General features: G+C 40.2%; 2 protein-coding genes, 1 non-coding gene and 1 pseudogene across 3 annotated transcripts; 2 read left to right on the forward strand and 2 right to left on the reverse strand.

Annotated features, from left to right (window-relative positions):
* Window positions 1-1,133: 1,133 nt before the first annotated feature.
* Window positions 1,134-26,137, reverse strand: map2k1.S (mitogen-activated protein kinase kinase 1 S homeolog). Its single transcript, XM_018255245.2, has 11 exons — window positions 25,909-26,137; window positions 11,592-11,802; window positions 11,305-11,451; window positions 10,933-11,010; window positions 10,600-10,651; window positions 9,232-9,356; window positions 7,601-7,808; window positions 4,717-4,781; window positions 4,540-4,601; window positions 3,595-3,640; window positions 1,134-2,523 (listed from the first exon to the last, which is right to left on the reverse strand). The coding sequence occupies exons 1-11, from the start codon at window positions 25,986-25,988 to the stop codon at window positions 2,410-2,412; spliced, it is 1,188 nt and encodes a 395-aa protein (XP_018110734.1). The 5' UTR covers window positions 25,989-26,137; the 3' UTR covers window positions 1,134-2,409.
* A 400-nt stretch (window positions 26,138-26,537) lies between these two features.
* tipin.S (timeless interacting protein S homeolog) lies at window positions 26,538-37,661 on the forward strand. Its single transcript, NM_001092152.1, is given in 8 exon segments — window positions 26,538-26,579; window positions 30,053-30,180; window positions 30,272-30,371; window positions 33,796-33,871; window positions 34,259-34,381; window positions 34,631-34,694; window positions 36,890-37,087; window positions 37,197-37,661. Coding segments are annotated over 7 exon segments (1,086 nt in total). The 5' UTR covers window positions 26,538-26,579; window positions 30,053-30,059; the 3' UTR covers window positions 37,601-37,661.
* On the forward strand, window positions 35,642-35,780 carry LOC121402330. Its single transcript, XR_005966761.1, has one exon.
* A 1,972-nt stretch (window positions 37,662-39,633) lies between the features above and the next one.
* On the reverse strand, window positions 39,634-57,800 carry LOC108712304 (annotated as a pseudogene).
* Window positions 57,801-72,089: the final 14,289 nt, after the last annotated feature.

Raw genomic sequence — 72,089 nt, forward strand, 5'->3', positions numbered from 1 at the left:
CGTGCAGGTCGAGAAAAACTCAACCCTCACCTGAACCTGCTGATCCTCCACCCACACCGACCCTAAAAGTTGCACACTGGAGGCAGAAGCCGGCACAGGAAGGTCGTGGTCGGGGAGAGCAGAAGAAAGAGCTCAACCCAAACCTGTCCATGACCCAACAATGGTGTGCTGAAGTCAGCCCGCATTTCACTACTGCATACTCAAGGTGAGGCCTTATCAGGGACCTACAAAATTATTTTTCCCATCCCTTTTTGTAGTGCAAGACAGTACTTTAGGCAGGCTCATTTAGTGGCTACTAATGGAAGTAGAGTTGCACAACTCCCCAAATTTTTCTCCCTTATGGAGGTCACAAACACACTAACATTTAGAGGCACGTTTATCAAAGGTCGAATTTCGAATTCATGCAAGTATTTAAAAACTCCCCTAAACTCTCATAATTTCGACCAATTGAATTTATAATAAAAAATAAATTAAAACATTTTTTTCAAATTCGGATTAATTAAATCGACCCAAAAGCTCGTTTTGAATCGAATTAAGTTCAAATCAAATGTCAGGAAGGCTGCAAACATCGCCAGAATGATCCCGGGACCTCTCCTATTGACCCAAATAGCAATTCGGCAGGTTTTATTTGGCGGTCTAATTCGAATTATTAAAGGGCCAGAGTATGATCAATCTTAAAAATAGATTTTGAATTTTTTTTAAAAAAGTCAAATTAAATTTGAATAACTTCCTAGTTGAATTTGACAGTTTTGACCATTAGAAAATTCTAATTTTCAATTCAACCCTAAATCTGCCCCTTAGAGTTTAACTCATTTATTTTCGGCTTTCAAAGCTTTAAAAACCCACTACATACATTAACATTTGAATAAAGTAGGATAACATCCTATTATCATAGTTCCTTCCATAGCTATCCATCACTAATTTCACTATCCGCTGCTTTCAGCTAACCACACATATAAGCTCACAAGCCGTGTCTCTGGAGACTACACCTCTGTTGGGTTTTTGTCGGGCTGTTATAATGGAAGGTAAGAATTTTGTGTCCAGCCAATCTAAAAATATTTTCTTTCCTCTTTATTCAAACCTATGAAAGATGATGATGATTCCAGCCATGGTTTAATAAGAGTCCACGAGAGTTTCTCTAGAACATATTTATTAGAATCAAAGATAACACATCCGAAGACTCAAAAGATACAATGTTCAGAGACTAAAGGCAAATGCTTCTCACGGTCAGGAATTCTGCTCTGGGGTAAAGCTTTTCCCCTTGGCATGATGGAGTTGTTGCAATAAGGGAACACGGGATAAAGACTTCCATGGAGGGAAAGCCCTATACAGCGAGCAGATCCACAGCTCACACAGCACATCACGTTCAAATAAAAAATAAATATGAAAGAATCAAGAGCAAGCAAAGAGGCACAGGCAGGAGGCAGCGGAAGGACTGCTGGCTAGCTATCCCGCCTCTGCCGGAGCAACCTGTATGGATTCATGGTTTGTTATGCTTTTAAAGTGTGTAAACTCTTTCCTATTACCCTCAGAGATCTAACAGATATTGTCACACTGCCCTACACTCAACATTTGCCCCCCACTCTTATCTCCATGATTAGAGGAATCTTAAAGATATCCAGTGATACGTGCTCCACCAAATAGAAGTGCTCCGACAGAGATGGGTTAACATTTCCACAATTCATTTCCCATAACTGGCCATTTCTTAAAGCGGACAGGCCCTGGGCTTATGGCTTTGGATGCAGGTTCAGATAGACATCTGCCTGCAAGGAACATGCATGGCTCAGATCTCCAGACAGCTTAAGTGAATCCTAATTTGGGGGGGGGGGGGTGCAGTCTCGCGCGACCAACATGAACCAAGTGCAGTAACTTGTAGTCTTGCTAACAAGGGACGTGTTAAAACTGACCATTTGAATTAATTTAGCCTGCACTGCATTATTGATATGATAGAAATCTCATTAGGTCTGTCTTGCCCTTGCTTATAAGCTTTTTATTTTGTTTGACCATTACATTTCATCCATCCAGTTAGGTACATAGCCGTCAGTTGAGGTTGGTCTACCCTGCGACTGACCTAGTATGCATTTTTTTGCTGGTAAATCAGAATGCACAGTCCTGTCCTCTTCCAAACACAGACTGGGCTCATCTCCTGTATCGTGTACTGAAAGCATCACAGGTACCACAAAGCATCATGGGATAAAAGCAGGAACCGTACTGCAAGTGGAGCCCACAGGACACTGGAATAAATCGTGTTCATCCCATTCCCAAAAGGACCCGACTCAATGAAGGGATTGAAGAGAGAATTAAAAGAATGTTTTTGGCACTTTCTGCAGAGACCCCAAGGTTCCAAGAGGTTGGCATGAGCATGATGTGGTAACTCTCTGCCAGGCCCACCATCCATGCCATGTTCACTCACACTCCTGCGGCATGGGTTGGGGTACTGGGCTGCTTAAGGCCCATAGTGGAACAGAGCCATCCAGCAAAATCCACCTCATCCAACTCTGACTGCTTAATAAAGCTGTGAACCTGGGAGAGGATAGAAGGACAAGACAGTTAGAAATCACCTTCTACAACCAGATGTTATTAAAGGGATACTGTCATGGGAAAAAACTTTTTTTTCAAGACTCGTCAGTTAATAGTGCTGCTCCAGCAGAATTCTGCACTGAAATCAGTTTCTCAAAAGAGAAAAAAATTTTTATATTTAAATTTTGAAATCTGACATGGGGCTAGACATATTGTCAGTTTCCCGGCTGCCCCCAGTCATGTGACTTGTGCTCTGATAAACTTCAGTCACTCTTTACTGCAAGTTGGAGTGATATTACTCCCCCCCCCCCAAGAAGCCTAACAACAGAACAATGGGAAGTTAACCAGATAGCAGCTCCCTAACACAAGATAACAGCTGCCTGGTAGATCTAAGAACAGCACTCAATAGTAAAAATCCAGGTCCCACTGTGACACATTCAGTTACATTGAGTAGGAGAAACAACAGCCTGCCAGAAAGCAGTTCCATCCTAAAGTGCTGGCTCTTTCTGAAAGCCCATGACCAGGCAAAATGACCCAAGATGGCTGCCTACACACCAATATTACAACTAAAAAAAATACACTTGCTGGTTCAGGAATTAAATTTTATATTGTAGAGTGAATTCATTGCAGTGTAAACAGTTTAATTTAGAAATAAAAACTACACCATAAAAATCTTGATAGAATCCCTTTAAATTAGCATAATTACTAACCAATTCAAGATAGAAGTGAGCCAACAGAAGCATAAAATTGGAATTATAATCCATCCTGCCCTCTCCTGTTTCTCAGTTCATAATGGCTAACAGGGCAAATGCAGCAGCAGACCCAAGGGCCACAATTTGCTCTAATATGCACAGTGCATCTGGGGGTGCATGGGCAAGCCTGGGTCTAAACATTTTTTAAATAGGGGTGGCCAAACTATAGCAGTTGGCCTATTAATGAGATGCACCAACAATGACATATCTTATAATGTACAATATATATATATATATATATATATATATATATATATATATATATATATATATATATATATATATATATATATATATATATCTGCTATGTAGAATACATTACCATTAGCTGTTTAAGGTCTGCTCTCTCAGCCGGATTCTTCACAAGACTAGAAAACAATAAAAAAAAGGGAACTTAGCAAATTATTCTACACATATGGCCAAAATATTCAATAAAGCCTAAGGATGTAGAGAAGTAAGTTCCTTCAACATGTCTAATAACAGTGAGGACTAAAACAGGAGCAAGGGACATTGCTCCTTTATGATATTGTAGGCGAGTTGTCTTTAATTGGTTTTTAAATGAGCTAAAGCAATACAAGTTTGAGTATATAGAAGGAGTCTTAAAGGAGAACTAAACCCTAAAAATTAATATGGCTAAAAATTGCTTAAGTTATGATTGCATCAGTCTAAAGTTTAAGTTTGTCAATAGCAGCAATAATCCAGGACTTCAAACTTGTCACAGGGGGTCACGATCTTAACAGCAGCACAGAGCATGTGCAGTGAATCAGCAGAAAAGAAGATGGGGAGCTACTGGGGCATCTTTGGAGACACAGATCTTCCCTGCTAAAGGGCTGTTGTTGATTTGGGCTGGTACAGAAGCCCAAAACATAATGTACAACATTTCTAGCTACTTCTTTAGTTAAACTTTAGTTCTCCTTTATTAGATGTGACATTATAGATGAAGGCTAATCCTAAACTGACCAAACGTCCCTAGAATCTTAAGAAAAACAATTCTCAGTTCCTGCTGCTGCCAGTACTGGATTACAGAAAAGTGATTAGCCCATAGAGCAAGCCTAGTCTAAGAATTACCGGTGGGATTCATACATATTTGCTGCCCTAGATACCCAATGAACTGCAGAACGGTAATTATGGACTATTTTTTTTTTTTTTAGATCTGTGGTCATACTATGAGCAATCCTCACACTGCTGCACCAAAAGGGCTTGAACCCAAGATTTCTGAAGGCCTTTCCCACAGAGCTGCTAATACAGTTGCCCTGCAAAAGCTCACCATTTGTTCACAAACTCCTGGAACTCCGCTCCAAATACTCCACTGGGCAATTTTGGAGGTGGCTGTGAATATAGAAGATGGGTGAATGAGCATCAGAGCAGGAGTGCATTACAGCAAGGAGTAGTTCAGACACAAAGACTGGAGATGTTAGTCAGAGGGAAAGATGGATTTAGTTACCTCGTTCACTATATAATCCAGAAGTTCGAAAATGGCCATGGGTGGTCGACTATCAGGACCATATGCTGGAGAGAGAGAGAGAGAAAAGAAAACAACAGAATAATAGGTATTAAATAAAAAGTGGTAGATACCATTTATTACAAAATGCTTTACTACATGACTGAATGTTTTTAGACTATCAACTGTACAGGTATGGGACCAGTTATCCAGAATGCTTGGGACCTGGGGTTTCTCAGATAACAGATCTTACGTAATTTGGATCTTCATACATTAAAGGAACAGTAACACCAAAAAATGTAAGTGTTTTAAAGTAATGAAAATATCATGTAGTGTTGCCCAGCACTGGTAAAACGGATCTGTTTGCTTCAGAAACACTACTATAGGTCATATAAACAAGCTGTTGTGTAGCAATAGCGGAAATTGAAAAACAGCTATATGGCACAGGATAACTAATGGATAACAGATAACACCATTAGACAGACAGAGCTCATCTGCTATCTGCTGTGTAATCTGAACCTGTTCTCCTTTGAATGGCTGCCCCCATTGCTACACAGCAGCTTATTTATATAAACAATAGTAGTGTTTCTGAAGCAAACAGCAGTTTTACCAGTGCAGGGCAACACTGCATTATATTTTTATTATGTTACTGTTCCTTTAAGTCTACTAGAAAATCATGTAAACATTAAATAAACCAAATAGGCTGGTTTTGCTTCCAGTGAGAATTAATTATATCTTAGTTGGGATCAAGTACAAGATACTGATTTATTATGACAGATTAAAAAGGAAATCATTTTTAAAAATTTGGATTATTTGGATAAAATGGAGTCTACGGGAAACAACCTTTCTGGATAACGGGTTTCCGGATAACTGATCCCATACCTGTATTTAAATGATAAAAAAAAATCATTATATTATTGGTCTCCTGCTCCAGAAATCACCACTTTTTTCGTAAAGGCATTGTAAAGTTATGATGCTAAAATACTTTTTATTAAAACGGTCCAGTTTGTGCCACCCATTGAAGCATCTAGATGGCAATCTGTCCATATACAGTACAAAGGGGAAAATTAAAAAAAAAAAAAAACCTGCCGAAATCTGTCTGAAAGCAATCCTGTGCAAATAAATATAAGCTGGCTCAGTTCTAATTAACGGCCTATAAAAAGGTGTCTCATTACCAAGGTATCACACAAGAAGCATCTCATGATGGGTAAAACCACAGAAATCTCTCAAGACCTTCGCAACCTTAGTTGCAGAAATATATTTAAGTTGACGTGTACGATACTTATATTTTCCCTGCTGTAAGGAGCTACAAAAGAATGAAGTTATCCAACTGCCATCAAAGCTACTCAGGAGCCTGCAAACTTCACAAAATTAGTGAGGAGAAGCAGCTACTTCCATTGCTCCAGGCACCAATGTACCTACAGGTATTCAGGAATAAGCAGCGAGGGAGCATAATACAGTGTCCAGCCTGCAGGCAACACATAAGCAAGGCAGCACACTGCAGCTATTCAATGAGAACCCCAAAGACAATATAATAAACCTCCATCATCCAACCAAAGTGATAACGAAGCCTGTGGATTTTTACAAGAAACAGAACAATACACAAAGCTGCAGTCATCCATCAACACCTGGATAAAGCACCCGGCAGCCATCCAACAAGCACAGCATTTCAGCACCCTCCAGGCACCCGTCATCAAGCGGAACAATTTAACACTTGGCACAAGCAGAGCAACAGGGAATCTTGCAGCATCCAGTAGACCAGTACTGTTCAGAGGACTGTATTATTTCTGGCCTACATGCTGGTGGGTCAACGATGGAAACCAGTGTTGACACTCCCTTTTTTAAATCACACCTGCTTTAAGTCACACCCAGGTTATTACAAGATCTTTCAAGTTACTAGAACAAAAAAATATATATATATATTAACAACATGGTTAGTGCTCACTGCAGAGATATCACCCATCACTTTTCATCATGAAAAATTAGGTCATACTGAGACATACCCTTAAATCCATATGCCACCTCTTCCTCCCCTGTGGCTAGCACAGCAACCCCCAAAATATAATTAAACACCTTAGGGACCTCCTAAAGCTGGCCATAGACGCAACAACCCGATTGTACGAATCGGTCGTTCAGACAGGTTAGAAAATTTCTGTCGCCTGCCGATAATATCTCTGCGTGTATTGCCGATCGTACGATTTTCATCGGCTGATCTGTTCTTTTACTACTTTATTTGATCGGAATGGTAAGACTTTGATCGGAATGTTAGTGGCGGGTTGGGAGATGGGAAAGTCTGATCGTACGTTGATTCGTACGATCGGATCTTTGCATCTATGGCCAGCTTAACACCTATTTCCAATTGCTAACAAACCCCCACCAGGTTCATCCCCACAGGCAGTGTAGGGCACACACCGGTAGAAACCTAATAAGGAGTAAATACAAAATGTTGGAAGGCACACACACATATATAAATTCGAGGTGCTGATCCAGCAGGAGGCTGTCCATCCAAGTCTCCAATATATGTATACTCAAAAAATAGGAAAGTGGATCACACACTCTGATGTCACACGCCGCAGAGTTTTGCACAGAGATACACAGGTATTTATTTGTTTCACAGCCAATTTGTTCTGCCTTTTATGTTTGATTCTGAATTTCTATTCCCCTGATGAAGACTGATTCACGGTCAAACGCACCGGGCAAATGCATTGTTTTGTAGCCGCTTTTCTTTGCCGATAAATAAAACCCTTTTATGTGATATAGAGTGTGTGATCCACTAATAAGGAGTAAAGCAGCAGATCCACAAACATGGACAGAGACACAACTTGCGATTGCAATATGTAGAAAGACATTGGGACATTCAGATAATTGTATCCGGCATATAACTTACAACTTATTGGACGTCCGGGTGGCCGGGGGCGAGGTGCCAGTTCAGAAGATGCCGGGTCCCCTTCTACAGAACAGCCAAAGATAAGTTCCAGCTCTTTGGCATCAGGCGGTGGAATGGGATACCTTCCAATGGCCATTTCCACCAGTGACAGCCCCATGCTCCAGATGTCGGATTGCACAGAGTAATGAGTGCCCTGTAGCCTCTCTGGCTAAAGCATCATGAGAAAGAGAGGGAATGGTTAACACTATAGATAAGCATGTATGTACAATTAGATAATCTTCTGAACTTTACTACTACCACTTTAAACTGCCTTTCACTGTTCTGCGCAGTTTCTACTTGTTGTGAGGTGCAAAAAACAGGGCTACAGAGAGGTCTTAGCATAAAAAGAGAGACTATTCAGGATTCAGATATCAAAAGGGTGAAATGGCTCACCAGTAACTACATGGGGGCTGGGTGCACATGCCCCACACCTACAGCTTGAGAAGAAAGATCATACAGCTGAACAACAGCAGGCACTGATCTCAGACAAGCAAAGTAACAGAACTGCAAATGTATTTTCAGCAAAATGACACACATAGCAGCCATACACATATCCTGCACTTAGGCACTTAAAAGTGATACTGCCATGATTTTATTTCTAAATTAAACTGTTTACATCGCAAATAATTCACTCTACCATGTAAAATTGTATTCCTGAACCAACAAGTGTATTTATTTTTTACTTGGAATATTGGTGTGTAGGTGCCATCTCAGTTCATTTTGCCTGATCCTGTGCTTTCAGTAAGAGCCAGCACTTCATGATGGAACTGCTTTCAGGCAGGTTATTGTTTCTGCTAACTGGAGTAGTTGCAGTGGGACTTGGATTTTTACTATTGAGTGCTGGTCTCATATGTACCAGGGAGCAGTAATCTTGTGTCAGGTAGGGGTTATCTGGTTACCTTCCTATTGTTCTTCACATATTAGTTGCATTCCTTGATGTGCACTGAGGCACTACGAGTTCATGCCTAACCTGCAAATCTACATCCACCCTATACAAATACAAACATTTGCCACCCTTCAAACTGTATATGTACTTTGCTTTGTAGCATTACATAATATAAATGCCATCTGTAATGTAGTAATTAGGCCAGACTCCTTCCAGAAACATAGAACATGCATCACAATCCCCCAACCAGGATTTGACGAGCTGTAATTAAACACACATACACAAGTGCACAGTGTGGGAGGGTAGTCTCCATCTGCTGCCTGACATACAGTGTGAACACACGTGATACTGTGCAGAGACAGTTGGTGCGTAACATGGCAATTGAGAACTGCAAATGTTCTTCCACTGTGCACACAGTTGCATGCTTGAAACAGATTACAGGTACAGTATATACTGAGCCTCTTGGAAGAGCAACAAAATGTATATCAAGGTGGGTCTAATCTGCCTCTTATTATAGAAACAATTTTACAAAACCCACATAACTACAATGAAAATGTACTATTAGAGTTGGCTGACCCTTTATTTGTGAATGAATACCGGGTTAAAGTTGAAAGAATACCGGGAATCCCCTCTGCAAATACTGTATTTACACACTGCTTAAAAAGTCACTTTGCTATGGGATAAAAAGGAAATGTAAGACACTTACCGACATATAGGATCTTGTCCCAACAAAGGAATTTGCCATGGAATCTATGAGCTGCCCGCTGACCCCAAAGTCGCACAGTTTTATCTCTCCTCTAGAGTTGACCAGGATGTTAGAAGGTTTCACATCTGAAAACAACAAAACAAAAATGAGTGTCATACACCCTGCCAAATACTGCAATGTAAAATTGGTAACAGTGTGTATGGGCCAGGTATAATAGCAAAAGCTTCTCTCATTGAAGCAGGAAACACTGCTTGATACTTCCATGCTCAGTTCTATCGCTCAATGACAGGATCAACAGACATGAACAGGGAAGGGCCCAGGAACACTTTCCAATTCAGTCAATTACTGCTCAGCAGGGGGCGCTCAAATGCCTGTTCCTGTTACCAGGAGAAACAGGATTCTCCAGGGCTTTCTAAAAAAAAAAATCTTTATTTCAACAGGTGTTTGTCCCATTCTCATAGTATGCAATATTGCATCAGAAATACTACCAATGGTTTTATTTATTTTTTTTAATTTGCTTTTTATTGATTTTTCAGGTTACAATCATCCAACGTAGAAAATAAAAGAAAAAAAAGCTTGTTAGCATATCATTAACGCTTTTCTAAGAAATAGGATGGAAAAAAGTAACGTTTTTAACCCCTTTGATGCCACAATATGAAGAGTGCTAAATCCAAAAGCTCTCACTTTCAAAAGTTCTCACTTTAGTATTGGGTCAATTCATATTCATGAATTGGCCCAGACATGGATGACACAAGGGTATAATAATAATAATAATAATTAAAAAATGCACCCAAAAAAAACAAACAAATCAATATAAATATGTTTCCTTTCTTCTGTAGAGTACAGGGGATGCTGAAGTGAATGGGCATGAATGTAGGTAAAAACTTGAACCTAGTCACCTCTAGCCATATCTCTCCAGAGTCTGACTGGGGGGCCCTGGTGCCCACCGGGGCTCCTGACGCAGCCCCCCCTCCGCTGCCCCTCCTGCTACGCTGCCCGGCCAGTGTGTATGTGCGTACGAGCAAGCGCACTGTGTTGGGCCAGTCTTGAAAAAAGGAAAAAGAAGGCAGGGTGCGGATCTGGGCCGGTGGGGCCCACAAGAGCCTGGGACCCACCGGGTTTTTTCCCGGTGTTCCGCCAGCCCAGTCCGACCCTGTCTCTGGGACCTGGGACCCACCGGGTTTTTTCCCAGTGTTCCGCCAGCCCAGTCCGACCCTGTCTCTCTCTCGTTGTACTGTTTTTATAAGTGCAGCTTTGCAATACACGATGATCCTAATGTGATGTTTCCTGTCCTGAACATTTTGAAAGGCATTATACTTGTTGCAAACAGTTGACAGTCACAAAGGGCCCTTCTGCATGGAACCTTACCTCTGTGCATTATCTTATGCTTCTCTCTCAGGTAGGTTAAACCTTTTATCACCTGCAGTTAGAAATGAGCATCAGAATCAGACAGGATCAAGTATAGCACATGACATTCACTACCCAAATGAAATGCCTGTAAAGAAATGGCAACCAACACCTGAAAGACGTGAAAAAAAACAGAAGGCTACCATTGGAATGGAAAGAAGAATAGCCAAAATGGCAAAGACAGACTGTATTCACTTTTTTCTTTTTTAACCCACTGCTATTATTCTGAACACAACTGTATTGAATTTTTGATATCGTTTACTTAGATATACTGCACATTTGCTAAATACTCACGGCAATGCTGACTTTTCCCAATATCTTCTCTGGGATTTTGCCAGCTTTCTTCAAAACCTGATCAAGGGAGCCTCCATCCTGTAGGGGAGAAATACAGAAGATCAGGCAAGTTTTTTCCCACCCATCAACAATTCTACTACATCAGGCCTAAAGACTTATACCGGATATAGCAATAGTCCTGACTCTCCAATTATTCAGTAATAATAATTGGCACAAATGGAGTTTAGTCACCAGTGATAAATCTTCAATACTGCAGGCATCTTTGGAAAAAACAAAGTGCCACATATATTTTCCCACCAGCAAATTAACATTATTGAAAGTGGGAAAGCATTTGTAGGAGATAAGTCACCCGCCCCCCTCCCTCAATCTCACCATGTGTTCCATGCAAATGCTGATCTCTCCATCACTGTAGAAGGCCCCATAGAAGCCCACAATGTATGGGGAGTTACACTCATGCAGAACCTGCAACTCTCGGATAATCTGGTTTCGGATTGCAGGCTTAATCTCCAGATGAATTAACTGCCAGAAAAAAACAGTGAGAAAATATATTTAAAAGAGTATGTCAACAATCAGTTTATTCTGATGTACTATAGACAAACCCGAATTCTCCATCTGTGACTTTTTTCTTTTAAAACAGTTACTTCATGCACAAATCTCACCTTTCTAGCCATAATCAAGCTGGTCGGCTTGTGGGACACCTTAAACACCACTCCTCCATTGCCTGCTCCAAGCTCCGAAACTTTCTCAAAGTCGTCATCCTTCAGTTCTCCAACTTTCTGCTTCTGGGTGAGAAAAGCCTCCAGACGCTTCCTCTGCTGCTCATCCAGCTCAAGCTCCTCTAGCTTTTTCTGCAGAGCTTCAAGGTTTGTCCTACAAGGGGAAGAGGAACATGGGTAAATGTAATGAGAGATGCCAAGGCAGGAAGTTTGGCCAAGATAATGACATATACACAGAATGGCACAAACAAAAAGAATCAATGAGATGAAACGGTTCCAATCTGGATAGAAGAACGTGGACATTGAAGACAAGGTAGGAGAATACAGAAATACAAAGATACAAAATACAGAAATACAAAGCTATCCAGCCACCACCTATAGATTCTAGCATTTTCGGATCTTCTAATTATGTGTGAGATCAAGTAAATTAAAATGTATCAATAATGTATCATAGTACTTGAAAGTGTATAAATAATTTACCCATCACTTATATACAATTCAAGGTTGCAGGACAAGTCATGCTCTCTTTTTTGTATCAATTGCATACACCTACATAGACTTATTATCTAACCAGTAACTCACACATATTATACCAAATTCATATCACACCAAAATATACACAACAGAAATAAAGGAAAAGCTTTTTTTTTTTTTTGCAGTTACTCTTGTGTAACCATGACAACTCCAGTTACAAATTTCAGAATTCGTATTCCCATGGCAATGCATGCTGAAATCCACACAAAAGAGTTAATTATACTTGCATTGTATTATTCCAGGCAGATTATTACACACCTGACCATGGTTAGTAAGGATCAGTATTACTGATGGGGATTGTGAATGCGGCACTGAGCAAGCCATGACATAAATACCGCCATCATTCTCTCTTCCCTGTTCTGCTTAACCTCATTTTACTCTATAATTCCCATGGACTTAATGAAACATGACTTTAGGATGTAGCGGACCCATGAATATTAAAGGGATACTGTCATGGGAAAAATGTTTTTTTCAAAACACGTCAGTTAATAGAGCTGCTCCTGCAGAATTCTGCACTGAAATCCAATTCTCAAAAGAGCAAACAGAATTTTTTATATTCAATTTTGAAATCGGACATGGGGCCAGACATATTCTCAGTTTCCCAGCTGCCCCAGTCATGGGACTTGTGTCAGCACTTTAGGATGGAACTACTTTCTGGCAGGCTGATATTTCTCCTACTTAATATAACTGAATCAGTCTCAGTGGGACTTGGCTTTTACTATTGAGCGCTGTTCTTAGATCTACCAGTGTAGTTGTTATCTTGTGTTAGGGAGCTTCTATCTGGTTACCTTCCCATTTTTCTTTTGTTAGGCTGCTGGGGGGGGGGGTGATATCACTCCAACTTGCAGTACAGCAGTAAAGAGAGACTGAAGTTTATCAGAGAACAAGTCACATGACTGGGGCAGCTGGGAAACCGACAATATATCTAGCCCCATCTGTTTGCGCTTTTGAGAATTGGATTTCTGTGCAGAAGTCTGCTGGAGTAGCACTATTAACTGATGCATTTTGAATAAAACATGTTTTCCCATGACAGTATCCCTTTAACATGAGTAGACCAGAGATAGTAGAAGCAGCACTTTGTGAGCCCGAGGACTGCCTGGAGATAGGAATGCAAGTATGACACTGCAGGGGCACATGGTCTCTAACCAGCCATTATAGTGAACATGGTTCAAAAACGGAGTTGCACATCTCTCTACCTTAGGACTATGCAGACTTTTAAATTGTTTGCCTACATTGCAGTAACCATTGCATTCAAACCTTTGTACAAACTCTACATAAAAAGCAACCCTCTATATTTGTACATTCTGTGTTCCTTGAAGTTCTCATTTAAGAAAGTGTGTGCAAGTACACATGAAGCCGCATGGAGGATACTTACAAGTAGCAACTGCACAATAAGCCGTACAAGTATAAAACACTCACCCATATATTCGGATATTCCAATGTGGGTGATTGTTGCCACAGTTGCAACATTTTCTGCAGGGACACATCTGCAGATTAAATTTGCAATGGAATCCCGTGGTATTAGAAGATCATTGTGGGGAAGGGGTCTTTGTAACAGCACTATTACTTTATACCTAGCATTACATGGAGAGACATGGCCAAAAAGGTCTCCAGTTTTAATTACACCAAATGACCTTTGTGCCATGGCAGCCCATATGAAGCGTTTGTCATTCCAGTCCTGTAAAATCGCAGCAGTGATGCCACGTTCTATACTAAACTCAGATCCAGTTGCCAAATGCCTCATATTGGAGGTCATAATTTGGTAAAGTGTAAGTAACAGTGAATGGCACCTACTCATTGCTCAGCTAAAGGGACTACAGGCTTTTTTAAAGATCTGTCAAGGAATCAGAATGGCAGGAGGATTATCTCAACTGCAGTAATGTGCAGGGTTAGGAGACACTCCGTAAATGTGGTTACAGTCAGACAACAGATTTGGGCTAGGCTTGAGAGGAAACTGTTCAGCTTTATGATCCTGGGAGCTGAAACAGCCAAGCTATACATGTATTCCTTTTACAGCAAGAGAATGGAGTATTCCCTTTTACCATACAAGGAGCACATGAATATCTTCAGGGGCCTGTCGCAGCAAAAAGGGAACACACACACACACACACATCACCGGTTATCCAGAAAGTGTGGGACCTGGGGTTTTCCATAATTTGGATCTTCATACCTTGGGATCAAGTACAAGCTACTGTTTTATTATTACAGAGAAAAAGGAAGTCATTTTTTAAAATTTGGATGATTTATATAAAATGGAGTCTATGGGAGATGACCTTTCTGTAAGCGAGAGCTTTCTGGATAATGGGTACATGTTGGGAAGCTTTCTGGATAACTGGTACACACACACACACACACACACACATATATACATATATATCAGTATTAATAATGGCAGTATTTAAACAAGCATTAACCAATCCATCAATTAAAGGGGTGGTTCACCTTTAAATTTAACTTTTACTTTGTTATAGAATGGCCAATTCTAAGCCAATTGGTCTTCATTATACATTTTTAATGGTTTAGGGGTTATTTGCCTTCCTCTTCTCCTTCCAGTTTCCAAATGGGAGTCAGTAACCCCATCTAAAAACAAAATGCTCTGTAAAGCTACAAATTGTATTTTCATTGCTTTCTATTACTCGTCTCTCTATTCAGGCCTCACCTATTCATATTCCAGTCTCTTATTCAAATCAATGCTTGGTTGGTAAGGTATAGCGTCCTGGCAACCAGATTGCTGAAATTGCAAACTGAAGAGCTGCTGAATACAAAGCTAAAGAACTCAAAAATCACAAATAATAAAAATTGTCCCAGAATATCAGTCCCTACATCATACTTAAAGTTAATCAAAAGGTGAACAACCCCTTTAAATCCCACCAACTACTGGTGCCTATAAGGTACAAACTAGAAGCACACCCACAGTGTTCATAGAAAAGTTACAGTTATAATATATAAACATTCCAGGTCAAAAGTTTCATGAATACCCATAACAGAATTATGATTTATACACATTCCAGGTTAGGTGTTACACACAGGGTGGTTAGAAGCATTCAAATAAAATGTACGATTACCCTGCACTGGGAAAATAAACATTTTCTATGCCAGCATTTTCCAGACCCCTTAAAAGTCAAATTTAGCCGGAAAATTCAAGTGGCGATTTTTGCAAGAATGGTAGATGGCATGCCGTTTTATTGGTGAAGAAAACACTTGGTGCCATTAACCTTAACCCATGGGTCTGTGAAGTTTCTGCCTTGGCATATTCATACACTGGATTTTGGCTGCATTAAAATAGCACCATGAGCGATTATGTAACTGGCAGATATTCAAGTTCTAGTGGGGTCTTAGGGATTACATTTTTAAGCAAATAAACAGAGATAACTTTAAAACATGACCAAAGGTTTTCATGTTAAAGGTGTGACTTGTACTTCAAACATTTTAAGGCTTTGCATGCCCATTACAGTTAAGATGCAATTTATTGCATTTAATACCCCTGAGGCTTATTATACACAAGACAAACATCGAGACAGGTTTAAATATGCCTCAGCAAGCACAAAGCCAGTAAATAGCACAATGTCAGTAAGTGGCAGCAGCGATCAGGGGGAAAAAAAAGGCAATGTAAATAGGGAGACTGAGAATAAACGTTGGCTTTCTTGACTATAACTACAGGACTTTGAGAGAGACTACAGATGGCAATAATGGACTACAAAAGTCATTACATTATGTAGATTTTCTATTCTTTGCAGTACATGCAAGATGGTATGGTAACAGTGATAATAATGCCAATTATCTACACTACACTTATCCCAAAGGTTTTAATGTGACATATAATTACAGATTTACATACTATATATAGATGCTACAGGTTCTGCTGACATGGAATAGCTTAAGGGTACTAGAATGGCACATAAAAAAATGTAAGTTTAAATCCGAATGATGAATGTTGGGTCAACTCTATAAGAAGATCCACTGGGCCTTAATAATTCTAAACACACACTACATTCTCTTTGAGGGTAAGGCCACACGAGGAGATTCGGGGAGATTTTGTCGCCTGGCGACTAATCGCCTTGTCTTTTGCGCGACTATCTCCCCGAACTGCCTCAGCTTTTTCTCCCCAAATCTCCTCGTGTGGACTAGCCCTGAGAGAAACTTGGGGATCTAAATATCTGGTCAACCAAATGAAATTTCCCCATACAAATGGAGGGCAAACACAAAAAAAAATTCACCAGCTGCCTGGGTGCCAAATAGTAGTTCAGCAAGCACATCTGCAGCAATAACTCTGTACTGGAATTGCTTGAAAAAAAAAAAAAAAAAAAATTGAATGACCTCACTAATTGAACTCCGCACTACTATTATTTAGAACAAGCCAGTATTTTGAACAAGTCTCAATTAAAAAGGGTATGTAAAGGCAAAAAAAAAAAAATCCCATTTTTACTTTCTTTAATAAAGAAACCGATCTCCAATATACTTTAATTAAAAAATGTGTACCGAAGAAACCTGACTGTATGCAGTGAAATCCCCCCTTCATTAACTGCTGTGGATAGGAATTGTCAGATGGTCCCTAACTGCTGAGCAGGGGAACAATCAAACTTATGAACAGCAGGGGGAGCCCTCGCCTTACTTCCCAGCCATGCAGAACTCAAGCAGCTTTGTTTTTGCCCCTGTAGAGCAGTTGGCGACTGTGTAGAGATTTGTATTGGATTTTATTTTTTCCTTTACATCCTCTTTACTGTTTCCAACTCCAACTGCAGGGACAAAGATAACGGAGCCAGATTTAAACAGATAAACTGGGATTCTATTTGGAGGATTTCTTTGCTGCAGCCACTGGTTCTGCAGAGTTGGAGAAAGTTTGTATTAAACAATATAAAAACTATAAAATACACATTAGATTACATGACAACACAGGACCCAGTGCAGTCTGCCTATTCTGATTATTAATCAGTCTTGCTGTATTGGCTTCTGGCAGAGATTATTTGACTTGTGCTGTTTTACTTATTAATGGCATCCCTAAGCAGCCCAGACCACACTGAGCATGTGTACAGTCTTGGTCTTGCAAAGATGTTTAAATTTAAAGATGGTGACCCCCTGTGGCTAACTTTGAAAGCATAAATCATTTGTTTGATTAGGCTTGTGATGCAGTAAGTTCATGTTTTGTATAAATACAGCATTTCTAGCCTTATTCTATTTTAGACTTTACTTCCCCTTTAATGATTCAATTACACAGAATCAGCAGCATGCATGTCATGACAATTGGGTCTGTTGGTTTTCTATTACTCTACCACACCTACTAGTAAATTATTTGCAATGCAGAAATATAATTTTGACTGCTATTATTCTGAACACAACTGTATATCACACACATTTTTTATATACAGGTATGGGATCCATTATCCAGAAAGCTCCAAATTACACGAAGGCCATCTTCAATAGATCCCACTTTAATCAGATAATTTACATTTTTAAAAAGGATTTCCTTCTTTAACAATGATTTCCTATCTGTAACAAGAAAACAGTACCTTGTACTGGATCCCAAGATATAATTGATCCTTATCATGTCCTCCAGACATGAAGATGCAAATTTTTAAATAATCAGAATATGCAGACTGCACTGGGTCCTGTGTTGTCATGTAATCTAATGTGGATTTTATAGTTTTTGTATTGTTTAATACAAACTTTCTCCAACTCTGGACAACCGCACGCACACACACAAACCTTCCTTTGTGTTATTCAAAGTTAGGTTTATTTTTTATTTCTAACACAAGTGTCGAGCATCATTTATACCAGTATTTCTTATCCCTTCTCTCTTTAAACATTTCTTTTGCACAAGAGGAGTGTCCTGGTTTATCTATGGCCAGTACTGGATGAGAGTTAGTATATTTTTGTAGTAAATGCAGGTACTTTGGTAAAACAGAAAACATAATGCATAATGTACCCCCAGTGCAAACGTTCACTGATGCAGCCCAGCATGTATCCAGAGTGTCTTAGATATTCATACAATCTGTGCAACTTATTCGGATAGCTTTGTAGCATCACAACTATTTGGCAACTACTAGAGGAATATGAAAGCCAAGGTGGGTCCTGCCTCGTCATCGAAAGAGAACAAGGTGTAGCGCAGGCAAACCCCCCTGCTATTCCCCACTCAAGGAACATTTACATGCAGAACAGGCATAGAGTGAGCCAATCTCCCACACATTGCAATGTTTTCCAAGGCCATTCTTACTCTGAACAGGTAAAACGTGGGCTGCACCAGCCTCCCCCACATGGCCACCGTACTCCTTTAACTCTTCCAACGCCGCTCTGCAATAAGCACACATAGGTCTACAGATTCCCATCAACTGAATGACTGGAACTAGCTCATTCTATTCAGCAGCTGAGATGAAAACAATCTTTTTACAAGGTCCGGTGCTCTGAATTAAATGCAAATACACCGAAAATACACGTCATATTTATTGGCTTTGTGAGGATTGTGGAGCTGGGTACAGCTGAGGGGAATAGATAGTAACAGGGTGGTATTTCTATGTATTCTGCTCTGGGAACACAGTTCTGTTCCTAAGCAACAAGAAACACATATTATACAACATCTCCCCCTTACCACCTGCTACACACTTATATTTTAACACATGTCGGGCTCACTTTATTGACCTGCTGGATAAACAATCGTCATCACACAATAACGCCCCCACAATCCTTTTCTTTCCCATCCATTCTTTGCACAGAAAAAAGAATAATCAGCTCCATTTGGTGGGTGTCAGAATCAAGTGAAGGAGGGCTCACTCCATGCATGGAAAAAAACATATGAATACATACCCTCTAATGATAAGAAAAGAAGAGGAGCAGAGACAGGTCTGCAGCTCCACATTACGTATAAGGATAAAAACATCCCTTTAAAGTGGTTGTTCCCCTGCTAAACACTTTTTTTTTTTACTTAGTTCAGTTTGTTTTCAGATTATTCACCAGAAATAAAAAGACATTATTCAGTTGCTTTCCAGCTTGAAAGCTGTTCCAAAACTTAAGTGTTACATGGGGGGCCTTATTTATCAAAATCCAAATTTTTCTGATTATTTTACTACAAGATCAAACTAGAATCCAAGATTGGACCTTATTTATTTAAAAAAAAAAAAAAAAAAAAGCATGATTTAAACGGATCGGAGATAAACACGGAAAAATTAAAAAAAAATTGAGCAATAATTCCGAATTGTATGATTTTTTTTCCCAAAAACCTAGAATTTTTTAGTAAAAAATGGTTTGATTTTTGGACCAATTCCAGTGCAGACCACAGAAATTTCCAAATAGGATAGGGACCTCTCTCACCGACTTGTATACAACCTCGGTAGGTCAGATTCAGACTTTATCCATCCTCTGGGTATAATAAATCCACAAAAAATTAGGATTTTATACTAAACCCCCCCCCCCCAAACTTGAATTTTTCAAGTTTGTGGCATTCAAACATAAATTAACCCCCTTAATGTTTGTGTCTCTGGTGTTTCAGTCTGGCAACTCAGTAATCCAGGCGCATATCCTGAACCATTACAATTTGTTACATTTAGTTGATACATTTCTCAGCAGTATCTTTGGAATATCAGCAACTATTGTATCATTTCTAAGGGTAAGGGCACACGGGGAGATTTAGTCACCCGGCGACTAATTATCTCTTCTTCTGGGCGACAATCTCCCCGATCTACCTTCCCGCCAGCTATAATGAGAAATCACCAGCGGGATGGCCCTTGCAGCGCATCGTTTTCCCGAAGTTGCCCAAAGTTTCCTCGTGAGGCAACTTCGGAAAACGAAGCATCGCAATTTAGAACAGTTAGGGCAGGGGCACACGGGCAGATTCTGGGAGATTTAGTCGCCTGGCGACTAATCACCTCTTCTGCAGGACGACAATCTCCCCAAACTGCCTTCCATAAAGCAAATGCTCTGTAAGGCTACAAATGTATTGTTATTGCTAATTTTTATTACTCATCTTTCTATTCAGTCCCTCTCCTATTCAAATCAATGCATAGTTGCTACGGTAATTTTGACCCAAGCTAACAGATTGCTTAAAGGGACAGTTCAGTGTGAAAATAAAAACTGTGTAAATAGATAGGCTGTGCAAAATAACTTTGGATTTTATTTGGGACTCAAGCATCTGGATTTTATAAGACTTTGTTATACGCTCTGATATACTGGACCCTCGTGGGTAGTTACTTTTTACATCTTTCTGCTTATGCAATAAAACAGTGTTGCACTATATTTGCCAATTTCTATTTTCATCACATCGCCATATTGGAGCTTTCCTGGTGTATGAGAAGAATGTTGATGCAACACGATTAACTGGTTTTGATCCTTGAATGCTCTCTGCGCTGCTTTTGGTTTGAGTGCCCAACCATTGGGGGAGGTGTGATTATAAGTTGCACCGTGCTGGTGCTGAACTAGAACTCTCCAAGTTCCGTGTTGTGTGTGCACTAATAGGCAAAAAATTAGCCTGTCAAACACACACAGGGTGGTTTTCGGCATGAAAACTGCTATGGTCACATAGGGTTACCCTTTAAAAAGGTCACTTATTAAAAACACATGCTGCACACCAATCCTTGATTCGTGGTCATGCAGGTGGCCAGGCTGCCCACAGTAGCCATATCATCAACATTTGTCTCCTATTTTGGTAACCGACAGGAAAGTAAAGTCCACAAAAAAAGTAATTGCTGGCTACAGCTGGCAATGCACATAAAAAGATTACAGTTTCCCTAGAGATCATTGGGTATGGTTAGTTAAAAACTCCTTTGAGCTTTCCCATGTGTCTCAGGTGACAGTTGCTCATCTGACTGCAGAATAGATGCTGCCATATAGTCCACAAGTTGCTCATCAGAGTGTAATAATGCTGGTGGCCTCTTTGTGTGCGGTTGAGACATTAGCAACACATCAGTATATTATAGCCACCAATTTATAAATATAATGAAACTATATTGACATTAAAATTAAAACAAGACACCTTTGATCCTTTATTTATATATTTTTTTAGTTTAATTTACACGTTGCTAGTTCCACTTTTTCTAAGTGCTGATTCAAACATTTTAAAGGGGGAATTTGGAGAAGAGCTTGCTTTTTACTTTACTTGCTTTCACACTCGCCGGGTGAGTCACCTACTTGGATTCAAGCATTTGTGATTTTTCTTTATGGTGTAGTCACATTCAACTGTAGTTTTTAAATATAGGCATGCCATATATTGAAATAGCATGCTTCCATGATTTTCTTCCTCCGCTAAAGGAATGTACAAGACTTTCTACACGGTTCAGCTAGACTAGCCCTATAAAAACGGTGAGCTTGCCTCCCTTAAGGGAACTAAAGCCTAAAAATGAATATGGCTAAAAATGCCCTATTTTAGATATTGAACTTATTTCACCAGCCAAAAGTTTCGGCATCTCAATAGCAGCAATGATCCAGGATTTCATAATTGACGCAGGGGTCACCATCTTGGAAAGTGTCTGACATTCACATGCTCAGTGGGTTCTGAGAAGCTGTTGGGAAGACTAGGTCCAAACGGGGCCTGAAATCAGATAGCTGAAATATGCTGGCTCATTTCAGTCCTAAATACACAGGTTGAAACAGATCAGGCAGTGCTTAGTCTGCAATCACCCTTTATTGGTGTTTATCACTACATATTTTGGGAGCTAGTCCTACCGCAGGAAGTATCCTCCTCTCTTTTCACCATTCAAAAGAACAGACTTCGGCGGATTTCAGCTCAAAATGCAGATACTGGCGTTTTTTTGTTGAAATCCGTCATGTCTGTACTCACTGAAGCCAATCCTTCTGAATGCAGAGAAGAGAGGGGGCTACTGCACGTGAAAAGGCTGAAATCAGCCAACGTATTTCAGATAGCTGATTTTGGCCCCCGTGTGGTCCTAGCCTTAATGAGGGTACTGGCATAGGAGGAGATTAGTCTCCCATGATTAGGGTTGCCACCTGGCCGGTATTTTACCAGCCTGGCCGGTAAAAATTATGGCTGATCCCAATGTTATTAATAGGGAAAAAAGTTAAATATATAGGAAGGCCGGTATTTTTTTCCAGAAAAGGTGGCAACCCTACCCAATTCTGCAATACTGCTTTCCCACTGCAAATAATGTAAATCACCAATGGAAAAGCAAAAGCATCAGTTTTTCCGAAGCCGCCTCGTGAGACAGAATGCAAGAAAAATGAAATGTAGCATACAGCCACTCCATCTGTGTGAACAGACACATCGATTTTATTATGACTTAACTTTTTTTCTACTTGTTGGGTACATTGATGTACAGTCACTGGTCAGGGAGTACGTTTTTCATCAGTCATTGGGAAACAGGTTGCATTCCATGAAAACAGTCCACACGACAAGAAACAGATAATGCCTCCATAATGGAGAAAAACAAACCATAACTGAAGTGATTCTCTAAATAAAAGGAAACACAAAAGAAGATCTTCCCTGAGAGATGTCAATCTATACAGTCAGTGTGTGGTTGACACAAGCAGACCAGAACTAGAGAAACTGATAAGAAATTCTGCTACAGATATAGTAATTGCAAAACAGATAAAGAGGGGCCAATTAATATTCTTTACTTGGGAGCAGAAACCAATCCTATTGTATATGGCTCAGCAGAGGCAAACACCATACACAAACCTCTTTTGTCCACCTACCCCTTATTTGTGCCAGGCTTTTCTATAACATGGCAGTGGCTGAAGGAGCAGCGGATTGAGGGGTGCGATTAGGGCTGGTCTGAGTGTGGGGGCTACACACACCAGAGAGGCAGGTGTAGCTGTTTGGGACTCTGTGTACTTAAAATGCCACAACCAAAGCAATGAAAAGCTGCAGCTTCTCATACCTGTAGCACTATATCACACAAAAGGCTTAGGTTAAACAAAGAGTGACTAGATGAACCAGCTATAATGTGAGTGGTCAGCTTAATGAGTTTACCTTGGTAAATCCACAGTCTGTTCAAAATATTCTTGTCATTGGGCTGCTAAACAAGTTTACAGATACGGAAGAACCTCTCTGCAGAATGTTTCCCCCATCTATGTTACTAAGGCATTATGCATGTTGGGTTTGCATTCTACAGTGTTCTTACAAGGAGGACATTGACCTGTGGGGAAGAGAAATTATTTTCATATAGTGCTTTTCTCCTGTGTGACTCAAGAGTGCTTTTTACAGCGAGCAAGGTAGCCATTATAGGTGCACTAAGTATGCTGGGACAGCAGGGGATTAAGTGATTTGTCCAGGGACACATGGAGTTGCTACAGGGAAGGAGATTCAACATCAAAGGTAAGTCTAGGCCAACTCCAAAGACCAGAAATATGATGGGTATCTAACTTCCCAAACAAAAGACTGTTGTACCTGCAAAACAATACAGAAGCCCTATGAATTGAGGGGTGGTGTCACATCAGCCAATAAAATTGCAACCAACTGGTGCAAAAAGGCAGGGCACAGCTTCAGCCAGCGTCATCTCACAATGATCCACCTCAGCAGATGGAGTCCTGCAGCGGGTCAGGTACCCGCAGGTTACCAGCCAAAAAAAGCAGGTACCTTGTAAAATGAGGGTAGGATTTTCGGGTGGGGGTATAGATGCAGGTCGATGGTCTGATCGATATTTCTTATCTTGTGTTATATTGTGTATATTTTACTCCTTTTAGAATTTTACAAAACGTTTTTCGTCTCTGCCCACTTTTGATGATGTCACTTCCGGGTTGCAGCAACAACACTTCCTGTTTATTGGTGGTTGCGAATCGCGTAGTGGATAAGGCAGTTGTGGCCAGTTGTTGGGTAGTGGATCAAAGATGTCGGTTTCGGTTTGGGCCGCGGTCTCAAAAATTGGTTCCATGCAATACTCAGCAGAGCCACAGCATAATGTTTTGTTCAACATACACAAACAACATAAATAGACATTTTGGGTATTTCTCATCCCCCTATAGAGTAACCTATATGAGCAATTACTGCTCCATTAGAAATAACTGCTCCTTTTTTATTTTTGCAACTTGAAATCAACACATTATATATCATTTATATAATTAGCCAAATACAAATGTGTGAAATAAAACTGTCCACTTTAATGCTGACCAGTATGTATGCAATAACTGTGCTGCTTGATATTTATACCCTTGCACATTCCCGTAAGCTCACCTAAAGGTTCCAGCTACTAGACTCCCCAATAAATGCCGACCGTACCAAATCACAGTTATTAGAACAGTACAAGTTTCTGCAAGACCGTGAAAGAGTAAAAGAAGGCTCTTTTTCCTATGAGCCTTCAGCATAGGGTTGGCTGATATGTTCCAACACTTCTGCATCTTTACAGAGAAGGAAGGAGGAGAGAGACTGCTTGGAATTTCTACTTTGTCGAAGTGCTTGCTCACTACACACCTCCCAGGACTAGCATGCCTGGACAGGAAGCAGGAATGTCCGTTATTTAGCTAACTGTCAGTTTACCTATAAAACTATTCCATTTCCCCATACACAAACCAGTAATATATTATGCAGGCAATGTACAACTCAGAGACTAAAACAGGGATGCAGATGAAGAGCCGGATGGAAGCAGCACTGCTTGCAAGAATGATTTTAGCGTGGGTGGGTGTGTGGGTATTAACTTTGGAGGAATTTCAGAAATGTTGTCTCCTTGGCAATTGCAGGTGTAAGATCTGGAATAACCAGCATTGCAGAGATAAGCACACAAGCGAATGAAGGCCAAGGTGGCAATGGCTTGCACAGATACGACCTTTGGCCACAATAAGAATTCTACCTATCAGCTCCTTTTCAAAATGCGGGTTTAACCAAAAGGGGGTGCATTGCGTAAGGGGGTGCATTGCGTAAGGGGGTGCATTGCGTAAGGGGGTGCATTGCGTAAGGGGGTGCATCTGAGTTTTTTGCCCCTCCTATGCAGCAGACACATGTTGCCCCTCCCCAGTCTTCCCTTTCCTACACTTGGCCAGGGGCAGGATTGCTAGGTTATAGAGGACAAGTTCACTCTCCCGAACCAAAAAGTACAGAATTTCCAGTATAAATAAAGGAAATGTGACTACTAGATAGGGCTTTTTATGGGTGAAACCAGATGCTAACCAGAGACAGCACACATTAATATATTACTTATGGTATAGGAGGGAATTAAATACCTCCTATTTGTTCCCTTTCCTCTCTACAATACACCCCAATCCAGTGCAGCAGCTGATCAGCCTGTGAGATTGGAGGGGAATCACTCGCTGTCCTACAGGAGCAGAAGCAGCAAAGGTCACTGTAGCAATAAATCAGCCACATAAATAATTATAGCCCAGGGACTTCTAATAGGGAACTACAATTCCCAGCAGCCCCCACCACGCTTCTGCCTAACTGTAGCAATGACTCACTAAATGGCAACAAACCCAGTACATGGCCAACCTTCATGTCTCTGATTGCTGCTGAACTACAATTCCCAGCAACCCTCGAGCGCCTTGGTGTGCCTATAGGCTTCAGGGCAGGGTTACTCAATCTTTTTCTCAAATCAAAGCTGGTGGTTTTCTTTTTCGACCAGAAATGATGCGCCTTATTTCAATTCTCATTTTAATTGGAATTAAATGTGTTGGGAGACCCACCCTAGACAGCCATGTTTGGGGCCCGACACGCACTGCTCTAGAGTAACCGAGCCCGCGGGTCTAACACAGCAGGGTGTGTATGCGAACTACGAACACAGGACAAGCACTCCCTTACGGTGCCAGCACTAGGCCACCCCCGCCCCAGTGGTACAATCCATCGCCCCGTGTCACTTACTCGGCTGTAGGGGTTCCGTTGACAGCAGTCCCTTCGGGGTTGGGGTTCAGCTGTATGGGCGTAGGCTTCTTTTTAGGCATGTTGGGAGTGAGTGGAGAGCAGAGCTTGGCAGTGACTATCGCTATCCCAGACCCTGGCAGTGCTACAGCGGACTGTCACTCCGTATCTCTCTGTATCCGGGGGGCGCGGCTCCCTGTTACATTGTTTCTCTTGCTATCTCTAAGCCAATAGGAGGGGCCGTCTGATTGGCACAGGGATTTACGGAAATACGTCATAGCAGCAAGTTGGAGGAGGGTGATTGATTGCCCCCTGGCGGTAGAACGCATGAATTCACATTTCTCTCAGCTGCGGCTCAACTTTACTCTGGGAATGTGGACGTGTGGGTTATGTGTATAAAGGGACATACTGTTGACAAGGGCTATGACATTTAATAGCGAGACGTAAAGGTTATTTTCACTTTAAGGCATACGTGCTTCAAAAAACAAAAAAGGCGTGGATTGATACAGAAGGAGTCCCATTGGCTCTTCCCCTTGCCTGTAGTCTCCTAGCAACAGAAGGCGGGCTCGCGTAGCTCCTCCTCCTCTTTGTCGATATTCGTCACACTTTCCGGAAGGCGCGTTTTATGTCTTTAGTAGCGCGTGTGGCTGCGGGCTGTGTAACGTGCAGGATAGGTAGGTACTAATTGCCAACCAGTGTCTGACAGTTGCGTGTTTGTCACACACAGTCACTTTAACTGTTTGCTGCGAGGGAAGTGCCAGTGTGGATTGGAGATGGAGAATGGTTTCTAACAAGCCGCTTGGGTATCTGACTTGTTGCATGAAATGAGGCTGCACCTGGGTCAGATACTATAGCACCTGCCTGACCCGTAAGCCTTCACAATCATGTGACCCTATATAATATTTTGTAGGCCCTTATACAAATAAAACGAATAAATATTGGTGCTATGGCCCTCTCTACAAGTTAAAGGAGCAGTAACACCAACAAATGAATTTGTCTCAAAGTAATTACAATATAATATACTGTTGCCCTGCACTAGTAAAAGTTCTGCGTTTGCTTCAGAAAACGTTACTATAGCTTATATAAACAAGCCGCTATGTAACCACGGGGCAGCCATTCAAGCTGGAAAAGGCACAGGTCGCATAGTTGATCACAGATAAGCTCTGTTGAATACAATGGTGTTTTATCTGTTATCTGCAGTGTATCCTGTGCCTTTTCACATTTATTTTTTCCCAGCATGAATTGCGGCCCCCATGGCTACACAGCAGCTTGTTGATATAAACTATAGTAATTTTTCTAAAGCAAACGCACCAGGGCAGGAAAGCAGGAGACATTCAGTGTAAAATATAAGACTGTACTAGTGTATTATACTCATTTAGATATAGAAGAATTGTGCTTCAAAAAGTAGTGTTTCAGGCTGATTTATTGACTATTTCTGCAAAAACCCTTATAATCCCTCCCTTCTCTTCCACTTCCCCTTCCCCCTGAATTCCCAGGCTGTGCAGGGGAGTTGGCAGCTCTCAGCTCACTGCACTGTAGGACAGGAACCAATCAGCAGCTAGCAGAACCTGATAGGGAACTGAAGCCTTTCTTTGCTTGTATGACTGCAGGGCTGTGATTGACTGTCTCCCACCTACTGTACTTCTGGCAGGGACTGTTAGGACACGCCCACCCCTCATTTGAAACAGTGATCAGAGAACATCTATAGGGAGCGCCAATAAAGGGGCTATTTTTAAAGATATTAATTTTTAGCACCATGTAAAAGCAACAACATATATTACTTATAATTGTCTACAATTAGGGTTTTTTCATTTATCCTATATGTCTCCTTTAAGGAAAAAAAAATACATTGCTGCCAGGGGCCCCTAAAAGTTTAAAAAAAACTATTGATGCCAGTGCCCACTGTAAGTAAAAAAAAAAAAAAAAAGCATTGATGGCCAGGGGATACCTATTGGGTTAATTGGTGGGCAGGGGGTTAGAAAAAAGAACATCGGTGTTCAGTGGAACTTGCGCTTTAAAGTTCTTCCTCGGTGAGAGAAGGCTTCTTTGTTTTGTTTTTTTTTCATTGCGGCTTCGTTTGGAGGGAAAAAAGGAATCTGCAGACCAAATAAGTTAGCAATGGGTTCAGTGACCCCCATTTGAATGCTGGAGGGACTCAGAAGAAGGCAAATAATTTAAAAAACTATTTAAAAAAAACCACATAATGTAGCCCAATTTAAAGTTGCTTAGAATTGGCCATTCTATAAAATACCAAAAGTTAAGTTAAAGATCCTCCACCCCTTTAATAATGATGACTGGTATTGCTGACCTGTTTTGCGTAGCCGAAAATTTGTGAAACTGTGAAAAATTCACAGAATGCTCTATAGGTGTGTTTTGTTTTGTTTTTTTTTTTTCACTCAACACTAATAATTAGGTTTACCCAAATCCCGCAGGGCAGGCAGGTTCAGGATGAAATTGGGGAGACCACTGTGGGTTTGGGTTGGTTGTGGGTCAGACTAGGCAAGTACACTGGGTTGGGTGTGGGTCCTATAACATTTGACTTTTTCCTGACCTACACATCACCACTACTTAACCCTTTAATTGTCAGAGATACTAGAATCACATTTCTGAATGCCAGACCTGTCTAAATTTTCATGTCTAGTTAAGCTGCGTGATATGCAGATCTTACATAGAGCAGGTCAGGAGTCCCAAACGTTTATAATGTGGAATTTTGCCTTTTCCCCTCAAAGGCATGTGGGTGCTGTATTCTGACGAATATAGCTTCTTCTTTTAAAACAAAAAAGTTGCTGAAAGATACTTTGTAATTCATGTTGCATGTTTTGAATTCAGTGAAATTGTATTTTGTGGTTTGGCTTTGAAACCCAAAACCTGCTTATTTATTATGGCCCTTTAATTTTCTGCTGCAATGGAGTTTTTGATCATGCCATGTCTCTATAAACCATTACATAATTGGTTTTAGTGCACATGGGGGATATGATTTTCAAAGTCAGTTTAAGTTGCCCTAAAAAGCACCTACATTGAAATGCCTTGGCAGTTCATCTTGATCCCACTTGTGGGTGAAAGGGCTTTACTAATCAAGCAGGTGGAATATCACGGGAGTTTGTTGAAAAAGGGAACTGTCCCTTTAATATAAAATAGTAAGTTAGGTTGAAAAAAGACACACGTCCATCAAGTTCAAGCCTTTAACTCTATTTTAACCTGCCTCACTGCCAGTTGATCCAGAGGAAGGCAAAAAAAAAACCCCCCATTTGAAGCCTCTCCAATTTGTCTCAGAGGGGGAAAAAATTAATAAATAAGCAAAATTGATGCAATTAGCCCTTAATGGCACCACTATATGTCAATGTATGGTAATAAATATAAGAAAAATAGTAATAAGGTGAGGAGATTTACTCACAGTTCACCCCAGTCCATGGCTGCATAGTACATAGCAGAAATCAAAAATTGAGTTATTTCTCCAAAAATAATGACCATAATATAGTTAAAAGTTCAATCCATTTATTGGGACATACAGGAGAAGGCCGCACACATTTCGTGCCTGTTGGGGCACTTACTCATAGGCTCAGTAAGTGCCCCCAACAGGCACAAAACGCGGTAGGCCTTGTCCTGTATGTCCCAATAAATGGATTGAACTTAAAACTATATTATGGTCATTATTTTTGGGGGGACAATTCCTTCCTGACTCCAAAATGGTAATTGGACTAGTCCCTGGATCAACTTGTACTATGAGCTATCTTCCATAACCCTGTATTCCCTCACTTGCTAAAAAGCCATCCCACCCCTTCGTAAAGCTATTTAATGTATCAGCCCGTACAACTGATTCAGGGAGAGAATTCCACATCTTCACAGCTCTCACTGTAAAAAAAAAAAAAAACCCCTTCTGAATATTTAGCTGGGAACCTCCTTTCTTTTAATCCAAATGGGTGACCTTCTGAATCCTCATGATACCAGCATTTGTTTGTAATGCAGGATATCTCATTCATTGTTCTGTGTATGCTTTGCAAGTTCATAATAAATGGAATAACAAAAAGATTACGTCTATCAGCATTGTATAGACAAGTATATATAGGTTCGGTAAATCCTCATAGGTCTTGTGCTGCTTGTAACTGTATGAAATCCATTTAACTGAAAGCATTCCTTTTACGGTCAGATTGCAAATGACGGATCCTCTTGAAAATGGACTATTCGACCTGCCAGATTATGAGCATACAGAAGATGAGAATTTCCCACCTTTGCCTCCACCGCATTCGCCAGGAGCTGGTGACGAAGCAGATGGAGGTAGTTGGAACATTGTCATGCTTGAATAAAGTTGTTTTTGGGTCTGTCGTTGGCAAACTGTTCTCACTGTAACACTGTAATCTTCATGCAGACGACTGGACAGAGAATGCTGGACAGACACAGAGAGACGAAGCCCCAAAACCTGCCAGACGTGTCGTTAAAAGACCACAACCTAAACTAGATGGACAAAGGTTGGTAATTCTCTGCAGCCTTAATGGGCCACTATACCCTTACATATTTTAGATGAACTATATTAACCACAGGGCAATAGATGTGCTGCCACAGTTTTATTGTGTCTTTAAAGGGGTTGTTCACCTTCAAACACTTTTTTTTTTTTTTATTGAACATTTAGAGTATAACAATGCAATACCAACATTTGCTGATCAGTATATAACTTTGGTTATGGCAATGGTTGTATTACTCTATTATTTATATGAATGAACGGTTAACCCATATACTGCGTGCTCCTTTCTTGCCCACCAGTAACTGTCGTCCGGTTGTTTGCCTCTGTTGTTTTGCTTTGTTTATGGAAGCATAGTTAGTCCATGTACACATAAGTAACAGTCCATACAACAGAATGAGCATAAATAACAAACATCTTTGAGAAGTGACTTTCCATATCCCTATCCTGTTTAGGTATACTGCTCTCTATCCTACTCATACTCAAACATTTTCCAGGATCCATAGTTGCCAAATAGACATATTGGGCTTAGTGGAGCCCTTCCGCCTAGCTATAAGATCCTCCATCTTTTGTAGTTCCTGTACCATAATTACCCAGGCAGAGTATGCAGGAGAGTCGGATGCCTTCCAGTTTTTTGCTATGAGCTTACGTGCCAGGAAAAGTAATTTGTGGACCATTATTTGGGCTGGGCGAGTAAGTGTAGTTGGGTGATCCATGCCTAGTAAATAATATTTAGGGTCCAGCGTTATCTCAAACCCTAGCATCTTTGTGATACGGGACTGTATAGCTATCCAAAAAGGCTTAATTTTGGAGCAGGACCAAAAAGTGTGTAGGATTGTGCCCTCCTCCAACTCGCATCTCAAGCAGGACGTTGATATTTCTGGGTTAAGCTTGTGCAACACAGTCCTAGAGTAGTAAGCTCTGTGAAGCATAGTTGCAAAATCCTAAACTTATAAATAGGAGAAATCAGGAGATGAGTTTGAAGCACCTGATCACCATTGCTCATCAGTGATTGGTGCTATGTCAGCCTCCCATCGTTCTCTAACTTTCAAGGGGGTTTTCAGTAAAATCGTGGACTGTAATCCTATATAATAAAGTTGAAGTGTCTCTGCGTCCAGTCCCTGTGTCCGTGGGATTGCGCTACTGTGCATGTGCCCCACGGACCGTCTCTGGCAAATTTTTTTTAGACTAGAACAATTCTGTTTTTATAAATGTTTGACTACATATGTTCTAGCGCCTGTTAATTTAACGGGCTTAATGTCTAGTGCTTTATAAAAAGAAGAGATTTTATGGCGAGATTGGTCCTGCATAAACTCCTCTTCCACTAGTGTAGGGGGTAAGTTGCAGGTTTTAAGGGCTTTCCTCACTGCCCACCTTACCTTGTGATAGATCAGCCATTGTGAAGGGGGGATGGCAAATTTTTCCCTGGGATTGTTGAACGAGACCATACCTTGCTCATTCCAAACTTGGCCTAGAGAATAGATCCCAGCATCTAGCCAGGCCTTGGGTGTCCGTATTCGATTCAGAGGGGCAAGTTTGGCATTGTGCCATAGGGATGTTAACGGGTCTAGACCCTTTGGATTAGTAAGGAATTGTACCCTTGTAATAATACATCTTTGTAGCAATAACAATGGGTTATTGGGGTGCTCAACCTTCTTTGGATCTGTAATAGCAAGGGTATGGAATGGTGCCAGATCTGTTTGTAATATTTCTTGCCACAACTGATACACCGCCTCCCCCGGTTCTGCATATTTCAAAGTCCATATTTGTGATAGTTGTGCAGCTAGATAATACTGTTGCAAATCCGGTAACACCATGCCACCAGCATCCTTTGGTCTGTGTAAAGAGGCTAGTTTCTGGTTTATAGGCTAGTTTATTTCTTGTGATCTATCTGAAACCAAGACATTTTCCAATTATTTTCTATTTGTGACTATTTTTCTAATATTGAAGTGTAAAGTTTCACTTTTCACTTTCTAAAGCAGCTCTGGGACGAGGGGGCGGGGGTCAGCGACTCTTTAACTGTTCTAAATTGATACTTTTAGTTGATATCTTTGTCCCTGCTGAGCAGAATCCCTGAGTTTCATTAAAGGGGAACTCCACATAAACATAACTTAAGCTTTTTGAAAAGTAAACATAATTTCAAGCAACTTTGCACTATACATCATTTTAAAAAATATACAGTTTATGATTTTTAATGGTTTCTGACAGTTCCCTAAGCCTAGCCCCCTGCTCTCCTGCTGATCTGTCTGACTACTTTGCTGAGCTGACTGACTACTGTTACTTTGTATCAACAGCCATCTGTCCTTAGACTGCATCCTCCAAACCCCACAATTGCCTGCACACAATAAGGAACAAAACATCACAGTGCAATGCATTGTGAGTTATGTAGTTCCTGCATGCTGCCTGTAAGCTGTGGAGAAGTTGTTACAATTTGTAACATCAGTGTTTAGTCCCTCCTCCCCTGCCAGGATTTCAAATGATGCAGAAAGAGAAGATCTGTTAAACAGCTGGATTTCAGCATAGAAAATGGCATTTATTCATACTTTTTGAAGAAACTGGTAACTGTGATTGGTATATTAGGAGTTTCTGTGTTACGTGGGCCTCTTTATCAAATTTTTGTTGGGAGCCGTGAGTTCCCCTTTAAAGGCAGCTGCTAGAATTGATACAATAGTTGCACTTGTATTCCACAGATACTGCTGAGAAACGTATCAACCAATTGCAACGACGATGGAAAGCAATTGAAAAAAGTCTTTGTTTATGGTGAACACAACTCAGTTAAAAAAAAGTGTTTGGAAAGTGAACAACCCTTTTAAGAAAACCCAGACAGATATCCATGCTATGGAGAGATGCATTTATGTCCATTTTACTACTCATGCCAAAATCAAAATAATAATGTCTATAATCTCTTGGGGGAAATGGCCTTGTTCTTTAGGGTGGTTTGAAAGTCAGAATCTCTAACACGGAAATGTTCCAAGTAACTTAAGGCCAATGGCACACTATGTCTTCCCACCTGTATAAACACAAGGGAGGGAAAGGCTGATGCTGGTCTTCAACTCCATGTTGTGTGAGAACTGACAGGCAAGGCAGGCAAGGCATAAGAAATTCATTGTACAAGTGTGACTGATTTTAGTGTAAGAATGCACATATTTACATTCTCACAATGAAATCTACTTTGTGTGCATTGACAGGCTGATTATGTGCTTGTCAGTGCTCACACAACACGGAGCAGCCAGAGAAAACGTCAAGTGTGCCATTGGCTTTAGGTTAATGTGTTGCCAAATAATCATATCACCCTTGTGTATATACATGTACATCATGTACAATAAACCTATTTGCAAAGGGACCTAAGACTAGATAGTTCAAAGATCCATAATCTACATAAGTGTTTTCATTTTAGATCTTGTTGAAATTTAATCTAATATCCTTTTATCTAGGCTTGCCTCAAAGCGTGGATTGCCAGCCTTGCGGCACATGTTTGATGGTGTTAAATTTAAAGGGAAAGGCCATGAGGTAAGTTGCATTTCCACAGTATAACAGATCAGTCAGTCACCAATAGAGAAGGACTCCTTGTATATTGAAAACCTTGTGTGATATATACACACACTCACTCTTAAATTGTAAGACAGAGCCAAGTAATTTGTTCACGTGGATGCTCTAGGCTGGTGTAAGTCATCTTGCCATTGCCGTGTCTTACTTTTGTCACTAGTATGGGCTAGTCTGGTCTGCTTGCAATTCATATTCAGATATAACTGCACACAGACTGGAGTGGTACCTACTTTAGTGTAGGGTTTGTAAATAACAGCCCCCACATACATTAAGTGCTATATTTGTTTTTCTCTTTTCATTCATTCGTCTTGTGCCATTAAATTAGTTACAGTTGGTCTTTCCTCCTGACAGGCAGAAGACCTAAAGATCCTGCTCAGACAGATGGAGAACTGGGCACACAGGCTGTTCCCCAAGCTACAGTTTGAAGATTTTTTGAACCGACTTGAATCAATGGGAAACAAAAAAGAAGTGCAGGTTCTGCTCCTTAATTACTGCCCCTTTGTGAATAATTGGTTGTGTTTCTCCCTCAAATTGCATATATTTTGGTTGGTTAATATTAACTCTTGGCTTTGTGGTGGCACAGAATTGATAGTTATTGTGGGGAAAAAAAGCACTTTTGCTGTTCTCGGTGCACATTAACTGGTACCATGAATCTGTGCCTGTTCTATAATGAATGATACGTTATATCTAATAAATATCCTATTTCTCATTTTCCTAATTCAGACTTGTTTAAAGAAGATCCGCATGGACCTCCCCATTGTACATGAAGATTTTTTTAGTGAAGAAGGTATTTTTATTAACATGTATTTTGAGAGCGCTGTAAAATAAATGTGCTTATACAAAGAAATCACATGAGTTACATACATAGAGCATACAGAGTTACATACATAATGACCAGTACAGGTACAAAAGGTGAGGAAGGCCCTTTGTAAAAGAGCTTACAATCTAAAGGGGAATGGTATAAGACACAAGTTGTGGGAGTGGGCATGATCAGAAATAAGCAGGTGAGAGATGTAACATATGGTATTGCATTTGGTAACTAAACAGTATAAGGGTAGGCTTTTCTAACTAAATGTGTTTTAAGAAATACTTTGAATACAGAAAGTTTGGGAGAAAGTCGGACAGACCATGGGAGAAAATTCCAGGGGAGGGGTGCAGCCCTTGCAAAGTCTTGAATGTGATGAGGTAATGAGAGAAAGGTTAAGGAGCAGGTTAGTAGAGGGGCATAGTAAACGGTTGGGTGAGTATCTAGATATAAATTCAGAGATGTAGGGAGGGGTAGAGTAATGAACTGCATTAAATGTTGGGGTCATTAGTTTGAATTTGATTCTGAAAGGTAACTTAGTATATTATGGTTTGTTCCCCGCCTTCAGGGCAATTGTATCACATTTCCAAGTTATATACTACTAACAATGTGGTGGTGGTGGTGTGCATAATTTAATAACCAAGCGGATTTCACAGATAAATAAGCTAATGTAGATTCATTCTATACTTTTTTAAAGGGAAAGTATCTGGTGCACAATAGCAACTAAAATGGTCCTGTGTACACATGTGCCTTTCCTTTGTTTATACAATAGAACAAACCTGTATTGTGTGTTGTCTGTTTAGGTGTGAATTGAATCCACTATTCTTTTGTTACTAGTTGTATATTTCAGCAGCTCAGTAAGTTAGCTGTCTTCTACTTGTCTTGACCTGTAGTCCACAGGGTCATGAGTTCAATTCCAAGTAACTATTGTGGCAAACTTTTGCATGTTGCATTAACTAGTAATTTAACGTGACTTCATGTTGCCACATAAATTAAAAAAAAAAAAGTGGTTCCTGCCGACAGGGCCTGTCCAGACATCGGGTTCCCTGTGCGATGGCTCCATACAGGTTTGTTACATTTTAGCTTCTAAAGTAGTGCCATTTTTAATGGAAATGTTTTATTTCAATAGATCTGTTTTCTTAAAATTAAGGGGACATATAGGGGCAGATTTTTCAAAGGTAGAAGGGAATTTTCGAAGTAAAAAAACGTTGAATTTAGAAGTAATTTTTGGGTACCTCGACCATCGAATAGTCCAACTTCATTTCGAAGTTGAAAAAAATGTTGAAATTCGAATATCGAAATTTATCATGTCCTGCCTCTTTAAGAATTCGCCACCTAAAAGCTGCCGGAGTGCTGTTTTAGCCTATGGGGGACCTCCTAGAACCTATATGGAGGCAATTGGTGGAGTTTGAGAGATCAAAGTTTTTTTGGGGGGAAACTACGAATCAAAGTAGATCGAAGGCGATATTCCTTTGATCATACGATTCTAAGTAGGCCAAATATAAAGCATATTCATATAATTTGTGGATAACCGTTTTCTGGATAATGGATCATATACATATATACAGATGCAGCCACTTTGGTTTGTCTGTTTGACACAGAATGACTAAACACAGATATCCCATTTATCTCATTTAACACAGAAAACTGTGACACAACATCCCATCTAATTAAAGCATTCACCATTGTGAACAATGGTGCTTTGGTATGCTAATGAAAAGGTTAAATGCATTAAATGAGTTAAGATAACTTTAGATAACACAGTTTCTTCAATTAACTCTGAGTCATGACGCATTTAACTCACAAATCCAAGTGGCTTCATCTGTATCTGTTAGCAAGATGACATCTAGTCTAGCCTTACACTAGTTCAGGGAATTACAATCTGTGGCACTCCTTTTAAGATTAATGTTACAGTGCAACCTCAATTTAACATCCCCTGATTTTTTTAAGTTTTCCCTCATTTTACATTGTTATTTTGTGGTCCCACCTATATATTATGCATAATACATTTCCCTGATTTTACATTTTCCTGGATTTTACACCATTTTTTTAGGGTTCCCTGAAAAACATAAAATGGGGGGGTTCTACTGTACATGTAATAAGCTCATATTGAGTCGACCTTACTAACGAGGCAATAATTGTTCAATTGAAATGCTGAATCCTGTGCTGTCTATTAGTTGTAGTTCAGACAGAGGATCACGACATAGACATGCCCTCTGAAGAATTCTCTTTTCCCGATGAGGTCCGTGTTCCTTCTCAGTCACAGCCTGTTAAGGTGGATCTCAGTGAGGAGACTCTGCAGAGGATTGAGAGGAATAGACTATTGGCTTTGGAGAGGAGGATGGAGAAGATGCAAGCCCAAGCAGAGAGTCAGAGTATGAATTCAAATACTTGTCTTAAGTTGTATTGTTTTTTTTTTTGGTTGAGCAATGCATGTCTATTAAAGGTCTTATGAGGTTTTGTGATTTTTTTTTTCCCCCACAGCTCTGTCTCAGGCAACTCAGTCTGATCCTGACGAAATTCCTGATGATGCTTTTGATGCTGAAATGCTAGATGCTGTTGAGAGCATGGAGATCATCCCCACATCACAGCAGTCTCCAGATCCTGTGGATAAAGACTTGTCCCTTGGACTACATAGTCAGGACCTACATGTGCAAGAAATCAAGCAGTCCCCTGCACCATGTTCTAAACCACAGGATGATCCCCTGCCAGAGAAGGCACTCAGTGTTGTTGATTCTGATCTCCCTTCAACCTCGGAGCCTACCTCACCAAGAAAGCCTCTTGCAGAACTGCCCAATACTTCAGATCCTGATCCAAATCCTTCACCAAGTGCCACAACTCCGAGCGAAGCCCTTGCTTATGCAAACACTAATGAAGAAGAGCATTGATCGTTATAGATCATAATTATGCAGTTTTTGTTATCCAATAAACTTTTATTTCAGCATTGGATATATCTGTATATTATGTTATGACAAACGGATAGTGGGCACTTAAAAGTGTGTATGTGGTGGTGTAAATATTTTTTCAATATAATAGATATTATATAACCTTTTCTATATAGAGTCTTTGTTTTTATAGCAATATTTTTTTTAACAAAAGCCTACATGTGAAGACCTACAGAGTGAGGTAGAACACACACTGCCTACTTTCCAGTCCTAGATGAATAATGTTCATCTTACACAAACAAGGAAACGATATTCAAATATTGAATTATCTGCATTTGTGCATGATAAACTATGCATAATAAATCGGGTCAATGGGATCCCTTGGCAGGGACTGGGATGGTTTAGGCCAACATCATCCCTATTAGTGGGTTGTAGGCCAAACATCTTTCATGGCTCCTCCCTGCATTATGAAGTCACCTATTCCCTGCCCCCTTTAGTGATGTATATAAAGTGGTCACAACAGGTGTCAATTACGGAAGGAAGGAAGGCAGCAAATGTTGTGCATGCTGGTTATAGTGCATTTCTATTTGAAAATCTGAGTAAAATGGCTTGTCCCAGACATTATTCAGAACAGCGTACTTTGATTAAAAAGTTGATTGGAGAGGGGAAAACATATAAAGAAGTGCAGAAAATTATAGGCCTCTCCGCTAAAATGATCTCAAATGCTTTAAAATTGCAACATAAACCTGAAAGATACTGAAAACCACCATTGGAATGGATCAGACAGCCGTGTCGCGTTGGATCAATGCTGCAACACCATCCGACAATGCATTACCTTACCTTATTTCCGTCACATCTGATTGGACTCCTGTGTTTTTGCGCAGTGCGTCGGATCACTCCAAAATTGAGAACAGACAAGGACATGAGCAGCATTGAAAATGGGGTACAAGAGGGGATTGCCAATATTTGCCATGTACAGTTAAAGGAATTCTGTCATGATTTTTATTTTTAAATGACACTGTTTACACTGCAAATAATTCACTCTAAAATATAAAATTTCATTCCTGAACCAGCAAGTTCAGTATTAGTTGTAATATTGTTGTGTGGGCAGCCATCTCAGGTCATTTTGCCTGGTCATGTGCTTTCAAAAAGAGCCAGTACTTTAGGATGAAACTGCTTTCTGACAGGCTGTTGTTTCTCCTACTCAATGTAACTAAATGTGTCGCAAACGGACCTGGATTTTACTGAGTGTTGTTCTTAGTATTGTTCTACCAGGGAGCTGTTATCTTGTATTAGGGATCTGGATACCTTCCCATTGTTCTGTTGTTCGGCAACATAGAGTAGCCCTTAGTAGTCCTAAACAATCATATGTTTATATACACAAATATTATAAAGAATATTTATAACTATTATACCCATTTCTGTATACACATTATAGAAAATCAAACATATACAAAAATATAGATGAATATCTAATTCTTGGTTGTGATGTCTTCAGCACCCCTGTGGGACTATGATAAACTGTGAATTGCTCCACAGCCTGTTTATGTGTTCAGAAGTGATGAGAGTTATTAAGCTATTATCCAGCAATCCAAAAGGAAATGTAGCAGCAATATGATTAAAATTAGGGCGTTACATTTGCCTCAACATTCCAGCTGCTTCGTTACACCAAATAATTTAAAATGATAAATTATTGATTATTAATATTTTGCTCAACTTTGTCTTGGCCAATGGCTACTGGAAGACATTTGTGTTGCGCTACTTGGTATACTATAGTTTAGCCACAAATTTTGACCATTACCACAAATTTTGACCATTACCACTGCAAGAAGTCAGTTTAAAGGTCTGGACAGGTATGGGATCCGTTATCTAGAAATCCATTATCCAGAACAATCCAAATTCTGAAAAGGCAATCTTCTATAGACTTCATTATAATCAGATAATTTAAATTTTTTTAAATATTTTCTCTGTAATAATAAAACAGTACCTTGGACTTGGTCCAGACTAAGATATAATTAATCCTTATTGGACTCAAAACCAACCTATTGGGTTTATTTAATGTTTCCAAATTATGGAAACATCTGTTATGCAGAAAACCCACAGGTCCCATACCTGTACTACATTCATGTTAAATACCTGGATCTTGCTCAATGTCTGTGTAAGTATTATGCTGCACAAAGTGTGTGACATCTGCAATGTGCACTCCTAGCTCCAAGTCCCCACTGGGTAGCACACAAATGGACAGGGCATCATCCACATCCTCGAAGCCCATTGGATCAATACTGAACACCAAGTGGCTTTCCCGCAGATCCAAATGGTCACCCTCTTCTGGCTTTAAGTGCCGTGGACTCTCCGGGGGTGTTTGAGGGCATCTCTGCTAGCTATGGACCGAGATGAAATAAGGTTATTAACACAGCGCTTTTGCTTTGCCTTAATTACAGCTAAAAGTTAAGTATTTACACTTTGTCTACGAATGGTAGACTGTCTCCCATTAACTCGGCAATTGTGAATAACACATTCTGTAAACCTACAAATGTCATATCAGGAACAGTCCGTATTCCAAAATTGTTCTCCAACCCAACATAGAACTTGATTATTAAGATTATTTCATGGTTACTTTACTGTGAAAGGGGAATGCTACCTTTTTACAGTTTGACATGTAGCCCAATAGAAACAACCTGAGCTTCAGAGAAGGTTTTCACACTAATACTGTTCTCCACCAGAATAGTTGCAATTTCAGCTTCTAGATTTCCAGTGCGTCCTAGGACTCGAACAAAGTGTCCATTAGGATCAGGGCCGCCATCGGGGGGGGGACAAATGTCCCGGGCATTAAGGGGGGCCCGGCAGTGCTGCAGTATTGAAAGATCCAGGCCCTCCTTGTGAGCGTCGAAGCCTGCGGCCATTTTCGAAGTCCCCAACAGCCGATATGCGGAAGTGGCGAACAGCCGAAGGACCCAAAGCTATGAAAATAGCTGAAGCCCTGAAGCGGCGAAAAGACCCAAAAGTCACAAAAGTTGAAGTCCTGAAGCCATGAGTTCAATTCTACTGAACACCAATTTGTGTTTTTTTTAATTCCCTGGCTACCAATGTATTATTTTAATGTTCTATAGGCCCCTGCCACCAATGTTTTTATAAAAAATATTTTTTGGGGCCCCAATTTTTTTAACTTGTAAGGGGGCCCTGGCACCAATGTTTTTTTTAAAAAATATTCTTTGGGGCCCCAATTTTTTTTAACTTGTAAGGGGGACCCTGGCACCAATGTTTTTTTTTAAAAATATTCTTTGGGGCCCCAATTTTTTTAAACTTGTAAGGGGGGCCCTGACGCCAATGTTATTTTTTTTTAACTTATAAGGTGGCCCTGACCATCAATAGCTTTTTATAACTTGTGTGTGGGTTGGGTTACTTTTTTAGCGCTGATGTCTGTGTGGTCTTTTAACTGTGATGGGAGTGGGTGGGATCTGGGGGGGCCTGAAAATGTTGTTGTACAGGGCCCTGTGATTTCTAATGGCGGCCCTGATTAGGTAGATTCCCAAAAGTCTATCCTTACCACAACCCTGTAATCCTGAGCAAGGGTAAATACACAGAGAATGTAAAGAGAAAGCATATGAAAAACCTGGATTGGTGTGGGACGTCTTTGGTTGATTCATATAAGGGAAATTACTGCTGAAGAATGGCTGTTGATAGTAGTGTAGATAAAACTAAAAGTGCTTCTAACTGACCCAACATACCAAAAACACATATACTTTGTGCTCTGACTGAAACATAAGGGACACCTTTGTCTACCATAGCCGGAGACTAAAATGTACAAGTTCTACCATGGAATTGTAAGTGATGTGTGAAGATGAATTTACATTTAAGAACTATCAAGTGTTTTGAGGCACGAATATCAGTATCTATACAGTGAATCAATGAATATACAGCTAGTGGCATATCTAAAAAAAATGACACCGTAAGTAACAGTAGTTGAACAGTTGAAGACATGAAATTGTAGTATACCTGTAAAGCTTTTGCTTGCTGAGAGCTTGTTCTTATTTTGGGAATTCTGTAGTCCCAAGGCATAACAAGGACCTTCTGGGTATATTTGCAGTGGGTTTCAATGTCTTTGGCTGGGAAAGTTACCACATAATCCAGTTCCGCTGCATGATTCCCACCACTCAACCTAAGAAGTATTCCAATAAATTTGGCCTCTTAAAGAATACTTTTAGGTATCCTATTTGGGATTGCTTTCTTGAGTCTTCTCACCTGTTGGCATAACTTCTGCTTAAGTATCCACCACTTTCTCATCGGTTTCATTTTCGCACAGATCATCATTTCTCCGCTTCCATTCAGACCTTGGAAGCAATTCCACTGCCACCAAATCTCCATTGATTGCTCCGTTCCGTGGCTTGGTTCCATATATTAAAATGTCACTTTGAATATCTATAGTAGAGGTGACATTCGGTTAATAGCATCTCATATTTAAATAAGTCTCCTACTTAGGACCCTAAGACCCGGGTAAGAGAACAGAGCTCAAACTCAGGAAGTTCATCCCCTGTTAATACGTGAGAAGATGCAACTTAACTTTGTAGAGTAGAGAAATTAATAAAATCCAAAGCTCCAAAAGATGGATAAGGGAAAATTTAACTACAATACTTACCGAAATTTTCCTTTCCTGGTTACTATGGGCAGCCTTCACACCTATGAGATTCCCCGCCCTCTTACCAGTGATAGGACAGAATTCACCGATGTAAATCCACCTACCTATATAGTATAGCTCCTCCCTTTATGCTATGTCTTTGTGTCCGAGCTTAACATAACACCCTTTTTTTTTTTTTTCTTAGGGAGGGAAATGGTGTGAAGGCTGCCCATAGTAACCAGGAAAGGAAAATTTCGGTAAGTATTGTAGTTAAATTTTCCCTTTTCCCTGGTCACTATGGCAGCCTCCACACCTATGAAATCATACCCAAGTAATCAGAATGGGTGGGTCCTCCTAAAAGAAAACCACATACACTCAATTCTGCTACACACGAAAAGATTTTATTCCTATAATTATTTAGGCAATGCCGCCATTAATACTTTATTTCCAAATTCCTCCTGAGATCTGGGTTGCACTCCCACATGATAGTGCCTTAAGAACGTTCTTGTTGAACTCCATGATGCTGCCTTGCAAATTTTCTCCATCGGAACTTCTGCCTGCAATGCCCATGAAGTACTTAACGCCCTTGTGGAGTGTGCCTTTACCCCTTTAGGAAATTGTTTTCCTTTGTTCTGATAGGCAATGCGTATACAATTTACTATCCATCTGCTGATAGTAGATACTGAGGCCGCTTGCCCCCTCCTACTGCCACTTGGTATAATGAAAAGTCTATCTGACTTTCTCCAAGTCTCCGTCTTCTTTAGATACACTGATATGCATCTGACTAAATCCAACCTATGACACTTCCTCTTTTCTGAAGTGCCCTCTTGATATATCGCTGGAAAAACTGTTTCCCAGTTCAGATGTTGTAACCTCACCACCTTTGGCAGGTATTCTGGTACTGTCCTCAGCGTTATCTTATTCTCTTGAATAACAGTAAATGGCGGTTTTGATGAGAGGGCTTGTAGGTCACTAACCCTTCTGGCCGATACCACTGCCGTTAAAAAAACCGCTTTCAAGGTAAGTAGCATGTCAGTTATGCCTCTAAGAGGTTCAAATGGCTCAACTGTGAGAGCCTGTAGCACCAATGACAAATCCCATACAGCTGAGAGTGTCCTGCTCGGTGGCCTAAGGTGCATTACCCCGGTTACAAATCTTATTACTTTGGAATTTCTTGCCCATTGTTCTCCTGTTAAAGCTGATATAGCAGAAATCTGCAGCTTTAAAGTTCTCAGGCTTAGTCCCTTATCGAAACCCGCCTGCAAGAAGTCCAAAACCTGTGTCACTGACAGTTTTTCAATTGTCAATTCCTTATGCACTAGCCAAGGAATAAAAACTTTCCACACTCTTTCATAGGTTTTGTTCGTAGAACCTTTCCTGGCCGCCACAATTGTATCTATTACAGGTTCCGACAGTCCCTCCTGTCTTAATCTTTGCCTCTCAATCTCCAAGCCTTTAGAGACAACCCCCGCGGGTTTGGATGCAACAATGGTCCCTGACATAACAGGTCCCTCCTGTCTGGTAGACTCCACGGTCTGTCTATCATCAATGACCTGAGAAGTGGATACCAATGCCTTCTTGGCCAATCTGGAAGAATTGCGATAACTTCTGCTCTTTCCACCTTTATCTTCCTTAGAACCCTGGAAATCAACGGTATCGGGGGAAATATGTACATCAATTCTCCCTTCCAACTCTGTCTCAATGCATCCGTTGCCATTGCCCCCTGGCATGGAACTCTTGAGCAGAATCTCTTTATTTTGTGATTGTTGTGAGACGCCATCAAGTCTATGTGTGGCCATCCCCACTTCTCCACTATCTGAGAAAAGACCTCCTGGCATAATTCCCATTCGTGATCCATCACCGTTATTCTGCTTAGGAAATCTGCCTTGACATTCCAAATCCCAGGAACATGTATCGCTGATAAGTGATGAAGATGGGCTTCTGCCCATTGCATAATTGGTTGAAGTTCCTGCATTAAACTCCGACTGCGCGTACCTCCCTGTTTTCGTATGTAGGCCACTGCCGCCAAATTGTCCATCTCTACCATCAGGGAAGTTTCCTTTATCTGATACTCGAATAACTGAATTGCCTTCCAAACTGCTCTCAATTCCAGAACATTCGCTGATAGACCACTCTCTTCCTGAGACCATCTGCCCTGAACATAATCTTCCCCCACATGGGCTCCCCAACCTCTGGGGCTGGAGTCCGTTGTAAGAATCGTCCACTGCACCTCGGTCAGCATCTGACCCCTGGACAGATTGGAATTGGACATCCACCACTTCATTTGTTCCTTCACCGCTTGAGGTATTACGATCTTTTGATCCCAATCCTGTCTGTCTCTTTTCCACTGCTCCAGAAAAGACCATTGCAGTGGTCTTGTGTGCCATCTCGCCCACATCACCATTGGTGCTGTTGAATTTAACAGGCCTAAAATACTGCTTACTTCTCTTGCCCTCATCTTCTCGTTCTTCCGTAAGCTGAGAATTGCCACTACTATCCTTCTCTTTTTCTCCTCTGGCAAGGTGACTACTCCCTGCCCCGTCAGAAATCTTGCACCCAAATGGATCAAATCCTGTGTTGGTATTAACTGGCTCTTTTGCAGGTTCAATACCCAACCATGCTGACTTAGAAATCCGACTACCAACTCTCTGTGACGAATTAGGATTTCCCTGTTCCTTGCCTTGAGCAGGATATCGTCTAAATAGTGATATATCTGTATATCTCTTTTCCTTAGTTCCGCTATCAGTACTTGCAATATCTTCGTGAATACCCTTGGTGAGGTTGCTAGGCCAAAGGGCAGACATGTAAACTGATAGTGCATGTCCTCTGCTATTGCAAACCTTAGAAACCTTTGATGGGATTCTGCTATGGGTACATGTAGATATGCGTCCTTCAGGTCTATTGACAAAAGCCAATCCCCTGGTTGAACCTCCTTGATTATCGTGAATATAGATTCCATCCTGAAGCTTTTTATTCGTAAAAATGAATTTATTATCCTCAGATCCAAAACCGGCCGAAAATCTCCCGTCTTTTTCTTTAACATAAATAGAGTTGAGTAGATGCCTCTCCCCCAAAATGCCTGAGGTACTGGTTTTATTGCTCCCTCTGCCAGAAGCTGTTGAACATAAGATATTAGAATCTTTCTTTTCTCTATGTGCTGAGGAATTTGAGAAAGAATAAAGAGATTCTTTGCCGGCTTCTCCCTGAATTCCAAATAGTATCCTCTTTCTATTGTGTCTAATACCCAATGATCTGTAATGGACCTTGCCCAAACTTCCAAAAACGTTTGAAGTCGCCTGGGTATCACTGAAGTCTGAGCTGCCACACCTTCATAATGACTTCTTTGTGAACTTAAAATTCTCTTGTTTAGGCTTCTGCGTCTTAACAAATGTTGACTGACCTCCTCTCCATTGTGGCTGTACACCTTGTCCCGATGCCCTGGACTTCTGTTCACGAAAAAACGGCCTGCTCCGAAAAGGCCGCCTATTCTGAGATGTTCCAGATACTCCTTCAGACCTTCTCTCTTGAGGTAGGAACACACTCTTACCCCCTGTGACTCTCTTGATGATTTCATCGAGTTTTGGTCCGAAAAGCATCTGGCCTTCAAAAGGTAGATTGCACAAATTCATTTTTGAAGCCTTGTCCGCGTTCCAGGCTCGCAGCCATAGTGCCCTCCTTGCTGACACTGATAGCGCCATTGCCCTGGAAGATGATCTTACCAAATCCACTGAAGACTCCGTAATGAAATCTGCCGCTAATTTAATCTCTGTAAAGGATTCCAAGATACTCCTTCTATCTACACCCCTCTTTAGGGCTGACTCCATATTTTGCAACCACATCTGCATCGCTCTAGACACCGAAGTAAGTGCTAATGCCGGTCTACATGTTGCTCCTAATGCTAGGTAAGACTTTTTAAGCGACGCCTCCATCTTCCTATCCATAGGATTTAAGAAGGACACCACATCATCAACTGGTAATAATGTCCGTCTTGACAATCTGGCCACTGCAGCATCCACCTTTGGCGGCTTGTTCCAGATCTGTTCTTCCTCCTCAGGAAACGGATACCCTCTCTGTACCTTTGATGGAATTGGGAACTTTGCATCCGTCTTCTCCCATTCCTTGACTATGATCTCCTTAATTACATCATGTAATGGAAATGTCGACCTTTCCTTCCTAAGGAATTTAAAAGGGTTAGAAGATGATTGTTGTGCCTGAACCTTCTCAGGTAGATCTAATTGCGCTCTTACAGCCTTAATTAAAGGTTCCACCTCAGAAACCTCTATGTCTTCACCTCTCGACGATCCTGTCCTAGACCCATGTCTAGGGCTATCTACCATTTCCTCTCTGGACCTTTTTGCAGACTTCAGTCCCTCTGTCACTGCCTCCTTTATCCAGCGCATAACATCTGCTGTATCTGCCGCAGCATCTCCAGATAATCTTCTTGTGCACCTTTGACACAATTTAGAGTGTTTCATTGCTGGACTGTCACAAGCCACACAATTCTTATGTTTCTCCTTGCTGCTCCGTTTTCTAGGGGGAGACACACTGAGAAAAAAAGAAATCACCTTTAGCACTCTTTTGCCTGCCTAACCACACTACAAAACTTACCATAACTGTGGCTCACCTCCTATTTTCATTTGCAGCATTGTCTGGGCTACTAGGCACTTGATCCACACTGTCTATCTAAATAGGAAATAACGCTGTGAGAATAGCTAAAATATGAATATAACCACAGCTAAAAAAACTTAAGGGGCAGAAACTTACCGCTCTAGAAGAGGAAAAACGCTCCATCTGTGTTACTGTCTCTTACACGCCAGCATACACGCTGTAGTCGCGGTAAAATGACGTCACCGCTCACAACGCCCTTCGCATCTAAAGACACAGGACGCAGAGCGCAAGAGGGAGCGAATGCGTAAAGACGCCTCCCTCCAGCTGCCTGCTCACATGACGCGGAAGTAGCTGAAACGCATAGATGGAACGCAACCTTACCTCTCTGTCTAAGTGCCGCCCATTTACCGGTCTACGACACGGCCTTACCAAAATCCCTGCACTGTAAAACAGACACGCTGGTGGTAAACAGTGACCCCCGGGCTGCTAATAACGGGGGTCCGACCTGCTGACCTCCTCTAAGAGGAAGTACCCTTGCCAGGCCCTACCAGGGAGAGAGGCTGAACTCCCCAGGTCTGGGATCCCAAACATGGGTCCTTGTGAGCCACAAAAGAAAATACAGAGCTTAAAAACTCCCAAAAAATTCCCCACTGCGAGGACAGAAAAAAGACATAGCATAAAGGGAGGAGCTATACTATATAGGTAGGTGGATTTACATCGGTGAATTCTGTCCTATCACTGGTAAGAGGGCGGGGAATCTCATAGGTGTGGAGGCTGCCATAGTGACCAGGGAAATATCAATTCCCATTGTGTCCACCAATTTCACTAAAGCAAATAATCACATTTCTGCATGGCAAGTCATTATGAAGAAGGTTATAGATACAAATATGATTTGTGTCTTTATTAATAACAGCTGGAAACATAAAATGTAAGGGCTAGGAAGCTTGAGTGGTTTTGCAGGAGGCTAAAGATAATTTTAATAACTGAAAGGATTCCAAATCAATATATCAGACTGTGAGGTACAGAAAGGAACAGAAAGTTAAATATGGCAAGAAATAAACACTAAATCTGGAAGCAACAGCTACAAACATTATACCACTGGAGTAAGGCACCAATTTAATCACAATACCTTACATCTATCAATGGTCAAATTTTGAATTCATGCGTTTTTTTTTTAAACTCCCTTAAATTTGAATGAATTGGGAATTCAACTTGGGGAGATTTATTAAAAAAAAAAATCTAATTTGGAAAAGTCGGACGAATTTAAGCGACCCGAAAACTCAAATTGAATTCGATCAAACTCGAATTGAGTTTTTTCTCTGAAAAAGACTCGAATGTCAGGAAGGCTATAAACAACTCCAAATTGACCCCTGGACCTCTCTCATTCACGTAAGCAGTAATTCAGCAGGTTATAGGTGGCAAATAGTCAAATTCAAATTCTTAAAGGGCCAGAGTATGATAAATCTTTAAAATCAAATTAGATTTTTTTTAAGACTCGAATCAAATTTGGAGAATTCCCTAGTCGAATTTGACAGTTTTGACCATAAAAAAAGAATTTGAAAATTCGAATTTGAATTTTCAATTCGACTCTTAATAAATCTGCCTCTTAATTCTTAAATCTTTGTATCTGCTCATCTGCTCAAAAGTCACCAAATCCATAATCCTGGATTCATCAAAATGGAGAATCCTCCATCTAAGATTTGGCCAGATCACTAATTTGCATATAAAGCTTTTAGAAACAGTATACAAAATGAATTTAAAAAAAATCATGTTAGGTTGTTCAGTGTTTTAAATTAAAATTATTGTATTGTACGTTCAGATTCAGGTTTGCTGAACACTAAAGAATTTAAAGTAACCCTAGAAATGGAATAATCCAGGAACAACCCCATGAAGTTTTCTTACAGTGAGCACAGCGATTGTTTAGAAAACTGTGCCAGCACAGGCATTCCTTTTAAATACAATTTCTCTCTGAGTAAGACTGATGTATAGGAGAAGCAAAGTTATAATCACTGGGGGGATGCCAAATGTTAGTCACCCCCAGTAATTGTTCCTGGTTCCCTGATACCCCAGGCCGATGTTCCTGTTTGGTCCAGGGTACATCTGTAGGAGCACCAGAGAGCCATCTGTGATTGCTCCATTGTTCTCCCATAGAAGTACCACAGACTGGAGCAGTTTTCTGCTACTAGGAGCACAGGCTGGTGTTATCAGGTAAGCAATTATAATCACTTGGATGTGGCTAACATCTGGCACCCTCCAGTATAACCTTACTTCTACTTTAAGCAATTGAAACACTTAATGTCACAATATGCATGGATGCATAGTTTCTTAGTTTCTAAAAAGGGGTAGTTAACTTTTAGTATGACGTAGACATTGATATTCGGAGACACTTTGCAATTAATCATCTTTTAGCTTTTTGTTCAGCAGCTCTCCAGTTTGTTATTTCAGCAGCTTTCTGGTTGCTAGGGTCTTATTTACCATAGACACCAGGCAGTGTTTTGAATGAGAGATGGGAAAAGGAGAGGGCCTGAATAAAAAAATAAGCAATAAAAAGGAACAATAAATTTACAGCCTGACAGAGCAATAGCTTTTGGCTGCCAGAGTCAATGACCCCCATATGAAGACTGGAAAGAAGCAGAAATAAATAACTAAATGAAAACCAATTGCAAAGTTTCTGAGATTATGGCATTCTATGACCTACTTTTAACTTAAAGGTGAATCACCTATTTAACCTTTTTCTCATGGCACCCAGATGAAGTCCAGATGGATGCCAAGAAATGACTTCCAGAACCCAAATAATTTGTTTATTGATAATTGGCAATTATGAACCTCCTTTTAATTACAATTATCTATTGTAGAGTGACACAGGTAAATTCTAAACATAATCCAACAGGAACATTTTATCATATAGTGACCCTTTTAGAGATTAGCTAAAACAGTGTAACACAAAACAAAACACACATGCAGATGCAGCCCACTGTATATGCATGTTCATGAATTCTGCCACAATGTAAACAACATAGACAATAAAAAGCCAGCATAACAGACAGTTGTTTAAACCGATTGTTTAGATAGTAAAAAAATAAATAAAAAAACCTGTGTGTTCATATACAATTTATTAAATAGGATTGTTGGCACTTGTTATTTACAGAGAACTACATAGGCAATTTAGAATATGGCTGTAGATCTATTAATGCACATAATCACTAATGCAGCCATTAAACTTACAGCGAATGTGCCATTTTCCAAATGATTACAAGACTGTAGATTACCATTATTGTAAGCACATAGCTGCAGCTGTTAAAAGTGTTAGGACTGAGCTGTGCCTAAAGCGATATAATGGTGGATAATCAGCCCAGACTAATGAAATATATTACTCAGTGTTTGCTACCTATATATATCACTGAGTGATCATCATTTGGCAGCAATAATGTACTTACGGACTTAAAATATCTCAACTCAGTTGGCACAGAGCAACAAAAGGACAGAATGAGCAACCGACACAGCACGAAACTTATTGGATCTGTCCAAGAAAAACATTCATTTCCAAAATAAATAGGGAATCCCCGGTGGCATGAAAACTATCAAATGCAGTCAAAGTATAGGTCACAAAAGGCTGGTACATTTCACAGAGGGGCTTTTACCCTCTACAACTGATTTGTGTGAAAGGTCAAGAAAATCTGCCTTAATAAAGCCGAGCAAAACAATAGTTGCACTTATTTGACTAAACTAATGTTCAAGTCCCAGAATGACCTCTCTCATGTTAAGAGGTAGCGTTCCAGTGCCACAATCCATTACTTCAACACGGTGCAAGGTATTCTAAGGTGATACAGGTGCTCCAGCCCAAACCCTCAGGAAAGTGTGCAAGCTATAACAATGCAAAAAGTGCAAGTGTTGGAAACTGAAAGGATCCACAAGCAGGCCACCAAAAAAGCAATAAAGAAAAATCTTTATTCATACCATCATAACTAAGGTCTTACGTGTTTCATGCCCAAAAGCCACTAAATCATAGCCATGCCTTATGACCATGAAACGAGTAAGGCCTTAGATATGATGGTATAAATAAATATATTCCTACTTTTATTCTTATTTATACTTTGTGATGTCTTGTCTGTGGATCCTTGGCGTGTGCAATGCCTACAGTGTTTGCAGGGTAGTGAAAGGGACCCTTTTTCCAGTAAGCTCCAAATTCGAAATATGGGAAGGCTATCTCTCACTGACTCCATTTTAATGAAATAATTCAACATGTGTATAGCAATTTTACATAATCCGAATAAGTTCATGTAAAAAGGGAATAACCAGGATTCCATACAAATTCTTGGAGTCTCATGAGAGAAATGTATTATGCAGAGCAAATATATTGCAAATATTGCTATAATAATGCCTTAAAAGGTGCCGGAATACCCAGTGTCGGATTTGGATGCCAGGGGCCCACCAGAAAACCTTAGACCATGGGCCCTCTTTCCAAACTATTATTTCTCCTCTCCTCGCTAAACCTCTTTATTCTCCTAGTCTTTTATATCTACTTACTATACTCTATTCTTCCAATATTATGCCTTTTTTCCCCCATAAAGAAATAGGGAATGGCCAAGAAATCGGCCAAATGGATAGAAGCAAGAGGGCCCACTGACACCTGGGCCCACCGGGAATTTTCCTGGTATCCCAGTGGGCCAGTCCGCCACTGGGAATACCTGTTTCTTTGCCTCCTAAGCCTTGAAGGCATACAAAAGCTTCCAGTTGAGCTCCGTGCTTTTTCACACTGAGAACACCCTGGAGAAGGCAGAAAGTGGTAGCTATGAGTTACAGTGCAACGTATTTGCTCCCATATAGCCTGCAGTATTATTGGAGAATCCCCACCTGTTTGTATCTGCTACACTTAATGCCAGCCTCAAGAATTTCTTGTGGCAGGTGCTCCAGATACTCTTTGCCATTACTCTCCCAGCTCTCTAGCTCTCACTAGGGATGTCGCGGACTGTTCGCCCGCGAACTAATTCGCGCGAACATCGACTATTCGCGTTCGGCGAATGTTCGCGAACGTCGCGCGACGTTCGCCAATTTGGGTTCGCCTTAGCTGGCGCTTATTTTTGCCCTCTCACCCCAGACCAGCAGATACATGGCAGCCAATCAGGAAGCTCTCCCTCCTGGACCACCCCCACACCCCCTGGACCACTCCCCTTCCATATATAAACTGAAGCCTTGCAGCGTTTTTTCATTCTGCCTGTGTGTGCTTGGAAGAGCTAGTGTAGGGAGAGAGCTGTTAGTGATTTGAGGGACAGTTGATAGTAACTTTGCTGGCTAGTAATCTACTTGATACTGCTCTGTATTGTAGGGACAGAACTCTGCAGGGATTTGAGGGACATTTTAGGTTAGGTAGCTTTGCTGGCTAGTAATCTACCTTCTACTGCAGTGCTCTGTATGTAGCTGCTGTGGGCAGCTGTCTGTCCTGCTGCTGATCTCTCATCTGCATCTGTTCTTCAAACAACTGCCACCTAGCTGTCTAAATATCAATAATAATACCGTCTCCAGAAACACCACCCGAGTGACGTTTTTCAAGCAGCAATAATATATTCCGTATCCAACGGCTGTAGTGTATACGTTGACCTTGCAGGCATTATTTGCCCAGTCTTTAACCAAGTGCCACCTAGCTGTGTGAGCTTTTTCACATTCCGTGTCCAGAAACATCACCTGAGTGACGTAGTGTGATTTCTGCCCTTTACAGCACAAAACGCAGCGCTGTGTCAACAATGGATTTTTCAGATACATTTTTGCCCTTGATCCCCCTCTGGCATGCCACTGTCCAGGTCGTTGCACCCTTTAAACAACTTTAAAATCATTTTTCTGGCCAGAAATGTCTTTTCTAGCTTTTAAAATTCGCCTTCCCATTGAAGTCTATGGGGTTCGCGACGTTCGCGAACTATTCGCATGTTTTGTCGCAAGTTCGCGAATATGTTCGCGAACATTTTTTCCGCCGTTCGCTACATCCCTAGCTCTCACTCTAGATGGGTATCTCTCAAGATTTATACAGCTCCAGGGCTCATTTTAAACTGGGCATTAAAACACTGTATGATGCTAATGTTTCAATAATTATACATACGTTACTTTTTTGAAAGTCAGTATTCAGAAACTGATCAGAATCACAACTATATATTGTAAAGCATTGCTGTCCAACTTCTTTCATATAGCGGCCCATGTATTTGATATCAATTATTTAAATAATAAGGCCATAAAGGGTAGTCTTGGCCATAAAAACCTTTTGCCATAAAAACCTTTTGGAGGGCTGCAATTGCCCACGGGTCTCCAGTTAGACTGCATTGCTGTAACACATTATATAATGCATTATTTATACAAGTGTAATTCTGTGGCTCGGGTGATTTTATTTTTCTTATTTTTCTTCCTTGTGATATATTTGCCACTGGTTCTTATTGGTTTGCCCATCAGCACTTATCCCTGCCTCTTAGATGAATTAAAGGGGTTGCTCACCTTCCAAACACTTTTTTTCAGTTCAGTTGTTTTCAGATTGTTCCCCAGAAATAAAGACTTTTTTCAATTACTTTCCATTATTTATTTTTTACTGTTTTTCCAAAATCTAAGTTTAAAGTTGAATGTTCCTGTCTGGTGTTTGAGTCTGGCAGCTCAGTAATTCAGGTGTGGACGCTAAACTGTTACAATTTTGCAACATTGAGTTGATACATTTCTTTTCACCATCTCTGGATTATTAGCAACTATTGTATTAATTTATTTCTAACAGCCGCCTGTAATGAAACCCAGAGATTCTGCTCAGCAGGGACAAAGATAAGAAATGTATCAACTAAGGGGCAGATTTATCAAGGGTCAAAGTGAATTCGAGGGAATTTTTGAAATTAAAAAATTTGAAATTCAAAGTAATTTTTTGAATAGTTCCACCATGGAATAGGATACTACGACTTCTAATTTATTTTGACTTCAATTCGAAGTAAAAATAGTTCAACTATTTGACCATTCGATAATCAAAGTACTGTCTCTTTAAAAAAACTTCGACTTCAATACTTCGCCAACTTAAACCTGCCGAAGTGCTATGTTAGCCTATGGGGACCTCCCAGAGCAATTTTCAAAGTTTTTTTATATTTGAAGGAAAATCGTACGATAAAATCGTTCGAACTGTATGATTCGAAGTACGATCGTAGTATGATCGGAATACGATCGTACGATGAATAAAATCTTCCAACTTCGAATTCGAATGTTGGAGGATTCAATTTGATGGTCAATTTTTAAGTAATTTCCACTTCGAAATTCGACTCCTGATAAATCTGCCCCTTAATGTATCAATTTAGAACAGTGTACAGAGTCGACGACCCCCCCTCCCAGAGCTGCTTCAGAAGGGGAAAAATGACACTTTACACTTCAATATGTTGTACTGCCTGATGACAGACTCATCTTCAGCGACTATAACAACAGGAATTTTTGTCTGACAGTGCTGATAGTACCACACACTGGAATTGTAGATGCCCCTACGGAAGAGCATTAAGAATGGTACGGTTTTGTCATGCCTTGTTTGCCAGGCCAAAGCAGATTCCCCCATCTCTCTAGGAAGATAAGCATGGTCCTGGAACTCATTAGAAAACAAGATGCAGTCACGATGAACAGAGAACACAGCCTCTTGTATTGCCTGAAACACAACACCATCAATCTAGCTGAGCCAAAAAAACAATGTCAGATAAAATAAAATATATTTTACAATTTAACATTTCAGGATGAAAAAAAAAAGCGAACCAAAAAGTTGAAAGGAAGATAAAACAACCACTAATTGCCTGGCCATTCATTCCGCAACTTAATAATCACTTAATGGTTAATGTTTCCTAGAACACTGTTTCTTAAGCAGGATGTTCATTACACTTTATAAAATGTTTGTCTTAATGATGCTCACATCCTAATGAAAATCATTACACAAATCACATTTGGAGAGATAAAGTGGGTATTTATCATTCTTATGGGCACTTTAGGTAAAACCCTGTCTGTAGAGTACATAATAAATGCGAACCTTATAAACCAGGCTCTTCATGGCAAATGTTTAAAATACGGTCAAACCTCAATTTTACATACCGTAAGTTCATTTTAGCGTTTACCTCATTGTACACCATTTTTCTCTAGTCCCACCAATATATATTGCATAATTTCCACGATTTGACATTTTCCTGGATTTTGCACCATTTTTTTTCTGACCACACCCCATGTTTCTAATGGCAGTTAGAAAATAGAAGCCTTGTGGATTGGCAACAAAGTCCAAAGTAGCTGTAGCACACAATTCAGTTTTGATAATGCAAAAAGTGACTTTTATTGGCTCATTGCAGACTTCAAAAACATGGCAACGTTTCGGGCCGCATAGGGCCCTTTCTCAAGCCTAGAGTTACAATCAAGGTGCTGTGTTAAATAGACAAATGAAGGGATTGGCAACGACTTGACAATCACTGGCTACAGATGAATTTACATGTGAGCTTTTTAGTAATGATACAACGGAGTTTCTTAAAGGAACAGTTACACAAAAAAAAATGCTTTTAAGAAATGCAATATAATGTACGGTTTAGAGATGAATCCAGGATTTGGTTCAGGATTCAGACAGAATTCTGCCTTTTTCTGCAGGATTCGTATTTGGCCGAATCCTTCTGCCCGGCCAAACCGAATGCGAATTTGCATATGCAAATTAGTGGCGGGGAGGGAAATTGGGCTACTTTTTGTCACAAAACAAGTAAAACATTTTTCCCCTTCCCACCTCTAATTTGCATATGCAATTAGGATTCGGATTCGGTTCGGTATTCCGGGCGAATCTTTCAGGAAGGATTCGGGGGTTTGGCTGAATCCAAAATAGTGGATTCTGTTCATTCCTAGTACGGTTATCCTGCACCGATTAAACTGGTGTGTTTTCTTCAGAAACACAACTATAGTTTCTATAAACAAGCTGCTGTGTGGCCATGGGGGCAGCCTACACAGTAGACAACATTTAAGATCTGTAGTATACAATGGGATTCAAAAGAACTTCCTTTTTCTGCTTTGAATAGCTGCCCCCATGGCTACATACGTGTTTATATAAACTATAGCAGAGTTTCTGATGCAAACACACCAGTTGTACCAGTGCAGTGCAAAAGTACATAACATGTTAATTACTTAAATCACTTTCATTTTGTGGTGTTATTGTTCCTTTAAGAAATGACCTAATGTCCACGCCTGGAGATGCTAACGATGTCTGTCAGGAATGATGATTAGTTGCACTTTCCAACATTTACAAGGAAAGCAGATTCTGTCTCTGTGCCCCCAACTATCTCTGTTTAAAGTAATGAAACTTTAACCTCCTTAGGACATTTATTATTATAATCAGAGGTGGCTTGTTTCCGGGACTGACATTAGATTGGAGAGATCTACTTTATTTCAGGCTCATAATTGACTGGAGTATGGATTTTTTTCTAATTGATTGGAAGAGGCTATCAGTTAAGCAGCTGGACGGCACTGCTTCATCTGCAGTTCTATCACCGCTCTGAGCTCCCGCTCCAAGTAAAAGAAGAATAAACAATAGTGCAGCCTGGAAAGATCACATTTCTGCTTATTTGCTATTACCCTTTTAGTAATTTACTCATAAGAGTTTCTTTTTTCAAGAATCCATCACACATTAAAAAGGAAGGTATTTTTAGTGCAACTCCACTAACTTTTGAGCCTCTGTGGCATAACATTACTAAACTGCAACCTCTTGACCTGTGCAGACTGACAGAGCTCCACCACCAACTCATGGTCACTGCAGCTTGACAGATCACTGCTGCCTCTTCACAGTCAGTGCAACCTGGTAGGCTTCTGTGACCACCCTCAGCATATCTGGCCTGTGCAAACTGGTATAGCAAGGTCACCAACTCTTGTTCAGTGCAGCCTGGCAGGGCACCACCACAATTTCTTGGTCTATAAAGTCCTGCAGTGCATCACCGCCATCCCTTGATCTGTGCAGACTGGTAGGGCCCCTCCATAATTCCTTGGCCTTTATACTGGCAGGGCCCCTCCATCATTCCTTGGCTTATATACTGGCAGGGCACCTCCATCATTCCTTGGCCTATACATGTTGACACGGTCTGTGCAGCCTGGCAGGTAATCATCACTTGGCCTGTAGAACATTGCAGTGCACCACCACTGTCCATACGTCTGTGCAGCCTAGCAAGACAGCACAATCCATAATTTATTGGTCTGTGAAGCCATTGCCACCATTTCTCACATGTACACAAATTGGAGATGAAGTGCACAAGGTAAGGCATAGTCAGTAGGCACAGGACTAGGCTAATGTTCTAGAGCTCCAAAAGGTAGACTCATAGTTTTCTCTTGAAGAGATTGAGAGAATTCAGGGATGGAATTCCAAAGGTAAGGAGCAGCAAGATAGAAGGGGTGAGACAAGAGGTGGCACTAGATGTGGATGGTGGGAAGAGAAGGCTCTGAGAGTAGAGGAGAAGACCAACAGGATAAAACAGTGAGACAAGAGAAGAAATGTGTGAGGAGCAGAGGAGGGAAGGGCTTCAAATGTTAGTAGAAGGGTTTTATATGCTATCCTTTGCTTAACAGGCAGCCATGCTAGGGATTTTAGTTGGGTTGAGCAGGTTCCTTTAGGATCCTGGTAGCAGAGTTTAAGACTGATTGGAGGGGAGAGAGATGGGAGTCAAGAAGACTGGTTAGTAGGAGATTGCAATAGTCTAAACGGGATAAAATAAGGGCATGGATTAGTATTTTGGCTAATTCTATGCTGATAAACAACCCACGCTTCCTCTATGGAATGGGAGTAAAACAGCAGTAAAATATTGATGGGAAATGATGGACAGTGCATTAGCACGCTCTCCAAAGATGTCTTCTCACCAATCTCCAAAAACAGTGTCTGATGTTTGTATTGTGTTGCATACTGAGTTTCTTGTAAACTTTCTTTAAAACATGAACACTTTACCTTTGTCTTCGTTGCTGCTGTACAGCCTGGCATGCAGTCTGCATAATGATTATACCCTGTAATTCTGGCAATTCAAACACTTCCTGGTAATTCTAAGCACACGATAGTCTGGGACCACATAGTGAGTCAGCTCTTCAGACAACAGCTTTTCATCTGTTAAAAGGTGCATGGTGAATTACTGTAAGTGATGTAAATACATGTACAGTATGTGAGAGGGACCTGTCTTATTATCTTACAGCAGCCCCTCTAGCATTTGCCAAAGTCTACAGTCTGGGCCTGGCAGTAGGCGTAGCAGTACAGTATTTTATCAGCTCGTCAGCTAATTGTCTCTTTCCATCTCTCTGGGCCAGGTGGTTTGTGGGGGGTAGGGTTGCCACCTGGCCAGTAAAAATGATGGTTGATACCAATATTATTGATAGCAAAAAGGTAAATATATAGGAAGGCCAGAATTATTTTCCAGAAAAGGTGGCAACCCTAGTAGGGGTAGATACAAATGGTTTTGGCCCCTCGCACACCCTGCCAACTTGGCTAAGCAGAGATGGAGGCCCGGTTGCCTCCCAATGGTAACCCATACAGAAAAATCCAATGGCACACAGGACTAATGCAACACCTTAAGGGGGCGGCATAGCACTCCTTCAGAATCTGCATTGCATATGCACGGGGTGGCGCAAGCGTGAGGTGGGCCCGCAGGCCAAGAGGCACTTCAAAAGTAGCCCAAAAATAGCACAATATGTGCAGCGCCGATCCGCGCCTTAATGCCGCCTGAGGCGGCCTTCTGTTGCCGCCCCGACCCCTCCTCACGGCGCTCACATTTTCTGCGCAGGAGGGGGTCGGGGCGCTGCACGACGCTAGTGCAGAGAGCGCAATTGCGCTCTCTGCACTAGAAGAGCCGAATTTCCGGGTTGAAAACCGGAAATTCGGCTCTTAGTTACCAGGAGCGGCATTTTTGCCGCCCCTGGTAACCAGGGGGGCGCTGCTGCCTGAGGCGAGTGTCTCAACTCGCCTCATTGGTGGAGCGCCCCTGAATATGTGCAGTGAAAAATATGTGTGAAAATAGGCCTTTTTCAAATTTCCGATGTTTCGTACATTTTTCCATGAAGTAAAATGGGAGAGATTCCCCCCGTAACCAGGGGCATAACTACAGAGCGGGGCACAGGAGGTATAGGGGCCCCATAAGGCCCTAATACATTTACAATTTCAATAAATATTGGTAAAATAGCTCAACCTCTAGACATTATGGCGGGAAGCAAATTTTTGCTGCAAAATTGTCTGAAATTGACGAAAGTCACTGGAAAATGCTAGAATGCTTAAGAGTGTCAGGAGACTGGGGTACAAAGCCCAAAATCTGGTAACTCCAACTTCTACACAAGTAATTCCCATTGCATATGGGGTATTGTTGTCTTAAAAAAACAAGGAAAGATGAGGTTCGCATCGGAGCTCACCCGGACTTGCTGTGTCTATCTGGTCGCAGCCTGTGCGAGACGCCAGTTACTTCGCGCCGGCATCCATTGCAGAATTCAACATACTCTCGCGTATTCGGCGCCGATCCAGGACATCACAAGGACAACAGCGTTAAGTGCAAAATTTCAGGCTTTATTTCATCATACACACAGGTAAGGGTTTTAGCGGTGGGCGTGCATGGCTGACTTACGCGTTTCTTGCCGGATCCCCCGGGCACTTCCTCAGAATATTGTTGTCTTACATTAAACTTACATTAAACTTGGCAGTTGGCAAATTGTTAACCAAAAACTACATTACCCAACATGCATTGGGAGACGCAGGCATGGCACATTAGGGTAAGAAAAACCGCAGCCAGAGTACAAACCAGTCAAAGGCCCAAAAAGTAGTGAAAATCCATACCTCGGCTAGTTTGTACTTTCAAAACCAGCCTGGGTATTAAATAAGCAGCCCAATTTGGCTGGAAAAACCGCCAACCTGGCAACCCTGAAATAAGCAAATCACCAAGGAAGCTATGGGTGCCACCCTTTAAAGGAACAGTTCATTGTAAAACTAAAAACTGGGTAAATAGATAGGCTGTGCAAAATAAAAATATGTTTCTAATATAGTTAGTTAGCCAAAAATGTAATGTATAAAGACTGGAGTGACTGGATGTGTAACATAATAGACTACTTCCTGCTTTGCAACTCTCTGAGGGAGGCATGGGACATTTTTTTGCACATGAGTTTGCAATTGATCCTCAGCATTCAGCTCAGATTCAAAAGCAACAGTTATGACCCTTAAAGAGAATTTGTTTTTTAGATGGGGTCAGAAACCCCCCCATTTCAAAACTGGAAAGAGTCAGAAGAAGAAGGCTAATAAATCAAAAACTATATATAAAAAAAAAAGAGAAGGTCAATTGAAGAGTTATATAACATACTAAAAGTTAAATTAAAGGTGAGCCACACATTTAACGGTTGCTGAGTAATTTATGATTCCTATTACAATATATTTTGCCCGTACACCTTTTTTTCCTTTCTTAAACTGCTAGATATCAAAAAAAAAAGGTGCCACTAGAGGTCAGTATTCACTTTGTCCTAATTTATGTGTAGACTTCGGAGACATAAATGGGAAGTTCACTAACATTTAGAGGGTTATTTACTAAAATTCCCAAATTTCACATTATTTTCGTAAAACCACTTCAACCAAACTCCCATTCACATTTTTACATTATTTATCATTAAATTAAAAAAATCTATTGCAGGAAAAGACTCGCTAAAATCGTGAAAAAATCGCCGGCGTGATGGCAGGCGACTAATCTCTCTGAATCTGCCGTGTGTCTCTGCCCTTAAAGCTCAGACCAGAAAATATGAAACTTTTGTAAATAACACCTTTCAAGTTGGTTTCAGATTGTTCACCAGAAATAATGACTTTTTTTCAGTTGCTTTCTATTTTCTGTCTGGCCGGCTGAAGTGTAAATTGTTTCATCGTCTGTTCTAAATTGATACATTAGTTGATTAATTTGTTATCTTTGTCCCTACTGAGCAGACTCTCTGAGTTTTCATTAAAGGCAGCTGTTAGAATTGATACAATAGTTGCTAATATTACACAAATACTGCTGAGAAATGTAGCAAATTGTAATATTACTGTTATTACTGTCTCTGGACATAGGTGGAAAGCAGCAGAAGTAAAAAAAAAACCACTAGTTTTCACCTGTCGCCTCTCCCCATAGTTATAAAGAAAATGCCCTGGATAAAGGTGGCCATACATGGAGAGATCCGCTCATTTGGCGATTTTACCAAACGAGCGGATCTCCCTCCGATATGCCCACCTTGAGGTGGGCAATATCGGGCTGATCCGATCGTGGGCCCTAGGGCCCAACGATCGGATCCTAACGATGCCTAACGGGCAGTCGGATCGCGGGACCACATCAATGAACAGATGCAAGGATTTTTAGTCCCATCCGATCGAGATCTGGCCGACTTTAGGCCAGATCTCCATCGGGGAAGCCCGTCAGGGGGCTCCATACACGGGCCAATAAGCTGCCGACTCGGTCTGTTGGCAGCTTTTATCGGCCCGTGTATGGCCACCTTAAGGCACATATGGCACTGAAGTGAAATACTGAGCAGTGACATCTTGACCACTGTTGTTTTCTGCCTGAACATAGTACAGTCATTAAAGAGTCGTTCACCTTTGAACTAACTTTTAATATGTTATATAATGGCCAATCCTAGGCAACCTTTCAGTTGGTCTTCTTTGTTTATTTTGTATAGTTTTTGAATTATTTGTTGTCTTTTTCTGATTCTTTCCAGCTTTCAAATGGAGTCAGTGACGCCATCTACAAAAAATTGCTCTGTAAATTACAAATGTATTGTTATTGATTACTCCTTTTTCTATGCAGACCCTCTCCCATTCATATTCCAGTCTCTTATTCAGATCAATGCATGGTTGCTAGGGTAATTTGCACCCTAGCAAACAGATTTCCAAAATTGCAAACTGGAGAGCTGATGAATAAAAAGCTAAATAACAGAAAAACCACAAATAATAAAAAAGGAAAACCAATTGCAGATTGTCTCGGAATATCACTCTCTGCATCATACTAAAAGTAAACTCAAAGGTCAACAACCCCTTTAAACCTGTGGCATCTTGCAGATTATAGATGTGATGACAATCATTGCAAAATGCCTGCTAAGTGTGCCAGTTTCAAATGAAGAATACAGTGTGCAGATTCCAAAAAAAGGTTAGTGGTGGGATTCTAATTCTGCTAAGGCCCTGTATGCCATTACCATTAACCATGCAATAAATGCATATACTAATTTTACAACTAAATTTAGTTTGATTGTTTTGTCTTCCCCTGTATCTCTACGTATTTTTTTTACTCTTATAAAGGAATATGGGGAATGCTTGGCCCTTGGTCTAAATGATCAGCTAGTAAGAGAGATCCCAGAAGTGAACAGCAGAAGGGAAAAACAGATGTGTAAAGCTGGCCATTGATTTTGAGATTTTTAAAAGATCAGATACTCATCGTGAGACCACAATTTTCTCGGAATGATCGTACGATTGTACGAATTGACCATCAACTAAAAAGACCAATTTGCCAGGAAAACAAAGGGGAGCTGCCTGCTTGGCCCTGCAAACATAGATAGATTGTACTGGGACCGACAAAGATTTTTTGACCTGGCCGATCAATTTCCTGACAAATGTCGGCTGAAAAATCATAAGATGTACGATCGTTCGAATCCCACTAACCACACGATAATTTCGCAGGATTGCTTGGATTTCCTTAAAATCGGTCGTTCGGCAAGAAGAATCGTCGTGTCTATTGGGAGCTTTATATATAGTTTATGTATAACAACAGAATACTTTGTTCAGTTTAAGCAGCACGCATCATACAGATGTTTATTAACTATATTACCTAAAATACACACCTCTCATCATTGCCTCTTACCCAAACTAACACATTTTGCAAATCTGTGCTGAACTCTCTGCACTCAGGTGTATTCCTGGCAAAATCCCCCCTCATAGAGAGGACAAATGAATTGCTCCTGACATCCAGCTGTTCAACTTTCTGCATAGCTCTACAAAGTGCATTCTTTATGGCATATACTTAGACCCAAATACCTGAGCAGTCAAATTCCAAAATATGGCGCTGCATGAGTTCATTCAGTTATCCATGGGTGTCTGTTCCCAAAAGTACCAAGTACCAAGTCCAACCCTAAACTTAGATACAATAAGTCATGAAGTGATTTTGCGTCCAGAGTTCAGACTTGCTTTTTTCAATCTAATATACCGAGACTAACCTATAAGGGTTGCATATATATATATATATATATATATATATATATATATATATATGTGGGATTCTGGTCTGGACGTTCTAGTCCAGTCTAGTCTAGTCTAATTGAGTAGGAAGAGAAGCCTTAAAGTAGAACTCAACCCTAAAAATGAATATGGCTAAATATGCCATATTTTATATACTGAACTTATTGCATCAGTCTAAAGTTTCAGCTTTTCAATAGCAGTAATGATCCAGGACTTCAAACTTGTCACAAGGGGTCACCATCTTGGAAAGTGTCTGTGACACACACATGCTCAGTGGGCTCTGAGCAGCTGTTGAGAAGCTGAGCTTAGGGGTCGTCACAAATTATCAAGCAGAAAATGAGGTTGGCCTGTAATATAAGCTGATGCTACAGCGCTGATTATTAAATTCTGATGCTAATTGCACTGGTTTACGTGCTGCCATGTAGTAATTATCTGTATTAATTACTAATCAGCCTTATAATGGGACATTTATATGATATAGATGCAGTATCTTGTGCATCGGTCCCTTAGCTCAGTAAGTGACAGCAGCACAGAGCATGTGCAGTAAATCAGCAGAAAAAAAGATGGGGAGCTACTGGGGCATCTATGAAGACACAGGTCTTAACTGCTAAAGGGCTGTTATTGCTTGGGGCTGGTACAGAAGCCCAAAACATAATGTACAACATTTCTAGCTACTTCTTTAGTTCGGCTTTAGTTGTCCTTTAACATCACATGCAGTGATACAAATAGTGTCACTAGATGGCATGGGAGCCTTATGGAACACCTGATTATTATTATTGTAAGAGCATAGCAATAATTGAAGTCTTCAAAACTGTATGTTCAGGAATAGACAAAGCACTAAGATTTGTATTATCTGCGAGCTGAAAGTACAAATCATTTTCCTCATCTCTTTAGAATACTACGTATGTGAGTTGCTATGCTTGTTTTGTATACTAAACACATTGCTGATCAGTCTGCCTAGACTGCCTTGTGTCTGCTCTGTAATGCCATTTATGCAGGGATGATGGATGAGGGATAAGATGGAAACCCACTTAAAGTACATTTCCTGTGAAAAATACCCAAAATTATATCAGCAGCCCCATATGAACAGTAATACAAAAGTCAGCTATTTCTCAGGTGTAGTAGTCATGAGCCTGAAACTAAAAAGATCAATAGGTACAGGTTGTCCCTTGACTATGTGCTCCTCAAGAATTGCTCATGTGACCCTATTTTACCGATTAGTCCCTGGCACTTTATCTAAGGACTCAGCTGGCATAATGCAGAGGCAGGCTTGATGGAAGGAATTGCTTTGCCAGGTATTGATGAATTCAGTGATCAGTATCTGCCAGGCACTGGGGGATGTGCTGCAGTTCACCCAATAATGAATAAGACTTTGCTATTATTAGTGTTCATTTTGTAGATGATAAGGATGATATTTATTTCCACAAACCCCCGCTTAGCAAATAGGTCAGTTTTATGGTTCTGTTGGTTCTACCTTAAAATAAAACACTCTAGACACACATCTGAATTCCCTCTGCTTCTTCACACCCATTACCAAATCTTATCTAATTTACTTTTTTTTTCTAGTGGGTTGGGTTGGCAAGTAAGTTATCATCTATTTAAATGTTAAAGGACTGGACCTTGATTATGTAGTCACATTTGAAATCAATATGTGCAGGCTGTGGACCTTACAGGGGGGGGTCTTATAAGGGGCATGGTTATAGGGGATCCATGACCCACATAAAAATAATTAAAGTCCTTTATTAAATATGAAAACCCTTTGTTTTTATTAAAACACCCATACCTGTTATAAATGTATTTATAAATCTGAGCTATCAATCATATATTGCCTGCCCTGCCTCTATGCCTCAGGCATAGAGACGGTGCAGTCAATTACTTCTGCTTTTCATTAGCACTTTTACGGCGGAATGTAATAAAAATCGCTAACGCAAAAACTATTCGCAATGCGAAAAGTTATGCCATTGCGCTAACAAATTTTGCCTTGTGCGAATTTAATATAGCTTTTGCGAGCCCGGAAACTGTTTAGCGACCACGTCCGACAGTGAAAGACCGTTTGCGAATTTTATAGTTTGTGCCAATGCGCAGTCAATGTAATAAAACTTCTTACTGAAAAAGTCGTTATGTTCGCTAAAATTCGCAATGAGCAATTAAAATTTGCAATGCAATAACAGTTTAAGGAACAATATTACATTGCGAGATGTCGATTTTTAGTCTTATTGGTGCGAATTGTTTTGCTCTTTGCGACTTTTATTACATTCCCCTGTTAGAATTGAATGCCCTGCTCCTCACATTCCCCCACCTGCTATAATACTGAAACCAGTGTATGGGCAGAGGCAAGAGGTCCCTTGCTTGCTGTGATTGTGATTTTCACACAATTTTACAGTGTAAATAAAGTTTATTTTGTTCAACTAATATCATAAAAAAGTATTTGGAATATTTCTTATGGTTACAGGTCCTCTTTAAGGGGCTGATTCACTATGGGTCGAATATCTAGGGTTAATTAACCCTCGATATTCGACTAGGAATTGAAATCCTTCGACTTCGAATATCGAAGTCGAAGGATTTAGCGCAAATTCTGCGATCGTACGATCGAAGGATTATTCCTTCGATCGAACTATTAAATCCTTCAAATCGAACGATTCGAAGGATTTAAATCCAATGATCGAAGGAATATCCTTCGATCAAAAAAACTTAGGCAAGCCTTTGGGGACCTTCCCCATAGGCTAACATTGACTTCGGTAGCTTTTATCTGCCGAACTAGGGGGTCGAAGTTTTTTTTAAAGAGACAGTACTTCGACTATCGAATGGTCGAATAGTCGAACGATTTTTACTTCGAATCCTTCGATTTGAAGTCGTAGTCGTAGTCGAAGGTCGAAGTAGCCCATTCGATGGTCGAAGTAGCCCAAAAAATACTTCGAAATTCGAAGTTTTTTTACTTCGAATCCTTCACTCGAATTTAGTGAATCGGCCCCTAAGTGTACAACAAAATAAATTAGTCCAGAGAGGTTCCCACGCAGATGGGACTAATGTAGATTTGCCCAAATCATACAAGAGGATGACTAGAGACAATACAGATCATTTGTTGAGATTGCAGGGGAAACGGTTTGGGTGCCATGAATGACTGGAAAAGTACTGTAGGAATCTACAATTTGTTGCATACCATGGAATATTCTGATAATTTTAGGTCAGGTAAGAGCTGCTTGAATATATTTTTACTGACTAAAGGTGGCCATACATGGGCAGATAAAGCTGCCAATATAGGTCATTTAGACCAATTTGGCAGTTTATCTGCCCGTGTATAAGGGCTTCCGATGGGTCTTCCCGATCGATATCTGGCCGCGATATCGATCGGGGAGGTTTAATTTTTCCACCGACCAGTTGGAGCCCATTGTGCCTAGTTGTAATCCGATCGTTCAGCCCTAGGGCAGATTGTTCGGATTACCCCGAAATAGCCCTGCCGTTAGTGGGCATATTGGTGAAAGATCCGCTTGTTTGGTGATGTCTCCAGACGAGCGGATCTCTTCATGTATGGTCAGCTTAAGGCTAAATGTGCTGCTGAGTTTGGATGGCCAAAATGAAAGGAACATTAGTTATAGTACGTTTGTCTTTTGGCGGGTCAGCCTATTAGATATATTACTTCTTAATTGATAAAAACACCAGATTTTCCAATCCCTGTAGATTTCCTTTCCAGGAAGCATGAATAGAGAGACCTGTGCACTCTAGAATCCTCTGTAATTCATATTTAAAGAATTATTACGTCGGGCCGTGAAAGGTATAACTGAATACGACCAGCTTGCTTTTTCCTGTGATTAATACTGCAGTCGTTTCTGTGTATTACGCAGAGAAAAAAACCCTCCTGATTCCAAAATGGTAATTGGATTTCTTGGAGGATCATCATTCTTCCTGTGCTTAAGGTAATTGGCATAACCCAGAATGCTCTTCTTTGATAACTATAAAAAAGCAAATAGGCTCTGTTCCAAGCCGCGAGGTGTTTCCCCCCTACTTTGGTCCAGTTTAAAAAAAAAAAAAAAAAGCTTCATTCATAACTACTTCTTATGCAATAGTTCTTTTAAGGTGGGAACATTTATACCAGGGCTTTTTGGTTCTGCTTCTGTCAATTTAATCTTAAACCCCTAACCACCCGTCTGCCCGCCCACTCACTGCCAGAGTCTTCAGGCCGAATGAGTTGCCCTTCCCCTGCCAAAAGTAAGAAAGCAACTGGGGGAAGACCCTGAGGTCCAGACTCTCCTGTGACCATGGGTTTTGCTTCCTCTATAGTTTCGCCAGTGCGTATAATATTTTTACTAGCAAGCAATTTTTATCATTCTGTGCTATCTTGTTGTCATGCTTCATATAATAATTTGTTTTAAAATATCACTTGTCTTTTTTCTTTCAGCCAAATTGCTCTTCTCTTGCACTCCGATACAGGCATGGGATCTGTTACTCAAAAACTCGTTATCCACAAAGCTCCAAATTACAGGAAGGCCAATTTTACTTAAATAATTGAGATTTTTAAAACCAATTACCTTTTTCTCAGTAATAATAAAGGAGTACCTTGTACTTGATCCCATCTAAAGCATAATCAATCCTTTTACAAGGCAAAACAATCCTATTTGGTTTAATTAACGTTTAAATTTTAATGAATGGTGATCCAAATAAGGGAACGACCGCTTATCCAAAAAACTTCAAGTCCCAAGCATTCTGGATATTTTCTGGAGATATATATTTACCAGTTTAAAGCTATGGGTTTAATTTCTACAATCATGTCATAAAGCAAAACAAGACATTTTTTCTCTCTCGCCAGAACGGAAATAAAAATAGTCTCACGATTACCATGAAATGCTGTTTCGCTTGCAAGCACAAAAGCAACTGTTAGAAGCAAAGTAAATCAATTTCCCAAAACTACAATACATTACATAATATTAGACATTGATTTTAGGTATGAGTAAACACTTGTCATTCAGTATAGTATCTCCTTCATGTTCCATAATTTCTACTCTTGTAACGGTGCCACCTGAGGCTTGGCACTCATCTTGCCTCATGGCTAAAATGCTTCTGTGCATATAAGACAAAAAAAGGATGAAGATATGTGGCAGTCTCATGTCCAAATTGCCCTTGTTCATATTTAACCCCCCCCGGAAAGGCAGGCATACAATACTGACATTTAGTACATGCACTTGTGCTTTTTCAGTGTGAAATGCAGTTACATTACACTCAGGTGGTTATTTACCAAAATCTGAGAATTTCTCACTATTTACTTAAAACCATGACCAAACTCCTGTGCACATTTTTACCGCATTTATCAATAAATTTACTTGAAAAAATCTGGTGCGGGAAAAGACTCGATAAAATCATTAAAAAAAATCCGAATTGTGCGTTTTTTTTTCCTATTTGATGCCCGAATTCTTCGGATTATTGTACGAAACCCAGCACAGATCATGATATCTTCCAATTGTAAATGTGACATCTGTCATTGACTTCTACATGACCTCGGCAGGTTTGAGATGGAGTACTTTTTTATTCTGACTTTTAACAGCATCAGAGTATTTTCAGAAATGATTCTCATCCTTTACAGGAAAGTTGGAAGTCATATCGAAGCTCCTTTAGTAATTGATTGATTATACCCAGATGTGCTACTGATCATTATAAGAGATCTTTTTTACCTGCAGCTATTGCTGTTTTTAATTCTTCTCTTTCAATCAGGTAATTGTGTTTGTTTTAGTTATTTATGATGTGCAATGTATTATAATGTAATTATGTATAATATGTGTATTTTTATGTGATTGTATGTTAAACAAGTAAACTCTAGCATAATAATTCCCCTCGGGATTAATAAAGTTTTTATCTATCTATCTATCTATCTATCTATCTATCTATCTATCTATCTATCTATCTATCTATCTATCTATGGATCAGCAAAGGACAGGAATGGAGGAAAACAGAATTGCTGCCCCGTTTGTGAGGTGTCTGATGGCATTTGATTTAATTAGGGCTTGAAGAAGAAGGCTTTATAGGGGCTGCAGGTTTTTCTTTTTGTAAAAGAGGAGTATTCAGCGAGTTATGCTGACAAGATGCTAGAGGAGTTCTTTCTTTCTGAAACTAAAAAAGGCCATATAGGCGGTATTTATCAAAATCCAATTTTTCAGGTTTTTTTTAAAAAAAATAAACAGACCAAACTAGAATCCACAATGTGGCTTTATTTATTATTTAAAGAGCATGATTAATCAGATTGGGGACTAACTAGATAAAATCAAGCGTAAACCTGAATGGTACGATTTTTTTGGGCTTTTCCCAAAAAGCCAAAATCTTTTGGATTTTTGCCCAAAAAGTTCGAAATATTCGGGCTAATTCCAGCACAAACCACAGAAATGTCCAAATTGTTATAGTGACTAGTATTTTCTATTAAAAAAAAACATGATTTTTTTGAGTTTTTGGCATTCAGCCTCTAATAAATAACCCCTTTAAAGTCATTCAGAGCTGGCGGAAGACAGCACAAATGCAAAAAACAAGTGGTGCTTAAGCAAACCAGGCCTAGGCAGGTGTTACTAAAGAGACTGCAAGATAAACAGACCATTAATCATTTGTGAGGTCTTGCAATAAAAGTATTTGAATATTTGCAATAAGGGATACAAGGTAAAGAAGGAGTTGTAATGTGGAGCATACACTTGATCAAAGCCTTAGGGCCAAAAAGTTGTGTGTTATGTTGTTCAGCACATGAATAACCCTGGGAACCCCCAATGTTTCAACTGTATCTTGTCAGTTTGTATCTTGTATGCAAGCTAAACAGATTTGCAGCAGTTTTGGTAAAACGAACAGAAAGAAAGTTTTAGATTTGTTTTGAATACTGTAATTACTAGAGCATAAACTTCCACGAGAGATACAACCACTAGAAATGTCGATGGGGCAATACTCAGTGGAGGGGTGGCAGGAGTATAACAGCCATGTACTTCACGTCATGTACTTTATGCAGAAAAAACACAGAAGTACATTTGTCTATTCAAATCAGAAGTCAGAGGCAGATTCAAAGTTCAGAAAGTCAGTACAGGGAGAAGATATTTGAGAGTCCAAAAGTCAGCCTGATTCAAGTGAGAGGAAAGCAATGCAGAAGAAGGCCTATTGTCTTACACTGATAAGTGGGCTCCAGTTTCTCTCTTTAGGCAGTACACATGTGTAGTGCATCGCACACTTTTTTAACAGACATCTTTAATGTTCTGGAATTTTAAGGCAGAGCATTGGTAATAGAGCCTGTTTAAAGCTATTAGATCACAATTAAGAATATAAAGGAGACCGTACAGTATTATCTGCTATTATTCATAAATGTTGCTTGCAGCAGATTATTATTGCACCTCTGCAATAGATTATATCAAGCTGAAACCTTAATGGACAGAGTCTAATAGCGGGATTCATTGTCAAGGTGCAGAAGCACTTAGCCATGGAGCAACGCATCTTATGTGCCATTCTTTGGAGCCATACAGAGCTTTGGGCTACTTTGAGCTCTTCTGAACAGATACAGCAGATTCTTTATTCCAAGTGGACAATAAGGAATACGATGGAATGGATCAATTCTATATTTATATGGTGCTCTGTGAGAGCGGCCTCCACAAAGGAGTAGAGCTAAAATATCTAAGCAAATAAAGTGGCACCTGTGGATTTCCTGCTCGATCGCTGATCCAGCTCATTGCTAAGGCTGAAATAACATTTGTGTATTTATTATCCAAAGTAATTCAAATTTCTTGCTTATTAAAGCATCCGTTCTTTGTTTTTAATTATCATATATTACTCAGCATTTAAAGCGATCGTCTAACCAAAAAAAACATTAGGCAACTTTCCAATATACGTTTATTAAAAATGCTCACTTTCTAAATATCATTTATCAATGTAACTCCTAGCAGCACTTGTATGACTGTGTACAGTCTCTGAACTACTGGCTCCAACTCATGAAACAATGTAGCAAAGAAAGCTGGAGGAGAACAGTCAGAATCAGGAGTGAGTGCAGATAACAGAGAGGGTTAAACAAATACTACTTTCAACTGCTATTACATTAAAATTAGAAATGCATGAAAATGTGAAATACATGTAAAGTTGCTTGTAATTATATTTTCTTTCATTTAAAAAAAAACAAAAAAACAATAAAGACTTTTTTTTAGAATTGTTGCCTAATGCAATAACCTCTTTTAATATCATTCCTCTATAAATAAACAGGAATGGAATGTACATGTATTGGATGTATGGGATATCCGGAAATCTGTTATCCAGAACTACTGAAAGGCTGTCTCCCATAAAATCCATTTTATCAAAACAACCCAATTTTGTAAAAATGATTTCCTTGTTCTCTATAATAACAAAAGAGTACATTGTACTAACTATAGCTAAACTAGGATTTTATTACTCCTTATTGGAAGCAAAACCAGCCTATTGGGTTTATTTAATGTTTACATGATTTTTAGTAGACTTAAGGTATGAAGTTCCAAATTATAGAAAGATCTGTAGTCTGGAGAACACCAGGTCTCAAGCATTCTGGATAACAGACCTGTATTACCTAGAAACCTTGTATGATACTGTGATGAAAACTGGGTGGCACACACTGGGATATATTTGTACTACTGGGTGCAAAATTTAATGGAGAGCTTTTCCCAAAACTCTTATAGACCCACTGAAAATTAGTTCATTTACACCACTTAATTCATCTATATCTCTCATTCCCTGAATAGAAGGACTTACTTATGGTGGTCCCGCCTGCATATGCAATTGTAAATTAGCCCTTTTGTTAAAGATCTATATTATTTGTCCCCCAAGGGCCCCATAGTGCCATGGCACAGCTTCTGTTGCACCCCCTGAGTGTACTGTATGTATGGCTAAGGTTTACCAACTATGAAAATCTCTAAATTATTTGTTTAATTCCATATAATTTGAGCACATCTGTTTGAATGCACTAATATTCTCTTCTGGGCATCTTTGGAGGTTACTGAACAGTTTTGTATATGAGCTGCCAGCAAACCTGATTTCCCGGGCAAATGGTATAAGCTAAAATTAGTCTTTGAGTGGCATTCATTTCCTGAATAATACATACATCT

The sequence above is a fragment of the Xenopus laevis genome, chromosome 3S (genome assembly GCF_017654675.1).
Source record: "Xenopus laevis strain J_2021 chromosome 3S, Xenopus_laevis_v10.1, whole genome shotgun sequence".
Classification (NCBI taxonomy): Eukaryota; Metazoa; Chordata; class Amphibia; order Anura; family Pipidae; genus Xenopus; species Xenopus laevis.

What these genes read in the sequence shown, in the direction of transcription:
- map2k1.S (XM_018255245.2), bottom strand. Translation starts at nt 25,988, where the DNA reads ATGCCTAAAAAGAAGCCTACGCCCATACAGCTGAACCCCAACCCCGAA. An exon ending in TGGATTATATAGTGAACGAG is followed by an intron (nt 4,602 to 4,716) that starts GTAACTAAATCC and finishes CTATATTCACAG; the next exon opens with CCACCTCCAAAATTGCCCAG. An exon ending in CAGGAGTTTGTGAACAAATG is followed by an intron (nt 3,641 to 4,539) that starts GTGAGCTTTTGC and finishes ATTGTTTTCTAG; the next exon opens with TCTTGTGAAGAATCCGGCTG.